Below are 72,089 nucleotides of genomic sequence, written 5' to 3' on the forward strand. Positions count from 1 at the left end.
ACTTTACACAAATTGGCTTGAATTATGTGATTCTTTCACACGTTTTTCCAACAGTTTTTTTCAGGGTTAATAATTTATTTCAGTGGGGTCGGCGTGTTTATGGAAATGAGCCCAACTGTGAAGTAGTACTGTTATAAAGAGCATGAGGCAATTTGTGCTCAACAGTCAGGTTTATTATTCTTTTCGTCTCTTCCATGCCTGTGTGGCAGGTGCTCCTCCAATATTGAATCATAGGACAATTTTGACAGGCATTCCTTTGGATTCCGGTATTGGCCGTCTGTAAAATCTTGAGAGTAGAACTCGGGAGTGAATGCGATGCGAGCCATCTAATCGCAGCCTGCAGCCTGTCGGATGAGCGCAGCCTACCAGACTGACAAGACGCAGTGCTCGCTGCTTCAGGTCAGCAAAGGTCAGTCAACAAACTCAATAACAGGCAACCAGGTTACTCTGGCTTACATGCAAATACCATGCTATGCCAAATTACCACGACCATTGTTGCTATCCCTGCTGCTGACAGCACAAGCCACATTAAACCACATTTTTCTGAGAATAGACAAACGAAAATGCAAATTAATGCTTGTTACAGTTCACTACTATTATGCAATTATAAGTAGTCGGTTCATTGAGATACGCAGGAAGTGGCCCCATTTCTCCAGTTGGTAAACCATTAAATCACTGAAGAAGAAGAGGGTGCAACAAGTGGATGGGAAACACACCAACAGCAATTACAGCTGTTGTTAATAATCAAAATGAACAAATGCAGTTTATATCAAGCTAATAATGACACTAATAACACACTTTTCGAAGCAATCCAAACAGCATTACAGAAATGTGCACCTAATAACACCATACATATACTGCAGGAATCACAAGGTTATTTTGCCATGTGAGGGTGGAGTGTTCGGGCTGAGACAAAAAAAGCGTTCTTTCGTCAAAACGAGAAACATAACAAGCTACTTTGAGAAGTTTCTATGAAGGTTTTTTTTTTCAGTAAAACTTTGTAAACTGATGTAACCTGCTGTGAGGGAAAGCAACTTACTGAGAATTTATTTCCGCAAGACATAGATTTCGATTTCAACCCACTGACAAATGTCTTCTTTGTTGAAACGATAACATAATTTCCTTTCAGATACTGAGTGGACAAACCACTTGTTGCATTCTAACCTCTGCCCGAGTTGGATTCACGGTTTCAGGCTCGAAAAACACGGCTGCTGCTCTGCAGGCATGGCAGGATTTAGCATTAATGATGGGTGTCAAATCTTACATTTTTGGAGCTAAATGTGAACATGTATATCTGAGGCTGTTCATATTTTTCTGTGCATACTTTAGGGTTAATACATTGTACTAATAATGTATTTTATTTCACACTGGATAAGTCAATGTCATCTTCCATCAATTAGCTAGATATCTATGAATTGGCTTTGGATCCTTTAAAAGGGAACGCTAATATTAAGATGGAATACCAGGGTATACAATATTAATACCAGCATTAAAAAACCCCATGCTATGTTAGCTGCACCCTGTGGGAAACGTGGATGGGCTCTGTGTCTCTATAACTGCAGTATTCATTAACTGCATTAGGACTGCACTACAGAGAGCAAAAGAGGATCAGGGATGGCGAAGAAGGGAGAGAGGAGGAGGAGGAGGAGGAAGAGGAGGAGAGAGAGGATGAATAAAACAGGATAGAGAGGAAGAGGTGTGGATTAGGTACGGGGGGAAACAGTGGGCAAGAAAGTGTGAAGGGCAACATCAGGCTGCTTCAGGTAAATGTGAATATTGATTTAATTAACGCTAAACCATGTTGACTCTCTCGCACGGACACACACATACACACTCTCTCCGTCCTCCCTCCGGTATACATTTTTCAGCACCGTCTTGTTTTGGGAAGGTGGTTACTTGGCTCAGAGGAGAATTTACAATGTATTCCCAAATCCATTTTCTCTTATCAATTATTCAGATGTGACCAAGACTCATTATGCATGGAAATGTTCTCAGCTCGCTGAAGCGAGCGGAAGCTGTGTTTCTGCATGTATGTGTATGTGCGTGTTTATATCGCTCCGTAGAGTTTAATACCGATGAACAAAGAACACGTGAGTGTTTGTGTATGTGTGTGTGTGTGTGTGTGAGTGTACGTCTGTGTTTGCATGCTGTGAAGATTGTTAATATTCACATGTACTCACTGAGAAACAGCTAGAGTTGTGTGTGTGTGTGTGTGTTTGTGTGTGTGTGTGTGTTGCATGTTACAATAAAGAGAAACATGCGCCATTCAGTGTTCTGGCATTTATTAAAAACTGTGGCAGGATAAATTATCTGCCATTTCAAAGGGATTACATTTTCCTTTGACTATTATTATACTGGCAATTAGATATATAAGCAGAACATCATACCGCTCTAAGACTAAAAGATGAAACACTACTTTTTTTGTGGCATTGATTTCTAAATCAGAGTGGCTGTTGGGTGAAAACATAAGCCGTGTCCCAAATCCATGAACTATATGCTGCAATTACGGAAAACTACTGCTGATGTCAAATTTGATAACGTAAATATTGTTCCGTGGAGCCATGCAGCAGTGTTCTGTTGTAATCAGTGTCTGTGTTTGACCAGAATACACATACATGCATTCCACGAGCACAGACATCGTGAGGTTTACTACGGTGAACTGCAGAGGGACGGATCTTTGTAGTCTCACACGTTTTATGACCGAAATCTACTCTATTTAAAGCTAGTATGCCGAGTGGCTTTACGTGTCCCCTCAGTACCACAAACACCTATTCTGACTATGTGTCCGTATTTCACATTGCAGAGCACATGTTGCTCTGCAATACACAACATACACTCAGCACAACGTTTTCACACTATGTGTAGAATTTGAGTTTCTGACTTTGAGGCCTCCCGGCGGTGGTGTCAAAAGGACACCGCGGCAGACGGTGTGTACTTTGCATATTTAATATTTAACTGTCCAATTCCATTCATGCACCAACAGGCACGTGCGGCTGGATCGGCTACGTAGACAAAGCACAGAGAAGTTCAGCTTACAACACACACAGAGGGAGGGTTAGTACAGTCTCTGCTCAGGCACACATTACTACACTATATCTTGTATCACATGGTAAACCATCCAACAGTTGTCGTTAAGATTCATCGTCTGGGGACCATGAATATCTGTACCAAATGTATTGCCTATCCATCCAATAGTTGTAGAGACATTTAACTAAAAAACAAAATGATTAGAAGGACAAGTCAGGAACATCAAAGTCAGTAGGGGGCGCTTTCCTTATTTATAGGTGTATTCACTTCCATATGCTGTAATATAGAAACACTTTGCTTTCCTTGGCAGATTGATTTCAGTCTGGGCTGAACACGTACACATTCTTCTGTGGCGAAAAACCAGCCGAGGTAGTTTTAATTTCAGACATTTCCTCAACCCTTGCAAGTGTTAATTTAAAATTGTAAGTTCAGGTGTGAAGAGCAAGAAAAGTGAAAATAGGGATGAAAATGCTCAAAGCCTAAAGTGAAGGATGTGCACACTTACTCAACCAAGGTCCTGTCCATTTGTATTATGGTATGCTGGCAATGAGAATCATTTAGTACTTGGCAGCAGGACTGATGGATTCTGTCATGGGTGTCTATCTGACATCCACTCAATCCATATTGGGATAGGCTCCTGGCTCCATGAATACTCCCAACATTATAAATAGGCCTGAATGTTAGTTTTTTTGTTTGTAGTTTCATATCTACTGTGAGTATAGTAGAGTCAATTGTTTCCTTGCAGAATGACAACGAGCCTGACACTCTAATAAAGATAGAACGGGTCACGCATACACACCACAGACAGGAACGGTTGCTGTGTGTGTGTGTGTGTTTCTGTATCCACGCTCCAATTAATTCTGCGATATTAATCAGGCAGCTGAACTCTGATTAGTATGGTTGTCATGGCAGCACTCCTGGGATCTGACAAGAGTTTCTGGGATGGATTGGCAGCCCGGCCCTCAGTCTGACTGAAAGTAATATCGATATCTTCTATGGTGTAGGTTTCAAAGCACATTTACTGCGTGGAGATATTAAAACTTTGATGAATACCCGGTGACTGTCCATTTCTTAACCTAAGTCGTGTCAAACGTTCTGTTCTGTTCTTGTATTAGTGTAACGGAAGAAATAAAACACTTTCTCTCTATCTGAGTAATTGTGCACAACATACGTATTCACGTTTGTCTCATTTATGTGCACACATGTACACTGCTGGATCTTTCAAGTACAAAACATGTGCATCCTGCGCACAGGATGGCTAATGATCAGGTGAGTAGATCTTCATCAAGCTGAACATCTCCTCTCTGCTGTAGAGGCCACGTGGGAAAGTTGCACCGTCAGCGGCATCACAGTTCGCCATCGTCACTACTGTCCTTTTTCTCTGCCCCAGATATTAAAGGCAAAGTTCCAAGTTTGATTGCAAATATGCACCGAGTAAGCTCCTGGATCGCTATAGGTACTGGAAGTGAATGAGATTGGATGAATCCTGTTCTCTCAAGTTGTTGAATTACAGTATGTTGCTCACCCTCCTTGGGAAAGTAGTTTCTAGATCATGGGGGAAAAAAATGGTTTCTTCTTAAATCGCATCAAGAAGAAACAGAGGGGATACGGGACCAGCTCTTTACCCTCTCACGGATATTTGAGGTGTCATAGAATGTATTAGTTGGCTGAAAAGAGACTTCTGACAGTGCTCCCTGAGGTGTTCTGTGAGCAATGGTGTGAGACCATTGAGTATTAATGCAAGCCATTAATTCACTGTTCATTTGGTGTGAGACCTATAAGCTGGCATTCTCCCCATTAGGTCTAACAAGTCCAAGGTGGGCCATGCATTACGACGAGGGTGTAACCTTGCTGCCTTCCTCCTTTTTGTCATTTTCAAGGATAGGAGACGAAGGTGCAGGTACACTCGTATGACATCAAGATGGCATCTCTGCTATTTGCGGATGATGATTGTTTGGCTTTAACATGTGGTTCGCAAAGTGCACAGGAACAGTCTGCAGTTGGGATGCAGGGAATCACAAGCATTATGTGTGAGCTCAGAGTTGTCTTCTGGAAAACGGTGGATTGCTCAACACAGATGAGGGGGAACAGCTTCCACATATGAAGGAGTTCAGATATACCTTATTTCTTATTTAAGTCACTGTAAAATATTGTGAGATTGATAACAAATCCGAGGCATCAGGTGCAAGATGTGTAGTTCTTTTCTTAAACGCAAGTAATAGACCTTTCGTAATATCCAAAAGAACATACTGCAGATACAGTCGGACATGAGGGCTCTGCCCAGGACGGCTGGTCGCCATCTATGTGATAGAATAAGAGGCTTCGTGACTGGGGAGGAACGAGGTGACGTCATCCTTTTTAAGTGACAGAAGCCACGTGATGTGGTTCAGGGATCTAGTAAGACCAGGTTGCCGCTAGACTTTGCTGTTATCAGACAGCAATCAAATTATCCGGCGCAATCTCCGTCAGAAAATTGACTTGTTCCACCACCTACACGAGAAGTCTGCCCTAGAAAATATCAAGCATGTCCGATAACAATCAGGATGTCCGAGACAAGGTCAGGAGCACATGACGCCAATTAAACAGAGACCTTCACACAGCAGGATTTTGATAAGACTCCACGGTGACAATGCAAGTGTTGCCGATCCTGAAAATAACCTTTTGTCTCGGTTATTTCGCCTAAGGTCCCCCACACTTTTGTAAGTGCTTTGGGAACTTCTATCTGAAAGATTCTGGTGCAGAAATGGAGGAAATGCTACATTTTTGATGAGGCGGTAGCCAGTGTGGAGTAAACATGATCTCCAGCTTCAAGTCACTTTTACTTTTTTAATATCCAACCAAGACTACAATCTTTCCCTTAACCTAGCACTTTGGGAGCCTAAACATAACCATTAAAACATTGCTATAATACAGTGTTTATAAAACTGGGGGGCGGGTTTCCCTGGGGAGGCATAGAGTCACTAGAGGGGGGTTTGCATGACCAGGGGGTAGAATGTTGAGTGGACCGAATGTTGCATGATCTTGCTAACGTTCATCTTGTGTGTATTTCAATGACATTTCTTCTTGCTGGGGTGGGGGAGGCATGAATTGTTTTTGGCTTCCGAAGGGGGGGGAACGAGAAAAAAAGTTTGAAAAGAATCACAGCCAGAGGTTATTTTGCATTATTTTTCCACATTATGTTGATTAAAAAAATTGTGGTTCAGGCGGCATTACATTTTTTTAAAAAACAAATGCAAATGATTAGTATATAAACATAATTATAAAGAGACAGGAATACAATTATATTTTCTCAAACCTCTATTGGTATCCAGCAGTATTTCGGCCTCCATACCATTGCAATGGTTGCAAATTGAATTAGATGTGTGAATTCCATATCATCTAACATTGACTCCTAAACCCCCCTCCCCCCCTTTCCCTTGCCCCGGAGTTCCCCTTTTTCGGAAATGTAGCAAACATGCCGTTGGATGCCCCTGTGGTAGATATAAGACCTGATGACGTGACCTGTATGGTGACCCAATCTGCAAAGAAATGTGTTTCGGTGCCCTGTATGGTGTCCTAAATTGTGATGAAGTGCACACTTAGATGCCCTTCCAATGGGGAAATTGTGATAAAGAGCCCTCCCAGGGGCCCTATAGTGGAGAAACAGCATGCAGTACCAGTATAGGCTGCATCGTTTTGCCTACATGCTATACGTGCTCTTCTGCATGCGGGTGCCCCATGGCACGCCCCTGCCCCTCAGACAGCCTGAGTCCGCCACTGACTTAGTGTATTGCTACATTTCGACAGCCTCTAAACTGAGCTGTGTGTCGTCACACCTGATGAAGCTGGTCAAGCCAATCTGCAACTCTTTGATTAGTTGATTAGTGTGGTTCAGGATGAATCAATGTCATCGCGGGGAGTCTGCTCGCACTGCAGACGTGCCATCAGTAGAATAAGATATTTACACATGCAGAGGCAAGAACTCTCTGTAGCGTACTCTTGGTACTTCTGAAGTGTCCCAGAGCTGGTTAATTGAACAGAGTGAGGGTGAATATTTTAGTATTGCTTAAACATCAGTCATGTGTTGTTTTGTTTTAACCACATATTTAAGCAGACTTCGCCATTTTGACTTCCCTTTCAGCTATTGACATGTTTATCGCTTTTGATTTGTGAAATATCCCCACACAGATGGGACTACTACCTTTGTAGTAATAATTCGTGGGGAACAGAAATAAGTTTTTTTCTCTGTGTGTGTATCCTGGCTGAGGAAAAAGTATTGCTAAAAATTGGATAGGTAAAAAGCCCAAAGCAGATTCAAAATCTTTGTGTTACACTCCTTGCAGAGGAAGTAAGAACTGTCACCAAACACATCAAATTCATTCAAATCCGGTTCCATTTCTGGACATTTTGATGCTCTTCTAGGCCACAAACTGTGAGCCATCACTTTCCCAGTGCGTTGTGCTGCAGCATTCACATCACGTATACCATCCGTGGGACTGAATTTGTAGTTCAGATGCATTCATGCATTTGAGCTCATTTAAAACTCTTTGAGACAACATTGGTGAAGTTTGGTTCAGCTTGCAGCTTCTTCAAATATACGTTCCTTTTTTCTCACAAACAGTAAATCTGCATAATGCGTTATGTCCCTTCAGTCAGAAGAGGTGCTGTGCCCCAGAGAAGAGGAGACTCAGAGAGAGTCACATGAACTGCATCTCAACAAGGAAACATATCTACCAGCTTGGAATGAAAACAGCATCTCTCTCTCTCTCTCTCTCTCTCTCTCTCTCTCTCTCTCTGCCTCCCTGTCTGGCAAAGTAAGCTAAAAATACATCCTTAAACTTATTTATTAATATATATAAGCATATTAATAATATATTGTATATAAATTAGATAGGAGGCATGAGTCAATCTGGGCTGGAGGATTTCTTTTTATGAAGTCAAGGAAGCTGGTGTTGTTCCTGCTGTTGTTTCTTTTTGTGATCAAATTTGTATTGATTTTCAAGATATGGCTTTCTTAATAATGTTAATTATACGGCGACATCCATAGTTACTTTGGTAACAACAGCAAATACTCCTTTACCAGCTAATTGGCAGGAATACAAGGAAGAGTGACTGTGTATATGGGTTATAACCAAACAAACTTATATTATCAGTATAACTTTGATATGGTGTAAACAGACTGAATGAAAATAGTGATGTTGTTACCAGTGAGAAGAAGAAAGGAGCTTGATTACATGCTGCATCATTTTTCCATTTACCATGAATATTATCAAAAATGGGGTTTAAGTGTACATGAAAGTGTTCATTATGCATTGAAACATTTCGTTTCATTTCCATGACATTGTCGGGTGAATTCAGGCATCAATTGATGATTTAGCTCTTTCAAGTATTTTGATGGGCTGCTGCACCATCATGATCCATTAGTCACAATATTTTTTTCAATATGACTTCCGAACTATTCAAGCAAAGAGGCACACTCATTAAAACACAAAACCACCATCCAGATGAATCACTCATGGTGAAACAACAACATGAACACCAGTGGTGCTAATCAGAGAATACAATTGATTGTTGCCTTTTCCATTCAGCCAGAAAATCTGTACTGTTCATTAACCTCAATTATGACTGTTGAATGATCGTAAAGCCTGTCAGTCTGATACACAACTAAAGGCCGGTCCACACTGGGGACGAAAACTGAAAGAAAATATGGAATGTTCCTCGACGTTTCACACCAAGGTGTACACGGATATTCGCGTTCTGTTCATTCCAGCGAAAAATTTGAGTTTGGTCACACAATCACTCACCATCACAAGCAAGTCAAACTGATACACTTTTCCAGATGTCTGTTTCTTGTCTTTGGAATTGTTATTACATCAAACAGGACACTAAACGCTGTGAGACCAAATGGATCAATATCCATATAACTGTGTGACGGTATGAACACAACGATGACATTGATCGCGTAATCAAAAGTAATTATTTTATCGGTTTGCTTGTTTTTATCGACATCCGAAATTTGCAGAGATTGAAACAGCGGCCTGTTTATTCTATCAGGGAACAATACCCCGACGTGCTTTCAGTTTAAAGTCTGTGGTTTACAACCCATGTGATCCAGTTCAACATCCAGGCTGGTGGAAGAGAAAAGTTGTTGCCCCTACTGTAGCTTCTACAGTGGTAACCCGCTGCCATCTCTCCAGTTAGATCCCTCGGACTTAAACCGAGCCATTTTTTGTCTCTGATCCACTTCCATCACACATTCTGTCCAAAGAATTCTGTCATTTGCAGTCCAACATTCTCCAAGATCTTCATGTCTGCCATGTTGAGTCTCTAAGCTGTGAGTTACCAGTGTTTGTAGCCAGACCTAATTGGTTGGAAGTGTGATGAAAACAGATAATAGCTGGAAAAGTTTATTCCCAATGAGCCATCAGCTGAGTGATGTTCCAGCAGGGCACACATGAAAGGGTTGTGGGTTGCAGTTCACAAACAGCAACAAGTGACATTTTAAACATTGGAGGAAATTGAACGCTCTGAAAATTACAATTTGCTTATAGTTTTGTTTTATTAACTCTAATTTAAGATGCGGCATTTTGCAATAGACAAGGTTGTGCAGCGTTACTGTCAGGAGATGAAGAAAATACGTATAGTCAGACATATGAAACAAAGACGGATTGAGGTTGAAGTGTTTAGCTTCTGTATCAATCTCTGCTTCCTTTTTCAGACTTAAAAAATGCTTTGTTAGATATTATCTGAGATACAAAGATGATTTTGGAGTCACTTACCACACCATAGGTGACCGCTGGGCCAAAATATCAGTTTAGTACAACAGTCATATTCAAAGTCATGGTGAACAGAAAATAAAAAACACAAATAGATTACCAATAAGTCAGCTCTTTAAGCAGTGCATGAGCAGTACGTTTGGTATTAAAATGAACTTGAATGAATCCTTTCTCTCCCTCTCCCTTGTCAGCATGACAAACATGATGCCACCTTATTTTCTACTTGTCAATAAAAAATATTTACCAGTCAACTCCACAACACGTAAGTTTGCTTTAAACCTTTTTGATTTCAAACTGTCTGACAATTAATTTATTGACAACATTGACAAAATAAAAACCCATCCACATCACGTCATCGTGACGAGTCTGGCAAATTAAAAAAAACAGCCTGCTGGTTACTGGTGGTTATAGTGCATGTGGGCTGAGATGTGACAAGTGTCGTGCAGCAAATTGTCCATTTCCCGCACACGCACACACACACTCAAACAAAGCTATGCACAAATGCGTGCACGCACCAGTACACGCACAGAGTAAATGTTCATCCTCATCCTTACTCGCCCACACAAGCAGCTTATTTATCACGCTTGCATATACACACACAGACACCACACCACAGCTCTATAACTAAATGTCTGCCCACTCCCTCTCACACATGCATACACACACAAACACGCATCATGCCACTAGTCCGACACTCAAGATACTCCACTCAATATACTGTGCGTCTCTAGTTAATTTGTCTCGCTGAGATCACACCCACGCACCATCTCAACCCTCAAAGAAACCTTCCGTTAGCTACTGTAGATGTCATGAGTGGACTGTTTACCCACAAAGACCACACACACACACACACACACACACACACACGTGTTTCCTTCACACAACATATATACCTCCACCGATGATCCTCTGACCCATATTCCCATCCCTACCACCTCTCTCTATGTGTCACCAGTGGATTCTATCTCCCTTACTTTAAGTCAAACAGCTCAAGCTTTTGGCTGATAGGCCAATTAAGCAGTGTTAAGTCGCAGATTGTCGACCCACCCCCTGTTGGATTAGTGGGCCTGTCAATCGCCTTTGGCACTAATCCAGATGAAAGTCACATATGACCGAGAGAGACAGAGACAGAGGTCATTGTAGTTCGTTGGCAAAGCGTATGTCTCACCCTTAGCTTCTATTATCTCCCTCTCAATCTCACCTTTTTCAGTTTTTTTTGGAGCCTTTCCTGAGTACCTCTGTGGTTGTGGCTCTCCAAGATATTCTGATGTCTATTTTTCTTATTCCCCTGGAGTACATCGTCTGAGGAGTTTTGTTTGTTTCCATTAGTTTCAAGTGGATATTAAAGCAGCATTCATCAATTATTGGCTGCTAAGAGGCAGATACAAATCAAAACAGGCTGACAGACAGAAGGCTTTGACTTATTATCACATTAAAAGCTTGCTATGGCTAGTCTGCTAGCAAAAGATTGTCTACTTACACATCCAGCAGACACTCAACATTATCATTTCACAGGAGTTGTGTCTCTGGCAACCTGATAAGAGTGTGACGCACTCTTTTGACTAGTTTCATCATTACCACCTCCTGAGAAAAATATATTGGTCTATCACTGCTAAATGCTGCACTATATTCACCAGCCACTCCATAATTTGTCCTGCGATCAGGGTCTAGGCATGTAGTGCACAGTGTAATTATCATACATTTTCTGCCGGATCAAGCTGCAGGTTGATGAGAGTACTAAGACACGTTGAGGCAAATGTGGAGAGTTGATGCAATAAGATAGAAGAGGCTAAAAAGCTCAGGGAAGCTGCAGAATCGACCAAAGATTCTTCGTAGGTTCATCATCGGAGTGATGGAGAATGTACCATCTTTGGTATGCAGTTTTATGGAACAGACTGGTCTCATTCAGAATTCGTAACAATACCTCCGAAAAAATTATGCGCCGTAATTCGTAGCTATTCGTCAAATTTTTTTACGAAGTGTTATCCACGTAATCATGAACGAGGACGTATGAAGAACGCTAAATCACACTCCGGGCTGGGGGGAGGGGAAGTGGATGGGTCGTTGTTCATTTACCTAAACCTAACCAAGTAGTGTTGCTACCTAATCCTAACTGAGTTTCCTGTGAAGACATACGATTCCGAACTATACGAACTAGCGGAAATCGAAAACGCACAACAAATGAGGAGTAATTATTTTGTAGTATATCATACGAACCATTGCATGAAGATATGGTGAACTAAATTACCCTCATGGTGACGTACATTATTTTAGAGCAGTCATAATGGACAGATTTTTTACAGTATGTGTTCATTGTCCAAGAGTGTGATCCAGTCATCAGGTCCGTTTTTCAATAATTCTTAAATGGACATGCCTGAAGTCCGGGATATTACTTTTTAACATTGAAGAACCTTGTGCAAATTCTTCTTTTTGCATACATATCACCTTTGCCAATCAATATTTCTTAAGACACATACAATAAAGGGAAAATCATTTATTCTAACATGGTGTTGTTCAGCTATCATCGATAAATAGATGTGTGTTGCAATGTTTACCTTTGTAGATCAATACACCTTTGATTGAAATCAATCAGAGAATGATGGAAGGACTGGCATTTCTCATCATCTTATCTCATATACTGTTTAGTGTTTGATTTGCCTCTACAATTTTCTCCTCTCTTCTTTTACCAGCCACCTTTAAATAATCCAAAGACCTATTAATATCACAAGGTTGAATGAAAATGCCAGGGCTAATGCAGAGGTGCACCAGCAGCTTTAGATGGGGAGTCCACTTCAGCGCTTATGCAGTCTCAGGGGAGGGAAAGATGGAAGAGAGAGAGGGAGACAAACTCAATTTACACCTGGTATTAAGATGTGATCTGCCCGTGGATATGCAGTGTGGATAATGAGCAATCCAATCAAACCGTTGCAATTACACCTCACTTGAATATGCATTGCTGTCTGCACTGTGGCTACACCTAATGTTTCTCAGACAAAGTAAGATTGATACATTAACAGCTTCATTTTTTTTATTTCACTAATATAATAATTAAATGTTTATATTATATTTTTCCTCTACATTATTGGCCTCTGGCAAATACAGCATGACGAAGGTATTTAGTGTTAAGTCTTATGTTTAACCAAATATAAGTATAAGCTTATGAGGGACACATTTTGGTTACATTTAATACAGTACAATTAAGATTAGCAACTACAACTGTTGAGGTGTTCTTAGTTAGACTTAGTGGTCTTAGTTAAAGCTGAATGAATCAATGTTTGGCCACTTGGGGGCAGTGCAACATGTCGCCAAAAAGCTGCTTATTTATACTTCCAACAGACATAAAGGAATTCATTTGGGGTCAAGTGTCAGACCACTCCAACACTCACTCTTCTTTTAGCTCTGTTTTGGCCTCTACTGTACCAAATAAGAGAAATATCAAAACAGTCCTCCTCGGGAAAATGATAGCATCAGTAACTTCAGCAAATGGCCAAATGCAACCGATGTTCATGTTCGAGTCACAAAGATCTGAAGCAGACAAGGTAGTCAGGTGATGTTAGTATAGAGAGACAAAGACTGGGCAAGCTAGGCTAACTAGCGTCCTCCTGCTTGCTAGAGATTGGTGATAATGATACACAACTCAAACACTACGTAGATGAACGTTGGGGAAAGTTTGATGTATTGGTGCGTTGTGCACGCAACCATCAACTGCTACCTCGTTTCTCGTTGCACTACTTTCTGCATGCTGGCCGATGCAAAATAGTTGTATGTCAATGTAAATTGGCCCAGATCGCATCGCAGACCATGCTCTGTATGTTTACAGCTCACATTAACATGCACTGTTTCCTTACCCAAAAAAGGAGACATGGATCAGATTTACACATTAAGTGTAAAAACGGTCAGGGAGTGAGATGTGGCCCAGAATGAGCTCCACTGAATTTGAATGTCACCTTTCCTCAGTGATTTTATTATTACATTTTACTTCTCTACCAAACTGCCCCCCATACCGTTAAAAACCCTTTCGGGGATCCTAGCAGATTGGGCTGGATCAGCATATTGCCCAACTGATGGAGGACCTTGTCAGTCTTGGTCAATGGACTGGAATACTGGAACTGTCTTTGCTCTTCACTTGTCCTCTCTTAGCTAACCGTGTCCTGTTATCACTCTTTTCCTTTTTAACATCGAACAGATCCAGAGCTTGGTAATTCAAGAACATTGCATTCACAGAAAACTGCATGTTACTTGATTCATTTGTTCTTTTTTCTTCCCTCCTCTCCTTCCTGGAACATAATGGACCTTGGTTACAAATACTGGGAGTAAATTCACCTCTCAGGTCTTTTGTCCCCTCTTCTCTTCTGTTTTCATGCAATGCTTAAGTGTGTTACTTTCTCCTCTTTTCTGCACATCGCTTTTCACATCTCACACAATGAGCTGAACTGGAACTTTAATTTGTTCCATTCTTTCTACTCAAGCTGCATCTTTCTCTTTGTGGTTGCCATGTGGCTTTTCTATTTTCTATTTTGATTTACTTCTGAACACAATAAATGATGTTGATGTTAAAGCTACCACAATTAACTTTCATTTGTTGGTGAGTTTGGCGGTCCCTGTGGACAAACATAGTAGTGTTTTTGAGCACCAGAGTCCCTACAGCAGGGTCTGACAGTCTGCCTAGCTCAGTCCTGGTTCTGGTTCTCCCATGCCCTCCTTCCCTCCAGCCAGCGGGCCTATCATTATGGCCTGGGTCTGCAGGTAGCATGGTGTCGGTGTTAGCTCCCACAGGGGACTGGTGGAGCAGTGAGGCGAAGCTCTGCTCCTGACCAGAATTCGGAATCCGACCCGGTGGTACCGATGACAAGCATTAAGAATAACTACATAGAAATAGGCAATCTTCTCGCTGATGGTCTCATTTACTTATATAGGTCATATAGAGGCATCAGTGGTGTCAGTATTCCTCACAGTCACTTCAAGAAGAGGAATATAACGCATACATGAATATATGAATATGTTGTATCTTCTCCCTAACTGGCTGCATTAGGTGCCACAACCTGTAATTTCAGCTGCAACTGCTTTAAAAATGTGACTAAATGAATCTAAGGGTATTACATGTACCTTGGGGGCACGATAGAGTAATGTAAAGGACACAGATTACTAATTTGACGAAACCTGTCAGTTAATTTGCAGGTCGAATCATTGATTTTCGAGCACTAATTGCTGCTAACCAATTCAAATAGTTCTTACCTGTGAGGAAACAGTGTAATTAGAAATGAACAACTATCTGAATATGCAGTAAAGAAATAAAGATAGATTGGTCAAAAATCAGTAATAATTGAGATGGTTTGAAGAGGTTTTTCACCTCATTCTAAAATGATGAGAATTGATTTAATTATTTATATCTTTAATATGTAAATGGCAGGCTAAAACATTGACATATGCCATTTGGCTTAATCATATTTTTCCCGATATATATAGAAGCCTTATGATGATTCATCAAGTTTTCAAAGGCAGTTTAAGGTTTCAGTGTTGTGCATTGAGTGAGTAAGCGCAAAGCAGACACCGGAATTCTGAATAACATAATCAGAGTACAAGTGCCTTCAAAAGCAAATGCATTTAAAGTGAATGCACTACCAGGACAGTAGCACAGACACTGGTTCATGCAGTCCAAAGCCTGTCGTATACTGTGTGGCGTGTTTTACTGCGGCACGGCCAAGAGTCACTTATCAAACCGTCCTTCGGTCTGCTGAGGGAAAACATTTGAGGTTCGGGCCGTTGCATCCCGTACCTCAAAGGACCAGATGACAGGATGATGAAGGGTTTCTTCCATGTGTATGTTTGGCCTACATCAGTCCAGTTCACAGGAGAATTTGTCGTTACAAAGTCCTGAAGCGAGAGTGAAAAATGAGAAGAATCCAGTGCTACAGCACCAGCATCATGCTTTTATTTTTGGGATTACTCCTCATAATACCAGATTACAAAATATAGATATTCAAATGAAACCAAACTGAGCTGATCAACCAGTGAGACACTTCAGATCAAAGACTGAAGCAAAAGCAACTTCTACTTCTAATATTACCCAACACTAAAGAGGTATCTCTTTGCTTTTTTGGGGGGCAACAGTATTACATGAATTGAATGGAGTTGGTCTTCTACAAATTATTTCCTCACCTGTCTGACCTGAAACTCTTCAGCTGCTGGAGATACAGATTAGTATCTAAAACCTGAACAAATGAGCAGATCAAAAAACGTGAAACAGTGGGGATTCCACCTTGAGACAGCAATGGTTGGTTGCAGAAGAAGAGCAGGATAAAGAAGGAAGAAGTTAGACAGTAAATCAGCACTGCGCTAACCCCATTCCTCAGTACCCTAAGGACAGTGATGCAATACTCATAAAACACCAAGGCAGGAAGCAACAGAGAGGTAGTGGAGAGAGAACAAAACAATTAAACAAATATAGCAGCACGCTAATGACTTGATGGAAATGCTGCGAGATCAATCGATAGACAAATGCCACACAGATAAACAACACCAGATGAGTTTGTAGGAGGAAAAACATTTAGGAAATGGAGGAAGAGTGCCGAAGGATAACGAGGAGCGAAATGAATGCTGATGCATGGCCAGATAGAGGAGGATGGCTGTCAACTTCATAGGATTTTGTGTTTTGAGGAAACGAGAAAGCGAGGTAGCGTTTAAAGGAGTGGAGTGTTTCTAAATGAACACAAGTCTCTGACAGTGCTGTGTAGCTTCTTTCATTTCTGGAACAGGGTTCTGGTACATCAAACCTTTTTTTCTACCTCTGGTCATAGGTAGTCAAATGGCAATATTTGGTGTTCATGAAAAAATAATACAGTCAGAACAGAAAACAGCACTAACTACAGCCTCAAAACTAGTGAGTCTATTTCCGTCTGTGAGAACCTATATGCGCACTAGCTTACTTTAGCGTGTGAGCATGCTCACATCGAACTTAATTCCAATAAGACAGAACACAAATTACAACTGAGGCTAGAGAGAGTGTCATTAGTTTTAGCAAGTGTTTGGTCACAAATCAAAGCATTTGACGGATTAACATTTTTAAATGATGGTGCAAGATGAAAAGCTCAGTGTTCACCAAAATAATTCATCCTGAGGGAGTCATGAATGTTTTGTTAAATTCTATAATTATCCATCCAATAGAGGCTGGTGGCATCCATCCCAAGGCTGTCTGAATAAATAAAACGTGTGCATCCATCACCTTAATGTTGAGATATTTCACCGGATAAGTAAAAACTTTCATCTGCTGGTGGCGCTAGATGAAAAGTCAGATGATTGAACATAGTTATTAATATTCATCCATCCAGGCTCAATGAATACATTTAACCGTTAGATATTTCACTAAAATCCAAAAATATCAACCTCATGGTGACCCTCTGGTCTTAGAGATGAGTCGAGACACAGGGAGAGAAAACATTAGCAATGGAAGAGAGCGACCGCTTTAAAAATTCAGAAGTTGAAACCATCGGTGGATATGTGGGGCGACTGTGGCTCTTAACCCCAAATTGCTCCCGTAGGCGGTGCCTGGGGTGTATGAATGGGTATGAATAATTTGTTAGAGTGCTGATGGACAGATGGCACCTTGCAATGGCAGCTCCTGCCATCAGTGTATGAATGGGTGTGAATGTATTAATGACATGTAGTGTCGGAAGACCAGAAAAGCGCAATGCAAGTCCATTTACTATTTACCTTTACTGCTGTGTATCGATATTCATAAATGTTAAATGAGCAGAGGAAGGCCAGACAAGAAACACCACTTACATTAGAGAAAGCAACGATTTGTTGAATCTCTCTAAAAAGACCCCTACATGTAAAGAAAAATATGGTTTTCTCTGCTCAGATATGAGATATGCTTCATTAGAAAAGTATAAAAACAACAACAAAAAATAATGACACTGAGTAGAATGGAAGGGGAGGAGAAAAAAGCAATGAATGAGGAAATGGTGTTCAATAAGAAGATAAAAGAAAAGAGGAGGCAGTAAAACCAGGTGCCAATCTACTCGAGCTTTCTTCAATGAAAAAACAGCACTGCTGTCACCGTCATCATCAAGAACAACATATTTACCCAGCACAATCTAATTGCTATGTTTTCGAGTCCCGCTGATAGTACGTTTCGTAAAGCTGGTGTTTCAGGCTTCCACTCTAGATTTCAGCTGCAAACAACACCGTGCATAATAGTGCTTAGCACACAAAAGCACTCACTGACACGCAGACAAAATATGACATGCAGCGAGAAAGAGAGAGCTGTCAACTCCCTGCAGGTTCGGTGTCGATAGCCATAAGGGCAGAGGGAGACACGACAATGACTAAAATAGGACCAACTGCGAGCGACAGAGTGAAAGATTCATACGGAGAGAAGAAACTTTGTAAAAATTGTAATTTCTGCTGCCATCATTATCAAAGCTGAAGAGAGTTAGTCTGGCAGACAGACAAACAAGGAAGTCCTGCTATTGTAAATCAAGGACAGTCTGTGGTTTAAGAAATTTGAAAGAACTTTAGAATAAGAGTCTCAGGTCGATAATCAAAAAGCAGCAGGCGGGATGGTATTCAACTCTGAAGATGATTTGGGTCAAACAGCGAAACGCTTGGTCTGGAAAGCTATGCCCGATGTCTTTTTTTGCACAGGTGTGTGTGTGGCCATAACCTTTTTTTTTTTCTCAGTACAGCATAATTTACCTCATCTGTGCAATAGGATGAAATGTTAAAAAATGTCCCCTCGCGGGAATAATAAAGTAACTATCTATCTATCTTAATGGGAGTTATAGAACATTCATATTCTTGCTTTTAAAGGAATGGTGATAGTTTGGAAAATACATAACTTTACTTTTTTGCTAAGAGTTGATGAGACAATTGCTTTGAACCTAATGTCTGTGTGCTTACTATGAAGATAGAGTCAGGACGTGGTTAGCTCAGCTAAGGGGGTAACCGCTAACCTCGCTCTATTCAAATTTCGAAATTATGCTAACATAGTGTTTCTCCTAAGTCAAAAATGTTCTCACTATTTCTAGGCTACCAGTGGCCAATAATATAATTTTCTGTGTATGGATTAAACTAGGTACAACAGCTTTAGAGGTGATGGTCGACATATTCGTGAACTCTGGGGAGAGCTGTTTGCCCCCTGACTTTGTGCTAAGCTAAGCTTACAGCTTCCTGGCTCTAGGTCCATTATTGGCGCACACTGTTTGATATGTATCTTCTCACTTAACCCTCAAGAAAGCAAATGAGAGTATTTACTATGACGATATATAGGCATCCTGGCTCCTTCTAAGCATTGGTTGTGCATGTTCTCAGATATCTGTCTGCAAGATGGACCAAAGGTTTGAGAAGAAAGAGGCCTAGAATATGGTAGAGACATGTCACGACCAATATGCAGGGACTACTGAATTGTCACTAGCAATAATTTTGCTCAACACATTTGAAATATTAGCACTGATACTTATTAATGCCACTTTGTCTCCCTGTCCCCCTTGCTCATAGAATCCCTGAGAGTTTTGCAATGTGTTTGACTGTCTCCCTTTACTCCAAGATGCTTCCGATTGAAAAGCTGTACAGCTTCAGAGACAGACAAAGAAAACTTTGAAGAGGTATCATACAACCTGCAGAGGAGATAGTCTGAAAAATCAGCAGATGGTGTGAAGGGGACGAGGATGAGAAGAGGTGAAGAGGAAGGAGAGAAGGAAATAGAGGAGGCTGTTGGCCATCAGAAGTAGGAAAAATAGATCAATCTCGAGTCAAAGGTGCTCAACAAGACTTGAGAATGTTGAGTGTCCAACACTGCACATCACCCAACAGCGACACAGAAACACACGCGCACACACTCACACTTCATCTCGGAAGCTGATTTGTCGTCGCTGCCTCTCCAGGGTCACTGCTCGCGTTTGATTGGCTGCCACGCCGCAATTTAGAGGAAGTGGTGTGTTGCTATGCCGACGCCAGTCAAGGCCAGAGACAGAGAGGAGGAATAAGAGTGATGTGTGACGAATGTTGATTCGTTCAGCGTAGCATTTGGGCCAGTCGCTGCCGTCTGACGAAGTTGAAGGGCGATGAATTACTAACGACTGTATTAAGTCAAATCCTCAGGTGGCGCTAATGCACCTGCATGCAGCATCAGTCTGAGGAGACATGTCTTTATGAAGGGTGCCTAATGCATCAGATTTGAGTTCACAACTACACGGCATGATAATGATGATACTTTGAAAGCTTGACCATCTGAAAAAAGAGGGTAGCTCCCTCACTGCGCTTTTCTTCTCTGTCACTTGGCAAACTGGTTAGCTCAGTTACTAATGAGGCAAGAAAGTTCAGCTTCTTCAAAGTATGTATTTGACAGAGGAGGAAAGAATTTTGCTGTCGGACACTACCGCAAATTTGTGTGTCAAAGTTCACCAAAGTCGAACATGGTGCTAAAACCTTCAATTCGTTTCATCTATTTTGGCAAATCCACACTCCAGTGATTCTGGTGAAATGACTTGATTTGGCCGTATCATTTACTTTAAATGGTGATTTGATTGGGCCTCGACACTCATCAGGTGACAGTGTGTATTCACATCAGTGATCTGCCGGTCCAGGTGCACCCTTCTTTTCCTCCCTGATAGCTTCCTAAAGAGAAAAAAAAGAAAAGAAAAGAAAAGTAAAGTCAGGTGAGGTTTCCGGCATTTGCCGCTGTTGGATCTGACCACATTTGATAAAGGGAATCACTGAGAGTGCTGCTGTTTAAAGTCCTCACATCAAGCACTGCCAGCTTCACCGGGCATTTAAGTGGATGTGTGTGATGCGAGTTAATAGATACAAGACTGCCAGTGACTTCCTGAAACACTCTGTGTTGATGAAAGCTTGTGACTTTGGCTGATCTGACTGCAACGGCGAAATCTATTTTCCTCTATTTTCTGACCTCATTTGTCTCTATTTATTACCACATTCTAGAGGTATATCATTTGTTCTCCGGGTATCCACGGATTTACGTATCCACAGACTTTGGAAAAACACCTAAAATATTTTTTTGGGTTTATTATGTTTTGCTTAAACTGCCTCTTGACTTCCCTCTACATGCAATGAGTTTTTTTGTTCTAGTTATAAGTAGCTCATTCATTTCCTATCAACTACACAGACACACACACAGACACAAAAATACTGAATACACACTACATAAAAAATAAGTGACATGATAAATAACTCAACATAGTTGCTGATTATTTCTTTCGTTGATTAAATAATCCTTTATTTGATTTATCATAAAATGTCAAATGAACCTCACATATTCCATGTAACCCTTTAAAAAAAATACTCCTCCAACCTATTCACTCTTTTATTTCTATTTTCATCATTTCATATTGAATACAGGTGCTTTATTTTCATAAACCACATAATAATCAGCATTACCGTAATCCCTCATTTTTAATCCTCTAATCCTTAACGCTGCTCTCTCTGTCACATTTACGATGCCGCCTGAAAAGCATGAGCGTAGGACTGAGGACTGACTGCAGGAACAAATATGCAGGACAAACATTTTATTTACACCTCTCTAAACAAATAAGAGGCAAATGCCAAGGCAATAAGAAGATGTCACACACACTTACATGTGCTGGCAGGCATGCACACGCTGTGATTCAGACAGGAAGGAGGTTGTGCGGGTGGATAGACACACAGAGAAATCAAAGATCCAGAGCATGGATACACACACGTCACTCATAGTCCTTGCTTTTGAATCGAATAATTGGAGAAAACAAATGTAATATGGGTGTCTTCTTGTCTCTTCAGCCAGTAAACTGGGTTAATGAACCTAAAATGTTCCTAAAATGATAATTCTCTCTGTTGAATATTGTGGCATCCAATGCTGCTTCTTCATACACTCGCAGCAGCTCAGTAGAGCTCGTTCTGAGCCCGGAATAAAGAGCACCGAGCGGCCAACAGCTAGGGGGTTTTCATTGTAGTGTGTTGTGAGTGTGACGTGGAGCCAAGAGAGTGCAAAGCACAACATATCTGGTTTCCCCCCTGTTTTTTCCACACAGTTCTTTCACATTCACGCAGCATTTTATTTTTACAGCCCTAATGTTCCTCCAGGCTCCAGTAGTATTTTGTGAATGATGCTGCCACTGTACCCATCTGTGCATCGAGGCCACTGGCAAATATCTCCACATTTGGGACCAATTGGCACAACTAAGCCTCAGAATTAAAACATTTTAAAAGGGCCGCCGAGCGGGGCCATGAGCAGCCTTGACCGTCTAGACATACTGGTACGAATACAACAAATGTCCCCTGCACATTGTGCGGATTGTTGCTGTGCGGACCAATCTTTATCGGGAAATAAGTTGATTATGTTTCACAATAAAAGCCTACGCAAGGGCAGCAGGACAGTTTGTATCAGCAATACACTAAAGCAGTTTAAACACAGCTCACAGACGGCTGTAAAGCGATCAGTAAACAGTGTAATGAGGCTGATATCCTTAAGTACAGGCAGGCTCTAAGAAGATAAACTAAACTCTGAACCACAAAGATTCAGCTGGAAGCAACAAAAGTAGAGAGCACTAAACAAGAAGGTGCTTTCTTTTCGGTTCGGCCCCTCCTATACGGAGCATGACCGCAACAGTCCTGCTCGGCGCACTAATCCCCTGTTTTTTAGGATGTAGGAAACGTGTTCATGGCTCGTGCGGCTAGGCCGTTCTAGGATAGCGGAAGTGTAGAGGGAGGGAAGAAGACGAGAGATGAAGGGTGGTATTTGCCACTTTGCAGCCGTTTGTGAAACAAGTGCTCTTTTAATGTTTTAGAAATAAGTGATTCTGCTTTTTTTTGTGATATATATAACAAAATCAAGTACTGGCTAGGAGACTGGCATGTATATATATATTCTAAATGTTTCATTTACGAGGGTACAGTGTGCATGTTTTTAAAACAGCAATTTCAGACAGGCAGGGAGACAGAGATGGAACGAGATATATCAATAGCTATTGTACAAAAAAAAATTGTGCAAATAATAGGAAAAAATGTATAGAAAAAAACAAGGTCACATTAGACTAAAGGCGTTTCAGTTGTCTTTGTGGACAAATTCAATTAATTGAAGTAATGTTTTTTTTAAATTCCAAACTGAAGTAGTAGGTGACCATACACATGTACCCATTTAGACACATATAACCATTTAAACACAAATAGTGGGTTCAGCGGTGGGTCCGTGGGTGCTGGACAGTGTTTTAGCTCAGTATTAGTGATGCTTCCTCTGCCAAGGTTTAGCTTCCTTCTCTTCTGTGTGTGTGTGTGTGTGTGTGTGTGTGTGTGTGTGTGCTTGCATCTATCTGGCCTCTGTTTTCTTTCTCTCTGTTCACTTGCCAATAGCAGTAATTACATCACCGTCACCACACTCATGCGCACACAATCACCCAAATGAGCGCACACAACTATTAAACAGATGACCTGGTTATACATATTTTTCATGCAGCTAATAAAGCCTATAAAGAGTCTAAAGCCCACCGCTGTATTTCCCACAGAGCTCCTACTGTCTGCCGCTGTGAGATTAACCTACCTCACAGGCGTCAGAGGCTCCCATTATTTTCCAAAATCCCTAAAACAGCTCATCCACACGGCTGCTCTGTCCTGACATAACAAATCACGCCGTGCAGCATGAGTATAGCAGCTTACCTGACTTGGCCTTGCTCACAGTTTTTGCTGCAAGTTTCAGTTTTGTATCATTAGGGTCTACTGTCACATATACCTGGTGACAGTAGACAGTGTTTAGAAGGCTTGGAAATAACATTTAGCTGGAGACACAAAGTCATTGTTTACATACATAATACAGCATATATGCCATGGTGTCAAACTCAATCTCAGAGAGGGACAAAACAAAAATGTGGAACTACGTTGAGGGCCAAATAGAGTCACCATTTAATAAACAGGATAGAAGGGATATTGGACAAAGTGCAAAAAGAATACATGTTTAGGTAGCTACATTATGTTATGCATACGTACCAGAGCCAGATGTTTGGCATCTTCTCTTGGCTGCCAGTTCATTAATATCTGGGGTTAGGTTCTGTGGAAAGCCTCAATGTGGAGTGAAGGTGTGCGTCAGCGAGACGACTCCTGTGTGTGTTTTTGTACATCTTCATCACAGAGAAAAGCTGCTCACACAGGTATGTGCTTCCAAACGTGCAGAGCGTTTGAGCAGCAGGTACAGTAGGCATCGTTTCGGGGATGAAGCTTGGAAACTGTGCAGCACCCACAGAGTCATACTTTGCCTTAAGTGTCATTACACTGGAGGTCTATCAGCTCCATGTGGATGTGCACAGGTGCTCTTTCCACTTCAACTGCAAACGGATTGCTGAGCAGTTCAAATTTTAATTTCTGAGCTGCAAAGTCGGCAACTCGCCGAGTGAACTCTGTGCCAAGTGCGCCCAGTTTATCAGCAACATGCGCAGTCGGGAACACAGCGGTGGAGACTTTTACTGCATCACACACGTCTGTGATCACACGTCCCTGAAGCTGGAGGTTTAGCGCAGTGAGATGGTTCGTTATGTTGCACATAAAGCCAGCCCACATCGCCACTTTTCGTCCCGGAGCTCTGTGGTGTGGCGGGCCAGTTATGATAAACAATGATATGTTCTGGCGGGCCGTTGTACCGAGGGCCGGATATATGCTGACAATTTAATGACGAGTCTCTCAATGTGTTGATCCTTAATAGGCTTTTCATCTGGGTTATTTTGTCCAGGGCCCAGTTCAGAGTCTGTATTCTTCCTTTTCAAATATTTCTCCATCGCTGTTCGTCTTGTCGCCACAACCTCTCCCGCGCGTCATTTAATTCTACTGTTTTAAATTAACTGTCATTATTACATTACTGCCACCCACTGGCATGGAAGAGTGTTATTACTTAGCCAGACACTATATTGCAGCTCAGACGCTCAACAATAGCAAAGTATTTGCAACAAATATTTTTTTGGACTCATTAAGTGAAATTGGCCATTTTCCCACGGCACACCTGGCGATCTCTCACGGCACACCGGTGTGCCGCGGCACAGCGGTTGAAAATCACTGATCTAGACATTGCTTGTCGAATGGAACATTTTCACAAAAAACATTACTAAAATGGGTAATTTCTTCTTTTCTTTTACATTTACAAGCAATTCACTTGGGCTCCGTAGTTTAAAATCACAGTGGAGCTTAATAACCTCCCAGCGTCTCTGAATGTAACCAGTAGTCACCAAAGAACACTTGTGTCTCTTTCTTTTCATTTAACTCCCCTCCTCCCCCTCTCTCCATCTCTCTTGCTGAGTGTTCACCAAGGAAAAAAGCGACACGCCTCCCTCTACTTAAAAAAACATGTATTCATGCATCTTCTTTCACCCCTCTCTCCTTCTCCCTGTCAATCTATCAGCATAACCACCCACCCCTCCTCGGGCCCTCTCTCTATTTAAACATCTCTCCACTTACCATTCACTCTTCCATCCATCCGCAGAGAGGGATTCAAGTGCATGGTCACACTGCAGAGTGGGCTAAATTGGCAAACACTGCCTGCACTACTGGGATGTAGGGAATGGGTGAGGAGAGGGACTGGGAGAGGAGGAGAGGAAATTACAGTAGAGTGGAGAGCTTTTGAAATGGAAAGAGAGAGACAGCCTCTGTTGACCTCCACTCTTTCACTTTTTTTTTTTTCTTCTTCGCTGCCCTTCATCGATTCCTCTTCCTCTTCACCCCACAATCTAATCATTTTGCCCGCGTTTCCTCCCTCCACCTCTTTCACGCCCTCATTCTTCATCCATCTAACTCTCTCTTCTGGTGATTCCCTGTGAGGATCTTTATGTAAATGTTGGAAAAACCTGCCGATCTCCCAGTGTTCCGGGATATAGCTTTGAGGCACTGAAGCTTGATTCTAATGTTGATGTCCACACATGCAACATGGGGAACTATTTGACCCCAATGGTAGTTTGCTTGGCATTAAGACGTAAACAAGCAGGTGACCAAGACTGAGGGTGTTGTCACCAACACCAAATAATCGACCAGAATCAGAGTCAGAATCTCGGCTCGGCGCCCCTTTTATAGGAATTTGACTCCAAAAGGACAACAAAACAACAAAAAAAGGAGAACAGATGTAAGTATAAACATTTACCAACTATGTACAATATAAATATATATCCAAAAGTATTGTTTAAAAGTATGATTAATTGTTCATCAGAGTGACGGCCAGCGGAAAGAAGCTGTTCCTAGCTTGTGTCCAGGGTATGAAGGGTCTGCAGTGATCTTTCCAGCCCGTTTCCTGACTCTTGAGGTGTACAAGTCCAGGATGGAGGGCAGGCTGGAACCAATGATTCTCTCTGCAGACCCGACAGTCCATTGTAGACAGCAGCTCAGCAGCTCCTGAGGCAGGTTGAAGTTCCTGAGCTGGTGCAGGAAGTACAACCTCTGCTGGGCCTCTTTTCTGATGGTGTTGATGTTGGAGGCCCACTTCAAGTCCTGGGAGATTGTGGATCCCAGAAACCTGAAGGTCTCCGCAGCAGACACAGTGCTGTTGAGTATGGTGAGGGCTCCAGGTTGTTCTGACCACCAGAGGACCAACCTCCCGTCTGTACGTAGACTCAACGCCGTCCCTGATGAGGCCGATGACCGTTTAACAGTTGGGTCGTCTGAGGTGTAGTCGTTGGTGTAGAGGGAGAAGAGCAGTGGGGAGAGCACACATCCCTGAGGGGCGCCAGTGCTGATTGTCTGGGTGCTGGATGTGATCTTTCCCAGCCTCACCTGCTGCGTCCTGTCTGTCAGGAACTTTGTGATCCACTGACAGGTGGAGGCTGGCACAGTGAGCTGGGAGAGTTTGGGTTCAAGTATCTCTGGAAGGATGGTGTTTGAACCATCCTTCCTGAAATACAGCTTCACAGACGTCCAACATCCAAATCCGAGTAATATAAAGGTTTGCCACACTCTAGATACCACTAGAAAAAAAACGAGAGCTGTAGCTAATTCTAAGCAACAATGAATGGTGATTTTACACACTCAAACATTAATAAATACTCATTCAATATGAGGCATACAATTAGTGACTTGTGAATAGTCAATTAACAGTGCAATTACAGCAGAAACAAATGTAGTATGTAGCTTGTCGACTAGTATTAGGACTCATGCATCCGATATAGGATACTCGAGAAGCTTCATAAAAGGACCACTGAGAGGTTTGTTTTGCAGAATGGCAGTTTTTTAAGCCAGGCTAATGGATGGCCCACCACCTTTGTTCTAATGTCGGAATCTAAAGAACCTTTGGGTTGCCATGACATTTGGAATTGACATTCGTGTCCACCAGAATCATCAGAATCATCCCTTTAGCACCTCTAGTTTCCACTTGACCAAATACACCAAGAGCCAGTTGAATGGTTCGTGGCGTGATGTACGCATAGTGGGATTTCAACGGTGCTCATTGTTCAGAGCATGGACAGCGCTAGCTTGCTGTTCTGTGCCCGAGTTAGCATCCACAGCCCACCATAATTGCCTTCACTGATGCATATATTTATATCTGATATAATATATATTTATATAGCCAGGCTAGCTATTTTCTCCTGATTCATATTTTGCTTTTAGATGTGAAAGAGACTTACCAAACTCCCAAAATGTCGAAATGCAAATGTATTTTTTACCACTCAGATTTCCAAAACGAAGAAAACAATAATCTTGTCAGATGTGGGTTCTCACCATGGTGATCACCTTCGATTGAAGTCTTTGTAGTTTCTTCAGGGGTTGGAAAATGTTGTTATCTAGCCAATCTTATAGAGGTAATAACACCGGTATTCACCAGCTTTTCAACTCTGCATGTAGCAGCAACAAGGCACTTTGACATCGGCCTGTGTTAACACTACTTACCCAAGCTGTGTTGGAAATTATACCTTTTCAGCAGCGCAGTTCTTCCACTCAACTTTTCATTCACCCGGTCGATGAATATGAATTCAGGCCTCCTTACTTCTCTCATTCACCCCACTTCCCCGTTTGCCCTGTTACCATCCCTCCTTTTCCCTGCCTCCCTCCTTTTCTTTTTTTTCATCCCTTACTCACCTTCTTAAAAAGCAAAAAAATGGTGCGGTAGTGTATGAAAAATCAGACCGCATGTAATATTCAGCTCGGTCTGGTCCTCGGGGGAGTGCTGCAGGAGAGTGTTTCACTTAAGGTGCTTTGGTAAAGAGGGGTGGGGAAATGGATGAAAGAGTGGCACAGGGGTTGTACGAATACTCGTCCTTTCATTCCCTTTTTTTTCGAGTCCTTCACCCACCAAGGCCTCTCAGGTGAGCTCGGTCTCCGACTTTGCTTGATGCATGAGCAAGCCAAACATCCCCGGCACTGCAGGGTGCTGCAAGAGTGCTCGTTCTCTCATTATGACCCCATTCATACTCTGTTTAAGGCTGTGTGACTAATTGGTTGGCAAGTTAAATTCAAGGTATAAGGACAACACAGAGCGAACAGTGTGTATTTTGTTTTCAGGGGCACAACTGGAGAACATGATACTGGCAGTGAAATAAATGAAATCTAAAAAACACATAGAGATTGTGAACTGTTTTTAACTTCTGGGACCGAGAGTAATTGAAAGAGCGCCAGTCGCACATTAAACACGTGACGGAAATATGGCATTTCTGCTTGTTTTAATGTATTTATTCGAGGATTGTTACTGTCAGCATCAACCTTTACACTTCATCACACCAAGTGTAGAACTTTTTGTTGCAATAATTCAACTTTGTTTTGAAGATCTAGCACTTCCACACAAGTTTTTTTCAACGTGCAAGATGAAAATGTGCATTACAATCGGGGTTGGAAACACACTTAGTAATCATAAACCTAATGGAGTCACACTAGAACAGTCTCATTCATATTGCCTCCTCTCTGAAATATTGCAGTATGTGTACGGGGCTCGATGTAAATGTTGCTGGTTTCCCTTGTTCCTACAGTGATCTTAAAATGTATTTTAACACGTGGAGCAGCGTAGTAAACTTCCAGTCGGTAAGCCATTTCAATCGTTGCCTTGAGGTTTCTCAAGTTATGAAAATATAACCATCCCTGAAAGCAGAGGATTGTCAGATTCTGACTGGTTTGAATACTCAAGGCCAGGCGATCCTGCCTATCAAATATGATTCTGCCTTATATAGCCACCTTTACAACCTCTTTCCTGGAAATTTCCTCCCATTCCATTTAATTCATTTTCACACTTTCCATATAATGCATTAATATTTCTCTCACCGGGGAAAGCAGAGAGGCTAACATAGATAAAATGCCTGGAGGTTTTCTTTGTATTAAGTCCTTGATCATAAATGATGCTGGATCCACTTGTATGTAAGACGCTTCATCTCAAGGACCTCGTTTTTTAGTCTGATGATTATTTAGCTGTTGTTTCTTCTCTCCGTCATAGAATGCATTTCAAAATGCATGTAAATGAAAAAAGAAAGTAAAAGACACCTCAAGGTGTCTGAAGATGTCTGATGTAATGTTTTACAGAATGCATGACTAGCTGACTATCCTTCCCAAATTAGTCAATGTTCCTGCAGAGCCTGAACCGCATGCCCTCAGCTGGTAACTTGCGAATGCCTGCTGGAGGAAAGCAAGATGTAGAGCCTCATTTGTTCCCCGCACGGTCCATTTGCTTCAGACAAAATGATGTTGCTAACTTGACACTTTGCACTTATTTAATAGGATGCTGTTGAAAAACGAATCTCATTATTTTCCTATGAGGTGATGTCGAGGTGATGTTCGCATCACTCATTACACATTGACATGCGGCCGTTCAAACCAAGTCACACACACACACACACACGTCCTGCGTTGCGTCCATGCTGACGCTCTCTTTCTCTCCTGCACAAACGCATCATCACAGTCGGCTGGCACATGCTGACACACTCAGAAAAGCATTCCTTCTGGCTTCATGAGCAATGGAAGAGAGGCAGAATAGTTCTGCTTCTACACAAACAAACACATACATGTTTGTGTTGTTTTACCCTCCAGAACAATGCATTGATCTACATTACGCCTGTGAGTCTAACCTCTCTTTTAATCCTTCAGTTTGACATTTAACGCCATAGAAATGAAGCACAGCCAGTTAGATGGACAAAGACATTCACATAGGCACACACACACACACACACAAGAATAATTAGTGTTCGGCTCATTATACAAGACCACAGTCCCTGAAGGCACAGATAATTCAGAATGGGAAATCTCCTGAAAAGCCAAAGGAAAGTGTGTGTATGTGTGTGTTTGTGTGTGTGTGTGTGTGCAATTCAGGATGCTGCGTATTGAGTTCGTCCGCCACAGTATCAAATAGTCTTCTCACTTTCAGCCCCCCCCCCCCAGACACACACACACACACACACACACACACACACACACTTTCTTATGCCGCATCTGAGCAGGTGTATTGTGTTTTGTTGGCACACTCACACACCACACACGTACACACACACTCTTGTCTTAATTGATTTCAATTAATTGTAAGCATTGAAAATAATTCCTTAAGAGGGAGAAATTATTATTGACTCAATGGGTTAAAAGTGAGCAATTATTTAAAGGAAATTCTTTTGGAAGTCAACAGCTGTTTAGAAACTTAACTTTATCCTCAAATAAAATAAGCTTGCTCTTTATTATCACTGTAATTGGTTTAAATTACACATATCATTTCTAGAAAATGATAAGCAAAAACAGACCCATAGCATTAACCGGGCTTTCAAATTTGTTAGAAAATCCCCTTTGAAAGGATGGTCAGGAGGGTTAGAATGACTTCCATACACCTTGATTACTCTCCTGTTAATGTGCATATATCTCTGCCTTGTGATCTTACAGAAAACAGTTCCGCAGGTTTCCGGGCCTGTTCTTGTTTCACAAGTTATGTTTGTACATGTTGGCAGAGAAAACTACATTGGAAAAGTGTACTTTTTCCAATTCCAGAAAATGACATTATGTGGGCATCGTTACATCAGCTAAGCTCCCTGGAGCCTCAGGAAAACCCCAGTTCTCTTGGAGGAATCAAGTCCTTTTCAGCCCTGTACAGCTGTTAGCTTAAACCTGGAGGTTGAAAATGAGGGATGCTGATCACAGTCAGTCACTCCTGCCTTCGTTGCTCGCTCTACTTATGTATTCAGTGTCATCCATGCAGGAGGAGAGCATTAGACACATTCTTAAAATGCAAAATTACAGTGACAGAGACTGTGACATGAAGAAATTCAGTAACCATGGTAAATAGAGGATATAAACAATAGAAATAGAATGTATGGAAATGTAATCTATCAATCAAACAATCAATCAATCAATCAATCCACCCATGGTATATAATGAATAGGTATAGTATGTTGAAAATTCAAATACAAAGTCATAATATAGTATGCCAAAAAAGGTCAAAGAGTAGTATGTTTAAAAAAGTAATACAAATGTCAGAAAGCATCATGAAAAAAGTCTTAGTATAGTGTATCGAATTAAGTATTAAAAACATTATAGTATAGTATCCCGAAAAGTAATAAAAAGTCGTATAGTATGTCGAAAAAAGAAATGATAAAGTCAAGGTGTAGTATTTCTAAAATATTCATAATATAATGTGTCCTTGTAAGTAATTAAAAAGTCATAGTATAGTATTTTGAAAAAGTCATGGTGTTATATAAAAAATTCATAGATTTAAAAAATGTCATAAAAGTCTAAATATACTGTCTTAATAAGTTTTAAATAGTCAAATTATATCATGTTAAAAAAGTCATAGTAAAGTTTTTCATAAAATGTTTTTTCTTATATCATAAAAAGTGATGTTATAGTGTGTCATAGAAGTCATAGTATTGTGTTAAAATAAATCATACAGCATGTCATAAAGAATGATTTGGAAAAACTCACTTTGATCAGCAACAGACTATTCTGCATCACGTAGCAAAGTCTTTAATCAGCAACGTGAAAATATCATGGACTTCTGTAATAAGGCTTATTCTCTGCTGTCCATCCTCCTCTCTTGCTTCCCATCGCATTTGTTTAATCATTCCTTCCAACTGTTTCTAACATTTTCACAATTTATCCTCAGTTTCAGTTTCTTTTCTCTCAGGCACCTCTGCCACCCACCACCTGCTTCCACAATATGACTCAAACCTCCGCTGGGTCTTGATCGGGTTGCCCCTATCAGAGCTGTCTTCCAGGTTCTGCACCCAAGTCACGGATCATGTGACTCTGGAGTCCTCAACAAAACCATGTGTTTAGTTTAAATGCAGGCTGAATGTCACAGAGTATTGCTTTAATCTTCTCCTACACAAACGATCACTTACTGCAAAAAGCTCCTGCTGAATCCCCCAAAATACATAAATTATAAATGAGAGAAACTGAGAGATGAAGGGAGCAAGAGGGGGTGAGGGGAGGGACAATGTGGAAGAAGGATATAGAGAGGGATTGTCTCCTCCAAAGCCTATTACCATTAAGCATTTACAGCTTAAGAAACTCATGGCATGAACCAGGACATTACTGACACAATTGTAAGGACAGTATGATTGCGGATGTGTGAGCTCCCTTACCTGGCTGTGTAGGACAGCTCTACAGCTGAGGCAAAGTGCTTTGAACACAAATTAAACAAGGACAATTGTTTCCCCCCTCAGCCGATCATATGACACTTCAGCAACTCGGGTTCCTGTTTAAATATTCACCTTTTGTCTGTTGGCGTCATCAGCCATTGTAATTCAAAACCAGGGAGAGAACCTGAATGCAATCTTGGTGCAGCAGTGGGAGGTGATTTGGGTTTGAGTCCCACAGGAGTTCAGGTTTATCTCACTCGCTTTAATTAAATAACTTTGTCCGGATAAGACACTTCAGTTTCATTGACTTCATTATTAATAATTGAACCTAAAGGTCTAACGGTGAGGTCCTGCCACTGTAGAAAAACACAGGAATAAAAGACAAAAATATGCTCGCAAAGTTCAGTCATGATCCGTTCAGTCAATTCAATTGACTTCATTAAAACATCAATGTCTCATAATTGAAGGGAGAACATCCATTTGCAATTGCCTGTCAGAACTGTTTCATGTCAAACACATTTCAGTCATTTAATTCCAAAGTGAATCAATTCCCCGCGTTGATGTTAACTGATAGTGACTTCACCCACACTGGCTGTGGCCCCGAGGTCGCCTCGTATCTGTAGGTGCTGGTCTACGGTAGCGTGCTCTGTGGTGTTTATGACATGCAGTTATATAACCCACATCCTTATTGCTGTGATCAATATTTAGAGGAGATGTTAAAGGTGAAGTTTGTGTCTTGAGAGAAATGCCGACTCGTTTATTTACCATGACTTGATATGGTAATATCACACCCGAACCTGTTTTGACGTTATTCCGTTTAACTTGGGGCCAGTGCGAAAACTGTCAATCAAACTGGGATGCGGAGCAGATTGGTCCTGGAATGCTGGCACGGTTTGTTTGTGGTGTGAAAGTAGGAAAGACCGACCCCAGGATGTTGTGATGGTAGAATTGTTAAGATCAATTCAAAAGGTGAATTATTATTAAATCCAGCCGTCATTCATGGGAACTGTCGCGGACGAGATCGATAGAGTTGTGCCAGATCATTTGGTTACCATGGTAATGCATATGTCAACAAGAAAAAAGAGGTTCAAACAGTAGTGTTTCGCTTTTGTCCCTCACCTCAACAGAACAAAGTGATTACAGTATTGCCCCCTAATATCATGAGTACGAGCCACCTCTGTTTCCACACGGCCATCATTATTTACGACGTAGGAATCAAATACCAAATGTATAATGTACATTTGAAATAGTTTGGACCTCAAAAAGAAGAATTAACAAAGATCAGACAATGGTTATTTTTGCGCGCACTCAGCGACAACACATCCCATGAGACTTCATCCGTGGCGTATATTGTCGAGGCCTCGTGGGAATTGTCACGCTCTCCAGAAAAGTGTTTGCAGCCACGGAAAAAGTGGGAGGTTTGGAAAATAGATTCTCTCCCCTAAATGAACAGCCAGACACAGTGTGCATGCACACTGATGTATCAAATCATAAAAAAGATGAATAAAAAAGTGAAACTACCATCTGTCTGTCTGGATTTCCTTCTCTTTTTTTTCCAAAGAAATGATGCAGCAGCCTGAATAACAATGGAAGTCACAAACATTGATGCCAGTTGGAAAAGTTATTACCGTTCCTCGTCGTAAGAATCAATCTCAGCAGTGACTGATGCTGGAGACTTTACTGCTACAGTTAGAACCTCACCCCGTGCTCAATATGCAAATATCAAGTAAACAACATTTCCTCGCAAGTATATTGTGACCATAAAACACACGTTTCACATTTCCAGTTTTCATTTTTATCCCTTTTTATTTTACACAACATAACAACACAGTACATGTTGTCTTTTTCTGTACAGTAGCTTTTCCAGGAGCTGGTGACCAACACAGGCTGTAGTCTACCAATGTCAGTGAAAAGCTCACAGGGTTTTTATGTGGTTTTATTTTTATTTTTTTATTCTTCCGTTTAAAAAATATCAATTTCATAAGAGGTCCGTTAAAAGTCTTCATCGGTTTGTTACTTTCTGTCTCCGTTTGTGTCGGTCTATATGTCGAGCGGCGTCTGTGCTCCTCAGCAGGTAAGAAAGGCTATGTGTGAACTCTCTTCCTCCGTCCTAGTCCCTCGGTCAAGGGAGCGTGGTGGAGTCCTACAACCGGGTATATCTGTCATCGGTCTGTTAGTGCAAAAGAAGGCACCGACTGCTATTCTCTTGCTGCGGTATGGACACACACTTCCTGTGGGCGCGTGAGCGTGAGAATGGTGTGCTTTGCAGTTCTTGTATTGTTTTTTTTAATTCCTCTTTTTTTTTTCCTGTAATATTTCCCTTGTCGTGGTATTTTTCAGATAAGGTGAGTGTGAATCGGGAAATGACGTGGCGAGCCCATTGTCTTTGTTTTGTGCTATAAAGTGGAACCAACGAGACAACTCGACGCTACGAGACAAGGCGGATTATCCACTCGCTGAATGACCGACTGAAAACCAGATAGGGAACTGTTTAGGGGAGAAAAACAACAACTGTAAACTGAATACAAAGAATTGCATGAAAATAATACAAAAAAACAGGCTGGAAAAGAAAAAAAAAAGATGTTCACGCTTTCACCCAGAAACACACAATCACCCTTTCAAGCATCTATAAACACAGGTTCCGACATGAACACACACACACACACAAACTGTACACACCAAAAAACCCACATCCAAAATGTCAACAACACACACAAACACACATTAGCCTTCACTCATACACCTCCAGAGAAGTTCAAAGTGACACACAAAACCTCACGCATACACTCATACAAAAGATAAACAAATATGAATGACTCAAAGTGTTTTTTTATGGGTTGCAGTCTCATTCCAGTTCAAACTGTGCTTTCTAAGATCCAGTCCGAATCGCACCGCCCTTTTTCCGAGTCTCCATCCCCGTCTTTCGGGAGTAGAATACCGCTCATTGATTGGCTCCTTTTGTTCCGCATTATGCGCCCTACTTTAGGCGCTCCTCCTGCTCCCTGATGGGACGAGTGAGTCTTTGAGCCGCCTTCACTGAGCGAGTATCTCCTCCTCGCCCTGCTCCTCCCAGCCTCCTCCACAGGGACAGTCCGGTACTTGGCGGAGGCAGAGGCGCGGGGAGCCCGGCGCAGGATTGGCGTCTCTCTAAATCGGGTGGAGGGCACGGGGCTCAGGGTGGCGAGAGGGGTGGAGAAAGGGGAAGGGCAGAAGGAGGATGGGGGTTGGTTGAGGGAGGTGGAGTTGTTGCGGTTGGTGTTGAGGTTCTCCAGCGGGGTGGAGGGGAGGAGAGCAGAGGAGGCCGTGGAGAAGGAGGAGGAAGGAGGGCGAGGGGAGGAGGAGGGGAGGTTTTCAGCAGTGGGCGAGAGGTTGGAGGAAGCCGAGCCGGGCTTACTCGGAGCGGGCTTCCGCTTTGGCTTGGCCAGTGAACCGGCGTTGCCGGTGGGCGACGCGATGCCGGCTTGAGCCCTCTCCTCATCGGCTCCAGCTGTTGGACTTCTGGCTCCCCAAGGCTGGCTGAGAACTGACGTAGTCGTGGAGCAGTCAGGCAGGGATGAGTCGGACGATTGAGTTATCGTATCCTTACACACTTCTCCTCCTCCTGCTGCTCCGCTCCTTTTCTTTGAGCCTCCAGAGAGGTCGTCTAATCCGATTGAGCCGTGTTTAGAGGAGCTGGGAGTCACGGTGCATCCCTGTGATTGCTGCCCGTTGGTCTGTGAGTGAACGTTGGTCATCGACAGTGAAACGCCTTTACCACCCTCACCGGGGTTACACACCTGAGGAAAGAGACGGACGGAAACTTTGAGTTGTTATCTTTTTTAAATGTGTGCATATGAACTCTTATGGCTGTGATATACTGTATCTTAAATGGTCAAACATGTCTTGTGAGGGCTTGTCTTCCTCTTATTCTCTCTCCTTCTGGTCAGAATGCATTAAGCAAGACAGAGAGAGAGAGAGAGAGAGAGAGAGAGAGAGAGAGAGAGAGAGAGAGAGAGAGAGAGACCCACCTTGTACCGTATCATCAGAATGATGATGAAAACGAGCACCGAAGCCACTATTATCCCTCCGATGATGATGATCATGGTCCCGCCGAGGAACTGAGACTGCATAAAATGACACTTCATGTACTCCGACTCGGTGGTGAACTGCACACAGCCGACGACGCGTGTCGCTGTCAGAGAGGTGATGACATCGTCGTAGATGGCCAGAACGCACAGGTCGTACTGGGTCCCTGCTGCCAGGTTGTTGACCAGAAAGTTCTTGCTCGACGGCGGGATCATTCTGTGGCAAAGGAGAGAGTCAGAGGAGGGAGGGAGGGACAGGAAATACAGTTTAATATTTGACAGCATCAACAGAGTAGATGCCCTCTGAGGAACAACAACGTACAAACACATGTGCTTTTTGTACATTTACAGTCTGCTTTGTTATTAAATGAATAAAGCACCTTCCGCCATAGGAAAAAAGACTCAAGCATATTGTTGAAGGAAAAAGAATGAATATAAATAAAATACTCAACAGAGAAGAACAATGAATGCACGCAACTCCACTGTGTATAGCTGGGTGCTGAATCTTCAACAAACCAACAGTCATCAGCAGAACAGCAGACCAATTAGATGATTTATTATTGCACGGATCGGAAGCGATGCCCTTCCTTTCCAAAATCTTTCATCTCCAGGTTTCGCAAAACAACACATACAAGGGCATTCGTTTTCAGTGAATTTAAGGTGAATAAATCTGGATATTGTTCTCCACAAATACGAAGGTGCTTTGCCACTTTGAAGGAAGCTGGTTATTCTTCACCGGACACTTGACACATCTACGAGACCATTTGCACATTTGCACTTCAGTTTCCCTAAAAAGAGCTTGTCAGCTTTCCTGGGTCCATTAGCATTCTTTAAAATGCTAATGAAATTCATCATTAAAACCAAAGAGGGTGGCTAGCTCCCAGCTCACGGCCTTGTGTGCACTGAGAGGAGCAAAGGTCTGTTTCGGCCAGGTTAAGCATCTGGTTTAGAGCTTGAGTTAAGTGAAGGTGAGGAGACATGGTGCGGTTTAATGGTTAGTATTAAGAGCTAGGGAATGAATGTGGCGGTAGGCCATTAGTGTGTCCTCAGTGGAATATCAGCACAAGGCTGTAAGAGTGTGTGTGTGTGTGTGTGTGTCGGAGCATCTTAACGCTGGGTGACCATGAGTGTTCTCCTCTTTGCTTCTCGTAATGTTTTCATCACAAGGGTGGTGAACCTTGGTCCCACACACACACACTCGCGACACCATTATTTCTGTGTGAGGACACAAGAAGTGACATTGAAGTGTGCAGGTTAATGATAGGAGGGAATGTCGCCGCCGCCAACAAGCTCAGATACAAGCAGCTACATTTGTATACATATACATACACGGACAGAGATTAATTTCCCTATTACTGCCGTGGCCTTGGGCTTCCTTTGTGTCTATGGATGTGTGTGCACGTGTAGTTGTGTGTAACATTAGCCAGCAAAGCATCAATATTTGAGTTAATTAATAAGTAATGTGGTTGTTTTATAACTCTGGGTTCAACTTTTTTTTCTTTTCTCGCATGCTTGGAACATTTCTTGACCGTGAATGCCTGCACCTCTGGGTTCTTCATGGATTTGAACAGTATAGGAAAGAGGCCTAAACCAAACTACTCTTGTCTTTACAGCATTTGCCATATAACAGCAAAATCCCGGGTTCCCAAAAGTCCCCAATTCTGGACGTAGCGCAGTCCATGGGCACTTGACGTGGGAACCAGACGGTTGCCAGTTGAAGTATGCTTATCGACTGGTGGGAGAGGTGCCAGTTCGCCTCCTCGGCTCTGCCCCAACTACACAGGGTTCCTGTCCGTGGGCAGTTCCCTCACTCTGACATCTCCCCCTGAATGCATGTGTATAGGTACTGTGTGTATTTGTGTGTGTGTGTGTGTGTGTAATGTGTTTCCCTCGGACATCAATAAAGTATGTGTTTTTCTTCTTCTTCATCTCAGAAAGCTGTTCGTATGGAAGACAAGGTGCATTCTCTCTGCAGCAACAAGTTGATTTCAGCATACAAAGGTAGATAGGGCAGTGAGCTGGCGGCCGACGGGTACCACGGTGGAATACGTTCTGTGGTTTGTGTCTAAAGAGTCTGTTATGAATTTCCCGCCCACTCGCTCAATCTTGGAGTGCAGCACTCGCACAAACAACTACCAGGCAATTCTCTCCCCCATCACCTGGAGGGCCTCTGTGGTTTGCACAGCCGGCCCTCCCTATAATATTATACTGATATCACATGTTCAAAATGACATTAAATCCCTGTTGAGTAGCCACAACAGAACGTATTACGTTACTGCTATTAAAAACAGAGAAGCATCATAACGTCACTGTCCTGAGACCACCTCAGATGTTATATTGAGGTCAATATTATGAATAAAAATAACACCGCTGTTTAATCACCATAGGCATGTTATAGGAAATGTACATATCTCTTTATCTAATGGCATGTATAGGCTTGTGTGTTTTATGCCTAGAGAATAAAAAGTGGTTAAAAAAAGCCTCCTAATGAGATATTTCTTTAGTTGATGGTTTAAAGGAGGAGACTGCTGTCTAACGTGTCAGTCTTTAATCTCCAAAACGTGTTGTCAATTTCTCTCTTCTCCACTGTTTCTCCACGAGATGGAAAGAAACGTAAACGTCCTCGTATATCTTATCGTGGGTCATCCGGGTATCTATTAGTATGCTTTGTTTACAGGGAAGACAGAGAGACAATTGTGATTTAAAACAGTAACGAGGCCAATTAAAAAGAAAATGTTGCAGCTTGTGTTAAATTTCCGAAAACACTGAATGTGCTTTGGTTAAAAATCCATGAAAGTGGCAGCAATTATATACCTCGCTCGAGGGTTTGTTTGCTGCTTTGCCACGTATCCACACAATTACGTTCTCTCTTCTCGCCACCTCAGGAACATTCGCTTCCAAGAAACCATTAGCCATGACTCCTCCTGACCTGGACGCAGCCCAAATGAGCTTCTGAGCAAAATCCATTCAACCGGACGCTGCGGCCGATAACACTCACATTGCATAGCTAGGTATTCATTGTCAACGTGTAAGCCAAGCTGTCATCATTTATAATTCATATAGATACAATGCAACATCGAGATATCGATAATGTGCTGCTCCGCTGCATGCAGAGTTCACAAAATATATTTGCATGCAAATCAGTGGATTTTCGTTTTTGCCTTGCATATGATTATTCCCTGACTGTGTGAGCCGTTAGGATTGTGAAATCATCCAAACTGACTCATTCATTGTGGTTAATTTCTTTGTGTCTGAGCGGGATCTTGCTGCCAGTATTTGAAGCCCTACAGTGGGCAGATGATTGCCTTGGCCGAGACTATTACACTAATCTATCTACTCTGCTCTGCCAAGCCCTCAGCCCAGAGCTCATGTGTGTGTGTGTGTGTGTTTCTGGGTTTCATTATGCTTTCATTACACAAGAGAAAGTGTCTGTGTGCACGCTCCTCTATAAGTATGCATTTGTGTACTTATGTCTATATGTGTCTGCAGTATATTATGTGTGTGTGTGTGTGTGTGTATGTGTTTGTGTGTACATGCGTGCGTGTGTGTTCCATTACAGTAATCTTCTCCTCCCATGACAGCCTCTTCTTCCCAGCGGCTGTCACCGTGTCCTGCTCTCTGCCAACATTCGTCACCGATACGGCACTGCATGCTGGTATACCTTACCGTGCCCGCACGCTCACGGATGTGAGCGTCTGTGTGCGTGTAAATCGACTTTAGCTTTCCTCACTCCAAAGCCAGGAGGACAACGCGCTCTCTCCATTAGTCGCTCTCTCTACTTTCTGACTATAGACAAATGATCGCCTCCATGCACAGAACAGTGAACTATGATACCAGATTGTTCAACTTTCAGGCCATTTCACTTGATTAAGCATTGGACAAAGCCTGCAGGTCACAAACGCGCATTATTCCGGGAGGGGGGGGGCATTCAAGATAATGATTCAACGCACAAGGGCGAGGGCTTCCAGGTTGAGCTGGAGTCGCGCGATAAAGGGGGCAAGGGCTTCTAACAACTCAGCTGCAGTCAGTGGCTCCCCCAGCAGCAGAGCCCAGCCAAGCCATGTGTGACAGCAACTTCCAGTGTTTTTAAATGACATCCACTGCTCTGGGCTAGCTTATTAGTGGTTTTCATATATCTGCAGGGGGATATTGGTTTTGCATTTCATAAGGGGAGTGAAAGCTGTCCAGTTTGACCTGAATATCATTTTCGTGTATTTTGTTGCGTTTCTGTGTTTTCTCAGAGACCAATGTGACACTTGGTTTCACTTGTGAACTTGTTACCGTCATCATGTCACATCCGAGATTTAGATTCACAGGTTTACTGTTTGTTTTTGACTGACTTAAAGGAGTAGTTGGACATTTCGGGAAACACGCTGTATTTGCTTTCTTGCAGAGACTTCAGTGGGAAGATCCATACCTCTCAGGTCAACAGTAAATGTGAATAAAAAGCCAGCAGTCGGTTAGCTTAGCTTAGCATAAAGAATGGAAACAAGGGGAAACAACTAGTCTGGCTCAGATGACAGGTAACAAAATCCACCAAGCACACCTAAAGCTGGATAATTGACTCGTTATATCTCATATTTGCAAAAAAAAAAAACATACAGAAAAACAACACGTTTAATTGAGTTTCATAAACTTAGCTCAGGAACAGGGCCACGCCCAGAACACAGCTTATTTCCCCTCACAGAGTATTTAAGCACAATGAACCCGTTCACTTATTCTTCGACTCTTGTCTTCACATCCCTCCCCCCAACCCCGTTTTTGTCCTCTTATTTCGCTCTCTCTCTCTCTCCCTTTCTCTCTCTCTCTTTCTCCTGCAGGATTACAGGAACAACAGGGGACTCTGCACCGCCAGAGCTTCCGAAGAGACGGCCCCCACCCTACAGTCTCCATTCCCCCCGTTCTTGCCAGCTGCTGGACACCAACGGTCTCCCATCGCTGGCCTAACCTCCTTTCTACAACCCTCCTCGTTTCTTATTCCTTACATCCCTCCATTCTCCATCCCTACCCTACATCCCTCTACCTCGACCCTACCCTACATCCCCTCATCTCTTCACCCCTACCCTACATCCCTTCATCCCTCTACCTCTCTACCCTTACCCTACATCCCTTCATCCCTCTACCCTTACCCTACATCCCTTCATCCATCTACCCTTACCCTACAACCCTTCATCCCTCTACCCTTACCCTACACCCCTTCATCCCTCTACCCTTACCCTACATCCCTTCATCTCTCTACCCTTACCCTACAACCCTTCATCCCTCTACCCTTACCCTACACCCCTTCATCCCTCTACCCTTACCCTACAACCCTTCATCCCTCTACCCCTCGACCCCTACCCATACCCTACAACCCTTCATCCCTCTACCCTTACCCCACACCCCTTCATCCCTCTACCCTTACCCTACAACCCTTCATCCCTCTACCCCTCATCCCTCTACCCCTACTGCAATAAACCTCTCGAAACTCATACTGTTATTGGTGTGGTCCTTGTTAGTGAATTGTCAACTGCCGTTCCGAAGATAAAGCATGAACTTTGACGATATTAACATGCTCAGAATAAAGAATAATTTGAATGCTACATTTCCACGAGAACATCACTCGATATGTCTGAAAGCAACAGAACTGAAACAACACAGACATTGTGGTAGGATTGTTCTCCCCAAATATCTTGAAAAATGTATTTGTAAAAAAACTCAAAGCAACATTTCCATGATATTCTAACATCTGCTTCTTTTATGAAATAACATCCCACACCAAGCCTCTGTTAATTAGGCTGCTTAAACTGAAAAAAAACTATTAACACTACCCACTTTCAATAGTGTGTTTGAACAGAAGAGAAAATAAATAAAACATTTTAAAATTGCACAGTGTTGCCCAAACAAGGATGGGACCAACATGTGGGTCACAGATATCTAAAAGTAGATTGTCCAATTATTTCAGAAAATGGTATTCAGTGCTTCTGGCTAAAGCCTCCCATGCTACCGCAGTGCAAGCTAGTCTAAATTAAATAGCCTGGAACATGAAAAACTTCAGAAAAGCCAAGAAAATTGCTTGCAGAAGCAGTTATAGGTTTTGAAAAACTTTTCTTTACACAGCACTTTTTAAACATGTGTTATCCTCATACTCTCACCTTCTTCTTTTTGCAATTATATAATGCATACACTAAATTATGGAAGAAGATTAGGGCCAAAAGTGAAAAAGAGTTCTGAGATTTGTATTTGATTGTATTTGGGATTCTTTATTATTCTTCATTTTGATCAAAACTGAGAAATGACTGAGAATTATGGTTTGTTTTTGTATATTTGCTTCCGATTTATAATTTAGTGGTTCTATTATATTTTTTGTTTGTTTTGTTCCACTGCTGTTTTGAGTACAGGGTAATGCGTTGTTAAGTATTAAGGGTACAATTAGCTCAGGCTAAAGCTTGCACCTTTTTTCTTTTGGTCAGGGAATGTAATGTTTGATTTAGTTCTATTTTTGACATTATGATTTAGTATTATTCACTTTCATAAATGAATGTGTTGTATTAGGATTCAATGTGCCAAAACATAAACTTAACTAAACTGAACTAATCCAGAATTCTGACCATTAAAGTCAAAATTGTAAATGAAAACTCGGGAACTCAAATACGTGTTGCCCTAATCACACGTACTAAATGGTATTTTCATTTTATCATGTCTTTCCTATTCAACATAATTGTCTAATTATGTTAATTACCTCAAGAAGTAAGCAAACACCTGCACACCACACTCGAAGGTGTGCCACAAGTACAATCAAACCAGTTAAGAAGAACTGGTTTTTAAGCACAAAGAGAAGAGGATTAATGGTAGCTCAACTCCTGCCCCATTACTGTTGACCTCGAAGCTAATGTGGCTTACACAGCAGATGGCACTCTGCCATGCTAATAGGTCTGAGTCTCTAAGGCAGACAGAAACATTCCAGGAGCTAGCTTCTTATACCGTGCATAATGCCCCTGATTCCTGTGCTAGTGGTTAACAAGCACCCACACAGCTGGTAGTCAGAGGTGGAACAGGGATTCTGAGCCCCGGCCAGGTGGGCTTTGCTAACACCTTCAGAGTCGCTCTCAGACAACAGTAGCTGAAAAAGTAAATAGTAGCCACAGAGCTAGTGGCCAAGCAATGCTTCCACAGTTAATGCAGCGATGGAGTGTTCACACTGGAGGCTAACGTCTTACTCAGAAGATACAGTAAGGATAATATTTTCCCAACTCTGAACAGTTTAAGAAATTAATATTTTAGTTGCAGTCACAACATCACAGTTTCCAATAAAACACCCTTATTTAAAAAAAATGCCAGAGTGGATGATCATTATCTAAAAACTGTAATTAGTGCCATCCTTTGATTTGTTTTTCTCAGGATCATCCTCACACACTAAAAAAAACTGAGAAGAAAAATAGCTTAGTTATGAATATTATTAACCAGCTAAGTTTAGCTTCATGTGCAAATATTGTGCTAATCTCTTACCAATGAACACAAAATGTTTCCCCTTATCAGTTAACGTTAGAATATTTAATAATATATGTGTATTTACTGACACGTGTGGCAGAGCATGTAATAATAAATAATCAGCTTTTCTATTTTGCCAATTCATAAATTCAACACTAATGAAAGAAAGAAGGCTCCACCAAGGATCTCAGGACTGCTGAGCTCAGTCCGAATAAGTGCAGCAGAGTCCACGTCAAGGTGCCGTGCAACTGAAGCTGTCCCAGATGTGGGCGCGAGCTTTCAGCACCATCTGTATAGACCTCATTCTGCATAGCTCAGCTCCATTCCTCCACTTCAGCTGACTCATCTACATTTCTCTTTAATGCTGCGTTTGGCTGCTTACACACTTTCTCCCTCCATGCGGTCGTTTCTTCCCTTACTCGTACTTGTTTCTACTCAACTAGTCTGATGTTTTTAATCTCCCATAAATTATTTTTCTCCCTGTTCCCACTTTTTTCCATCTTCCTCATGGAATTACTTTTCTTTCATTTTTTTCTGACTTTCTTCCTCTTCCTTCCTTCAGATTATCCTCTTTCCATGCCTTTCTCTTAGTCCTTCAAAATGTAATGTTTTCATTACCTCTTACTCTCTTCTTCTTCTTTCCTCCAATCTCTTCTTTTTAATCTTTTTTTATCCTTAATATTCCTTTGATGCTGGCAATCTGTTTCTGCTGTTAGTTCTTCCCTTCTTCCCTCCCTGTTTTTCTTCGTTTGCTCTTTCCCTCCCTTAAACTTTCCACACATTTTAGTTCCCCTCATCTGATCGAACAGTCATATAAATCTTCTTTATGTCCCGTTTGTATCTCTCTTCCTCCTTACTTCCTCATTTCCTTTTCTGCCTTTTACCACTCCACCTACCCTTTAGAGTCATCCTCACTGCTGTGTTAGTCCCCCCCCCCTCCCACACACACACACACACACAAACACACACCATCACACACACACACACAGTTTAAAACCTCTCAGTCTGCTTACAACAATAACACTGTTACGTTAGGCCCACAATATGTTTATGGTGCTATAAAATCAGAATTGGAACATTACGGCGGGATAAAGGCGGATGTTTTTTCATGCCTTAAGCACAGCTGAGCAAGGTGTTATACCTGGGCTGCAGGGACCAAAGGCAAGGATAAACTGCTTCCTGCTAGTGTGAGAGAGACAGGGGGAGAGAGTGCCTTCTTAAAAGCCTGGATTCATCCCCCCATCCCCTGTTGTGTAGCCTCATGAAGAAGCTTGCCACACAATTTGCTTGATGTGTATTTCGTCTGGAAAATGGCAACCAGCCCCTTTAGCTCGATGGATCTGCTGGAGCAGAAAACAACCGCTGAATGAACATAGAGGAAAAACAACCGGCAGAGCAGATGAGGACTAGGATGGAGGCAGATTGGGTGTTGTGTGTGTGTGTGTGTGTGTGTGTGTGTGTGTGTTCGGAAGTAACTTAGTGGATGTGAAGTGGAGTTTGTGTCCCATGAAGACAATACAGCTTCAGTTTTGGCATTCATTTTAAAGCCTTTATGTCTGCAGGCTTGGAGTGGATGAACTATGTTTTACCTCAGCCTTTAATCAACCATTTGTCCAGGGCTTGTGTTTATGCATGGAAAACAGAATTGAAGTATTTTATTGAATCAATTCTAAAGCATCTTAGCATCTATGTATTATGTTATCTTATCTTGAGGGCGTGCGCACAGTTTCAATTGTTCTTATACAGATATCGTAAAGGCCATTAGACACAGGTCAATATAATGCACACTCCAGTATTCAATACCTATGTATTCAACATACTTTCTCTTATTTATTTTTTTTCTTAATTGTCTTTCTCTAATTATTATTGTTGATCTCAGTGTAACTACCATCATTGCACACCTCCTGGGTTGAAATACCATTCAGACCAGTGGTTCCCATTGAAAGAGTAAGAAATAATATAAATATTATATAATTCTTTCAGACAAAAACCTGTGATGAGAAATGACCGGAGTACTGCTTTGTATGAAGGGGATACAAGAACGAAGCTTTTAAAGTCAAAAGGTCCAAACAAAGGCATAATCCAACCCAAATACTGGTACCTTGATTATGGCTTATTATTGATACCAAATGGATTTTACATACATATTTCAGTTATTATTTGAAATACCTTATTGTTTTCTATCTTTATTTTCTGTTCAAGGCACACGTATATTTTCACTTTTACCATCATCATTGTTTAATGTATTCATTGACGAGACAATACATCTATTCGTCCTATGATTTGGGGCGATCCTTGGCTGGGACGTGTCCTGTGTGGAAGTGTCCCTGAAGCAAGACACTGAACCCCTAACGGCTCCCCGGGCGCCTGTCATGGGCAGCCCACTGCTCCCTATATACAGGGATGGGTCAAATGCAGAGACAGATTTCCCCCTTACCGGGACAAATACAGTATAATAAAATCATTTGCATTCATCCAAACATTTAATTAAGCACAACGATTGCCTCTACATAAGAGCGCATTCTACTTTGTGGTCGTTTTATTGGGCTTCGTTTTTGAAGCTGGCTGTTTGTTTTATTATCATCATCGCCGTGGATTGTTCAGTAAAACCAGCGAGGTGTAAAGGTCAAAAATGTAGTTCCTTACAGTTTGCATTCAAGAAGGAAAAGAAAAGAGAAAAGGTCAGAAAGGTGCGATGGATGATGGATGATTAGTGAGAAACATGTTTCTTTTGGTAGCCATACAGGCTTTTGACATGTATATACATGTAGGTCCCTACAGTTTAAGAACAGTTCATTTAAATTGTTGTGCTCTGTTTCTGTGCCTTGAAGACAGAACAGGAAATCAAGCTAATGGAACTCAATTATAGGTTCACAGATGGTCCCTCGTTAAAATATTAGCAACGTGAAGCAGAAATAACTAAATCTCTAACTTCGTTTTAAGGACTAGGGCTGAATGATTTGAGTAATGTATCTCATTGCGATTTTAATTAAGACCATTTTCTATAAATTAAACTATAGACCAAAGTTTTAAACAAGATGTCTCAAGCTATCCATCATGATTCTACATGAATAGAACAGGCGGAGGAGAAGAGAATACGCTTGATTGTTGAGGTCCTCCGAGGCTTCAAGTCAGTGAGTCCGATAAAAGTCAACTTCTAAAGTTTTCAGTCGAAAATGTAAAAGGTGGAGTCAGTGTTTCTGGAGTTCAACATGTTATGATGTGCCAGATCTACCAACCCTCTGCTTCCAATGCCTTTCTCTTCAAACATCAATGGTCTTCCCCCCCATCCTGTTGGTGCGTATAGTGCACTTTGTTTGTTTCCCATTGACAGAGCCGGGGCGGAGTATGAACACCATAGCGCACACACAGAATGGACAGCAAGCAGACCGTGAGGAGATATTAACACAATGGTTCATGGTTAACGTCACTGACTGAATCTTTAATTAAATATCTTTTACCAAAGTGGCAAACTTTACTTCAATCCATTATCAAAGTGTAACCACTTAAAGGTGGCGCTGTGTTTATATACGACAGCTTGTTGGCTTGGTATGGAATGACAAACTGCTAGTAATCATTAACACTACAGTTTGTTTGCACTGAAACTGCTTAAGCTAACATTAGCTTCACAGACTCACACATACTGGAAAGAAGCTAAACTGGGATACTCAGCAGCTGTCTGCCATACGCTCGACAACTACTGAGCTGATGTAATCACCTCGATTGTTTATGTGGAAACAGACTTGACGCTTTTATTTTGTACGATACAACTCAATTTGTGATCTGAAATTGGCACTTTTTATTAATATTGCTATTTGGATGTATAAATTATTTTATTGTTGAGCCATTATTCACTCTTAACAATAATCACTAGTGAAACATGCATTATTATATTAAAACCAGAATGGCTGTGAGTTTGCTGCTGTGGGGGGTTTGATGTGCGACCAGGCTGGGCAGTCAGCCTGCCTCCAGATTAGAAATGCAATACTTAAGCAGGATTACTGGCGTTAAAACACCAGTGCTGTATCAGTAAACATCTGCCTGTGTCGAGTTTCCTTGAGCAAGACACCGAATCCCCGTCATCTCCAGAAGTGCTGTTCTGCAGCTGACCTACCGGTGGAAGGGTGGGGCCGCCCTGCAGGGATCAATACCGAGTCGAGTGTTGCAACTATACCATTTCATATGGGCAGCGTATCGCATGCTCAGGAGGTTAACATCACCGGGAGGATGTGCCTGTAAAAGCTTTAAACTATCGCTCACTTATCCATCTGTTTATGCAGTGAGCTGAACTCAAAGTATGAAGGAAACATACAGCTAAGCCCCAGAGCATTATGTGGAGCAGGTGGGGAGTTAAGCGCACAAACGTCAATGTGCGGCAACTCAATAAGCTCTCATTGAACCTGAAAAGAAAGTTCCCCGTCTGTGACAATAGGACCCATCTTCCTGTGCCTGTCTTTAGCTTTCCCTCTTACTCTCGCCATCTCTCCCCCATATCGTTCCTCCTATGTTTTCCACTTCTTTTTTCCCCATCCTCCCTCTTTTATATTCTCTTTATCCCTCTCCGACCCTCTTCTCTTTCTTCTCAGTGTTTTGGGTAATGAAACCCCCCCCAAAAAAAAACAGAATCAATGGGTTGCTGCTTTGTGCCAGCAGAGGTGTTGAACGGAAATCAATCTGCTATCTAAAGACAAGAGAGCACCAAAATAACATGGAGAAACACAAATGACTTCAGTGCTTAATATCGGGTGAAAAAAAAAAGAGAGAAGAAGGGAGAGCCGGCGGAAGGCGAGAGGATGAAAAGACGGGAAGAAAGACAGACTTTGAGTGACGTCACAGAGCGCAGAAGGACCGGTGTGGGTGTTTGTAAGGCTGTCTAATCGCCCCTCCTCCGTGTCCCCACAGGAAGCCGTTTGTTTTTGTGGCCTTCACGCTCTCCAGCGTAATCATTTCCACCAAGTATACCAAAGTCTGAGAGTACAGACGCGGCCTTTTTTTTGTCGGATGACAATCTCACAAATGCACAAAGGCTTCGGTGTGCGTTTGAGCATAAAAGAGAGAGAGGAAGAGATGGAACAGCGTCTATCTTGATGTGAAAAGTGATGACGCTGTGTCTTTGTGAGACAGACAGCTATAAATCCCATCGGCGCCAACCCCTTGATGATGGATTCTCTGAATCGGGTTAAGTGCTGATGAATTATGTACAGGGATTAGGAATAATATGCAGGACAGATAATACCAGCAGGCTCTTCTATGAATTATCTGTGTATGTTAATCATATATTGGTGCAGTCACAGAGAGATACAGACTGTAAGAGATCAAGGATCACAAATCCATAGCTCGTGGGAAAACATGACAACCTAGAGTATTGTCATTATCACGACCCAGACGGTCAATCTCAATGCTCCCCCGGCTCTTCACGGGGTTGCGTACTGATGAAGTATGTATAGGGATTAGCAGCGATCTGAAAGGCAGATAATTCTGGCAGATTTCCCAATGAAAGCTCTGTGTGTTTGTTAATTCCCTCTCCCCCATTTCACCGGAGTAAATATTTAGCTCAAACAACAATCATTCCCCGCGAGATCGATGTATTCTGTGTAATCCTGAGCAAACGGCAAAAGTCAGGAAGGACTAGCACGGCTCTCCCTGTCAAGGCCGTCCTGGATCGTGAACTTTTTTTCACGTGGCTGTTCGTCTGCCGTCTTTTCCGTCCATCTCTGTGTTGGTCTAATGTGCCCTAATATCTGTCTGTGCTGTAATGCAATAAGCCGTGACAGATCGTCTGCACATGTGCTCTGATGATGCTCCTCTTCAACATCAGCACGATTTCCGTTTTTGACAGGGCAAACATTTACTATGTTTATGAAGTTATGCAAATGTCACTCTAACTGAGGCATTCAAACATTTGATTATTTACTAGCCTCGGACACATTTTTATTTGTCATTCCATTTGTGTGTGTGTGTCACATGCTGGACTAAGTTGAATCTTTCATTTACAGAATCAAAGCGTTGAAGTGCCATTGTAGCACCCTGGTCGCATACTCGTCGGGCGTCCTAGCGACAGGATCCAAACAAGATAATTAAAATTGCATCAAATCAACTGTAATCTAATCCATACAGATCAGTCTTGGGTAATTCTCTACCTCCACGTTGGCCATATCATGGTTCAGTTTCCATTGCGCAAACTGTCTGACTCTGCTGTGATGAACGCCAGGGTGATGCAGCGATTCTGTCAGTCTTACCTGTAGACCAGAGAGTCATCTTGGCTCCCATTGTACTGGATCTGGAACATCCTAATGCCTGGAATAGTCCTCTGGAAGTTGAACTTTATCAGTGCCGTTGAGGACGTAGCCTCGGCCGTCACGACCCTCTTTTCCACTCCGCCTTTCACGTCGCCGGTCACGTTGCTCCCGTTGGCTCCGCCTCGGGTCGACGTGGAAATGTCTGACGATCCCGGGTCGGGCTCCTGGATGTTGTTGGTGTTGTTGGAGATGTGTGGGAGTTTTATAATGACCAGGTCTATTGTTTGGTGGGCTTCGCCGGCAGGGTTGGAGGAGATGCAAGTGAAGGAGCCTGTGTCCTTCACCGTACTGATGAGGATGTCCAGAGTACCGTTGGTGTAGACCAACGTTCTGGAGGAGTTAGATACCAGTTTGCCCTCAGGAGAGATCCAGTGGATGGCCGGCTCTGGGTCACCTCTTGCCTTACACCTGTAAGGAGAGAAAACCAGCATTAGTTGAACATATTAGAAACAAGACAGAATGGGGTCAACTGCACAGTGGAAGCAGAGCATTGCCTCAGGGAAGCTTCTGGATTCCCCCCCACCTTCATGGCTGAGACTCAAGCGGGAAGGGGAAGAGGCTGAACATCATCTGCTGTGTCGGCAGAGCACATTCATTTAAGTTAGAATAGGCTTTACGTTACAGTCTTTGAATTACTGTGTTGTATGTACTTGGGTACCAAATCAATTCTTGCCAGTACCTACAGGGACAAATAAGAAGGTACAAGGAAATAAGGCAGGAGGTTAGCTAATAAAGGGAGAGCAGTTTTGCACTGAATAAATTACACTTTATTTTAAATCAAGAGGTTTATCTGTTTAATGATTACAGAGTACAGTTCTTTGTAGTTTTGGACTGTGAATCTTTAGGTGTACAATTATTTTGAGGCTGCAACTTACTTTTACTCTCATCCTCGTTGAATAAACTGGTCTGTAGGATGTCAGAAACTTGTCAAAAATGTCCATCACAACTTCTAAGGGCCCTTTGTAACATTTGAAAATGCCTTGTTTCACCTCTCCAAAAGTCACAAAACACAATGATTTTCTGTTTACTGTCATAAAAGACAAAGAAAACCAGCACACAATAACATTTGAGAAGCCTGCACCACAGTGTGACACACAATTAAATAGTTAATTATCTTTCCATTGACTGATCCATTACTCAACTGATACTCACAGCTCTGAATTAGTTATCATGCACGCACAATAAACCAAAGCACTACATGAGTGTGAACTACTAGCTCCTTCGTAAATGTTTATGTGGTTCAGTCATGAAGCAGAGATGCAATAAAAGCACAGAAAACGGTTTCATGACGTTGGCTTCTAGGCCGTATGACAAATATGACATGGATTGTGCCAAAGCGAACATTAATCGGGTGAGTTAAATATTGGGGAACTAAAGAAAGAATTGCCTTCTTTTCATACTGGCAGATTGTTTTAGCTATATGTGCATCTCAGTTATTTTAAGTTGTCAGAATTATAAGCAATCAAAAGTAAAGAGTATCGTGGTCATTGTGACATTTATCAAGTGCTGTAATTACAGTGAAGTGCTATGATGAAATGAATAAATAAGAGCTAAGGGTCATTTTCCAGGGGACTTTGCTGCAGGCTCACACTGTACACATTCCTCAAACGTGAGCGACGTTGGCTGTTGAACGCATTACCGTGGACGCTGCACGAGATGAAAAATGTTTGGTGTGTTGACCTTCTGATAATCTCGATTTATACCTTATATACGGAGCTGAAGACGAGATACAATAAAGGAAAGAGAATAATGGCATCACATTAATTTCCATTGCCCCTGTTTTTTTTGCCCATAATTCCATATTTGAAAACATAACATCTATCATGATTGGAAGCGTGTGACCAATATATATGCAAATGAAGTAATCATCATCTCTCAGACCTGTTCTTGATTTAGTTTCAACCTCCTTAAAAGTTGAGCGTGATGTTCCTGTCTTGTGCTTCATTGGGCACTTTTTGTATTCCCGTGCAGCTTGGAAACATAATGCACACAACTAGGAATCAAAACAGAGTGTGTGTGTGTGTGTGTGTGTGTGTGTATGTGTGTGTGTGTTACTCAATTGGGCAGATTGGGAGGGAACTGATAGGGTTACCTGAGTGTAACTCTCTGCCCTTCAAGCACTCTCATCTCATGGGAGTATCTGGTGATGAGCGGTGGTTCGCAGAGAAACTCCTCCTCGGGGACGGACCAGAAGTATCGTCCGGAGAGCTGTTGGGGTGAGGCGCAAGTCTCCAGGTCGTCCTCCCTGTTCAGCCTCCGCAGCCACAGTAACTCACAGTTACAGTGGAGAGGGTTCCCGCCGAATGACAACGCGAAAGAAGAGGAGGTCATGGACGTGGCCAGGACCTGGTAGTGTGAAACAATGATTGCATTTTCTTGAAACAGCTTTATTAGTCAGGCAAAATGTTATTTTCCAAGTAAAACCTCGCTGTACACTCAAATCCACATATTCAAAAGGTAGCTGTCTAGTTCAGCCAGTTTCCACCCGTTGAGTGTGTGGCAGCGTTGCCCTTTCCCATTAACGGATAGAGGAAGGAAAGTGATAGAATACATATTTCCCCTTCTCGAACATGTGGCCAGCTGCTTCCCAGAATAGGATGAGGGGTTGTATAAATCACCAGGGTCAGACAATAAGAGGTATAGATTCAAAATCTAGTTGCATGCTTTTGAAGAAAAAGGTTCAAATTCGCTCTAAACAGTTTTACAGTGATTTAATAGGCCCTTTGCACAGCAGCCATTTTGACACGTCATTGCTGGGTAAACACATTAATAACATTCATTATGGCCCCGTTCCATTTAGCAGGGCTGGGGCCCTGCTATTGTAGCAAGCTGGCTCACTGCAATGACTGTGACACCCTAAAGAGAAAAGGAATATAATTAAATTGATTACACAATTACACCCGTGTTATGCTGCTATGACATGTAAAAATGGCTGCTGTTAAAAGGGACTATTGTCACTAGTATGGAAGCTGTTCCATTGACTCCTCTTCAATTAGTGGCCCAGCTGCATTTCATGTTATTCTTAAGAGCAAAACACCACACAATTTAATTTATCTCGTCTGTAAGCAGAGCACAGAATTACTCTATTTTCACCAGTAAAATCTTTAGATCAGTGCAGTTTAAATAATTTAAATATATATATATATGTATGTATATTATAGAACATTTAAAAGAACTGTTAATTTAAACCTAAACAGCTAAAGGTTTCCTGAGTTATGAAGAGACATAAACAGGCATGAAAAAGTAATGTATCAACAGTGGTCAGTTACATACAAAGGACAACTAATGTAAAAGTTTTGACTCTTATATTTAGTTTGAATTCAGTTTGTCTCCAATCAATGTTAAAATGAGGGGCCTGATTATGTTTAAGAGTTTCAGGCCTTTGTGTAAGATTGGATAGTGATGTGGTGGGGGATAAAACCCCTCTGAGAATACCTGTGCTCGTTGAAAAAGAGGGTCCGGTGGCAGCTTTTGGAGTTTATTAGAGGTGACATCCAGCCGGTTGAGTTTCTGCAGCAGGGAAAATGTTCCCTCCGGAATGTAGTCCAACATGTTGTGGTCTAAACTCAGCGTATGGAGGCTAATCATTCTCTGCAGGAATAACAGAGAGAAACACAGGATTTCATTATTGCTGTGAAAGGGAAGAAGTACGTTAAGAATGCAGGGACACAAATAACTGTTTTAATACTTCCTTCCTTACTTATTTAAGCTGCCTAGGCTGCAATATCCTGGTTATTGCCACTGTTCCTTGTAATAGTGCAGCGGTGATGATAATGCTGCAGTTGACTAATGGTGTTTACATGTCTATTTTGAAAATGTAAAGTTAAACTGAAAACAACAAAGCCATCATATGGTTAATCATTATCGAAACACAACTATCTAAAGCAGCATCTATTTATTAAACTTGAGTAGAACTACTTTACTTCAGTAAACTGATTGCACTGACATTTGTATTACATCAAAATTGCTTGTTGGGTGCAAAGAGCATCGATGAAAATGAAACTGTTATCCCTGAAAATGCTTTGAAATTAAGTGTCAGTGAGGCTTAATAAATACTACACATAATGGCCTCTGTTCAATCCAAAAGCCTTTAAGATCTCTTCATTTCAATTTCAAACAAATGTCCAAAAGAGGTTTTATGGCCATTTTATTATGCTTGGGATTGGATTTTTTGAAGGGCCTCCAGCCAGACTGGTTGGAAAGGCTGCAGCAGTTTAAAGAGATCCTGACCTGGATGGTCTCCCAGGGAATGGTGTCCAGGTTATTGTAACTGAGGTCCAGCTCTTCCAGCGCCAGCAGGTCGTTGAACGCTCCCTGGTGGATCAGCACCAGCTGGTTGTTGTTCAGAATCAGGTGGTGTAGCTTCGTCATCCCACTGAATGTATCATTGCCTATCCTCGTCAGCCGGTTACTGGGGGGGGGGGGGGGGGGGAGAGAGAGAGAGAGAGAGGGAGAGAGAGAGAGAGAGAGAGAGAGAGAGAGAGAGAGAGAGAGAGAGAGAGAGAGAGAGAGAGAGAGAGAGAGAGAGAGAGAGAGAGATTGATAAAATGAAAATAAAAACGAACCCAGCAGCTTGTAGCTTTTGGGAATAAAGTACAACTTCTCACATTGATCAAAGGGAATTTCATGCAATACTCATATCACGAACACAGCTGTATGCGACCGTACCTGTTGAGGTGTAGAGCTCTGAGGTTTTCCAAATCGGTAAAGGCATTAGGTGTGATGTAGGAGATGGTGTTTCTGGATAACGTTAGGTCTACCAGCCGTGTCATGTTTGAGAAATCTTTCCTCTTCACACTGTGGACACAGATAAGCAACATTCAGACAAGACAAGGGACATACTGCATACCATGAGACTTCCTCTGGTAGTGGTTCTGCTATTGGTGCTAGCTAAAGTTTTGAGTAACACCAACACGTGAAGCCGTTGAGCGTTGAGTCAATTTACAGATTAAAAGCGATGTTGAATAGCATTTCAAAAATGAAAAGAGATCTTGTAAAGAAAAGCTGTTTACAAGCAAAATAATAGAAAACAGAATGTACACATGGTGTGACTTTTTACCTGTGCAGCTCATTTAATGTTTGTGAATGTTAAAACTCTCTCAAATGTCTACAAACTAGAGAACAGAAGCTGCAATGCAATCAGGAGGCAGCCTTAAGCTGCTCCACTGACTATGAACCGACTACGACTTAAGTCTGCGGCCTCAAATAATGCGTTTCTTCTTCACACCTAATGAGTTTTATTTCATTCTCGTGCCGGCGGATAATGTGCTCGTATTTGTCATAAAAGGCACCCATAGGCGATGCTTTTCTGTCCAAAGATTCAGCGACTTATTCATCTTCGCCGGAGAGGCTCCGGGCTTTCTCGCTTCATGACATCATAGATCAGTGTCTCCAGCTTTGAAGAAGAAATGTTTCATTGTCTCACATAAAGGCTGAACTTTCCAAGTACTATTGTACTTAGTTCTTCAAGTATTATACATTGGTTGTTAATAATTAAATGCTAGTGAAGTAGTAATATCATAAGAAACATTGTATGCCATGTTTCACTTTTTAATCTTCCAGTTGAGGAGTTTACTTTGGAAATCTACAACTAATATAATTTAGGGGTGGGGGGGGGGGGGGGGCATTGTTAGCGATGCGACTGTTACCTTGTGACAAAGTTGTCAGCCAGCCGTAGCTCCACCGTATGCCTATCGATGTTCGGCGGTACAAACAGTAGGCCTTTCTTGGCGCAGAGGGTTGCCAGGTTGGGTGACAGGATCTGACATACGCAGCGCTTCGGGCAGACCTGTGCCCGCACTGCCATGGCAACTGCCAGCATCAGGCACAGCAACAGCCTCTCCATGGTTACCACCCCACCTGGACACAACACCTGAGACAGACGGAGACAAAAAGCGAGAAAGGAAATGGAGACGTTAATGTGATTGGACTTGTTTTTTTCTTTCAGTGGGAACTTAGCATATATTGTATCAGCCATAATGCAAACAGATGGCATTTCTTCACCGTGGGAAATTATAGGGAATTATGGCCAAATTAATGACATGTTTTTTTTATATATTCCCAGTGTTTCTTCAAAGTCTTCAGTATGCAGTGCAAGGAAATCATGTGCGCACAGTGCGCACTGTATTCTCTCTATTGGCTATAACTTCCTCATGCCACGTTGGACTAATAGACTACTCATCACCCACTGCGCTTCCTTCTATATCAACTAAAGCGAATGTCGCTCTGAATACAGAGGGCTGTCTTGGTTGAGTGCATGCATTGAAGGTAGGATGATCTGTGCAGTATGGACAAGGCCGACTTGCACATCAGTGACTAACTGCTGAACGTGCATCACACTTGGCAACTGGAGTGAGTCAGATCCTGAATGAAGTTAAGAATCCTTATGATCAGACATGACGAGATGAAGCCAAAGGCCCCACAGAGTTGATTCACCACCAACTTTTAGCCATCGCTAATCGAACCAGAGGAGATGTTTATTAGAGTCATTTATTGCTCATCCGTTTTGCTATGCACGCACACACACACACACACACACACACACACACACACACACACACACACACACACACACACACACACACACACACACAGTCAACATTAGTAAGCAGCAGTGCTTGTAGTTAATTATGAACGGTTTAGAGAGAGAGGCAGGGAGAGAAAATGCTCATTAATGACAACCTTGATTGGGGTTTGAAGGACACGGGCGAGTCAGGATTAAAGGGATCACGTACACACACACACACAGAAACACACACACACACACACACACCTACACACACACATACACTCGCACAGACGTATGCACATTAATACATGAACAGGCTGGGTGAGGGTGAAAGCAGTTCAGGGTTCGCCTCAGTAAACCCTTCTCACACAAAAAAAGGTGATTTTGAAGATTTTGTGTGAAAACTTATTTTGTCAGTAAAGAGTGGTGTATTGCCCTATTTTTGTGGGCAAGTCAATTTTCTTAATATGTATAAAAACATAGAGCATGACCATCCTTATCTTTTAATACTGGCCCTGCACAACTGCAACATGGGACACTACAATGACTGAGTTTCAGAGAAGTGTTTGGAGATCAGTTCACTCTCCGTTCCAGTAATTGACACCTCTCTTGTTGCTGAATGGAGTCAGTGAGATGACACTGTGCTGCAGGTTGCTATTACTGCTGCGTATTCATATCGCATCAAATCACTACCCAGGTCTGACTAAGAAGCCATTCACCTTTCTCTAGTCTAGTTGTGCGGTCCACTCACTATAAATCTCTCTTTCATTTCTCAGCGTAATTACTGAACAGAAATATGCGGCGACATCGGAGGTCATACAATCCCTGTTTTCCCTTTCTCTTTCTATTTGAGGGCAGAGAAGGAAGAGCAGAAAGACGGAGCGGCAGCTGAATAGAGCGCCCGATGACTCATATGCTACACAGAGAGAGAGAGGTGAGAGAGAGAGAGAGAGACAGAGAGAGAGAGAGAGAGAGAGAATGAAAGCTCACGACCCTTGTGACACGAAAGCAGATATCAGCTCATTAATTACCCCGAGAAATGACTGTACAGTAATGAGAGCGAATGACTGAGAGGGACAGAGAAGTGCAAAGGAAACGAGGGGAGAATTATCAGAGAGGGAGAGGAAAAAAGAGATCAGACAGCGAGCTAATTAAAATAAGGGCTAAGCTGTGAAAGGGAAGGGGGGGGGAGACGTAATTTCATTTAGCGAGAGGAGAGGAGGCGAGCTAGGATAGATGATCGCGGCGCCGCACTGTCACGCTTCTATGTGACAAGCAAACCATACATACAGAATGGGAAAAGGACACATAGGCTGAATATCAGTTGTCATATTATGTAAAAAAGAGGTTACCCTTGAATTGAGCTCAATTTCACACAAACTCCTCTCCCTAAACGCACACATAAGCTGCAGACCCGGTGTAGCTTGAGGTGACATGTCGGACCACTGGGATCAAATTAAATGGTGAATTAACCAACGGGATTATGGGCAAGGAGCACAAACGATGCTCTGTTTGGAGTGGTGTGTTAAATAGGATTCCGTCTCACACATGTGTGCAGCCCGCTTTATCCACTTCTTTGAAAGCCTTCCACGCGGACATCCTGGTTCCCTAAAGGGTTTTCCATAAAGCCAGTTTCACCCATGGTTTGCTCACTGATGAACAACTGGCTTCCCGGACAGCTCAAACGGATTCTCCACACGTTCCATATACTGAAGCTGATCTCCGGTTGCATTCCAATCTCACGGGGATAAACAGTGGGACGATTTGGCAGTTAAAAGCGGCGACTTGCAAGTATTCACACATTCAAACTCTTTTGAAGCTGCCAAGCTGCTGTGATTGAAGATTCTGCAGTTTCTCCTGATCAGCTTTTTATTACTTTATATATCCAATTAGCCAGTGCTACATCTGTGGCCGTATGCCTTATATTGCAGGGTGAAGAACAAATAAGCAATCCTGTAAAATGATTTTCTTTCCAATGAATTATTTACATCTGTGAGCTAAGCAGCGACGTAGAATCCATAAGTGTGTTTCTGCTTAGCTGCGTTTTAAGGTTTAAACCCGTCTTAAACTTGCGATGTCTTGAACAAAAATCATGTCATCTCTTTAACCCAGTGGCTGAGTCCAGTAGCACCATGATGCCATTAGAGGTCATTGTATCTGAGGTCATAAGGGACACATTTCTGCTGCTGAGACAATTTCATGAATTTCCAAAAAGGCATCGGCCTACTGGTACTTCCTGATAATATTCACAACTAAGAGCTGAACAGCACATCAGACTTACCTGTAGGCAAAACTGTGTACCACGTAAAGAGCTCGTCACCACCATCTTTAACACGTGACGTGCGGCTTTAGAAGTAGGAAACTACTCTGTCATCCTAAAGTGTCATCCAGTGGTTTTCAGGGCTCTGTGTTGAGGAGCGTCTATGGTGCTTGCGTTGTTAAAATAGATTAGTCATGTCAGAGTTAGAAAAACACTTCATGTGTTGAAGGGTTCTCCAACAGTCTCAGAGCGCTGGGGCCTTGTTGAGAAGAGCAATGTTGTTTACTGCACCATCCTATTCAAACTGCTCCGCAATCCACACAGACCCAAAGAGATTGAAGTGACAGAACATTGCATCATTACGGACTAGATTTTATAATAAGCATTTTCAGATTGCTGTCTAAGATGGGGGGGTGCAAATAAAGAAAGCGCTCTTTAGATTTTCCTTTTATTTTTCAGATTCCTACAGGCTGCGGCAGATTATAGTAATAGGATATCAATCTAACATTATAAGGGGGCATGTCTGTGTCATTTCATTTGACATAGTGCATTTGCTCTGTCGTATTGCAATCACCTGTTCTGGAATATAGCATGTAAAGATTTATATACTATATAGACTATATAAGTATAGTATATGGGATTGTTGATTGTATATTTATTATGGCAGATGTGTCTCTCACTTTAATCAAGCAACACATCTACACATTCGATTCGACGATTCGATCTTAGGCGCATGATCCGACTGCCAATCTCACAGTGGAATGGCCGTAATGGCAATGGTTATAAATCAACGGATCATTCCATTCTGGCTATACGGGGGGGTGCTGAATGTTTGATTGATTTCTCATGATGTAGACTTGAGCCTATTTCGTTTTTAAATATCAACCAATTAAACATAATGTTAATACAATTTGAAAATAGTACAAGTGAATAAATCACCATGAATGGCTGAATATCGCAGAGACATCTTGCTTTGATTTTGAAAGATCGTAGCACTACCAGAGTGCTAAATATATTTTGAATTGAAAGTCTCTCTCTCTCTCTCTCTCTCTCACAGAGCTGTCCATCACACTGGAACAACAGCTAAGAGAGAGAGTCACATGTGTCTCGGCCAATAGTGTTGTTGCTTTTACTGTTTTTCTATATAAAGCTAAAACAGAGGATGATCAATAAGCAAAAACAATATTAAAAACAGGATTCGATGATAGGCAAAACATGACCAATCACATTTGACAATGGATACTCTTTAATTCGGGACACCCTTATGACACTCATCAGTGTTTCCTCACAGGCATTAATTGTATCCACAAAGTAAGTCATCTATTAGGTCAAATGAAGTGAAAAGCATCGAGGAAACTAATAAGCATAAAACATACAGCACACATTGAGGGACTATATTCATTCCTCACGTTCTGTACACTGCCCACACAGATTCTATTCTAAGCATGTACATTGCTGTTGCTACTGGAAAACATTATGAGTCAATTCATAGTTTACATGGTCTTCTGTGCCTTCATGCATGTACCTTGGTTGTTTGTACCAGCATGTAAAGCATAACAAAAAAAAAGCACAAATGCCGAGGCCACTTAACTGACGCGCTGCCATCCTTTTCTCTCGCTTCCCACAAGTTGGCTTTGTTTTTTGTGTGTCCACTGGAGTAGACCTTATGCTTAAGCTAATGGCTTTACCCACTTGAACAACAGGGTTCAGCGACTGCTTAACTACATCACAATTACTCTTTATTCAATCAGTGCACTTTATGAAAGCTGGACTAAGCAAGGCCAAACACACACACACACACACACACACACACACACACACACACACACACACACACACACACAGGCAAGCTCTAGAAACTCTGAACATGCCTATAAGAGCAACCAACAAATGTAGATACACAAGCACATACATAGTTAAACAAGCGAACGTGATCCCAACCACACAAAGACTTTACTTTGATATGCATTCAAAACAGATGCCAAACACATTCTTTGTGTGCACAAAGAGAGTCCTACAGCCTCAATAACACAAACAAACAGAAGAAAATGCATTTATTAAATTCAAACTGATAACAGTTTCTAATGATTTGTTCAAGCAATGAGAACAGCAAGTTTGTCATTTCTAGCTGGCAAATGTTGCTTTAGCTAGCGAGCTAATTACAGTTTTTTTCAATTGCTAACAAGCAGTGTTCAATACTGAAACCACATGTTCAAAACTCTTCACACAGTCTGCATTACCAAGATTCATTTTGGCCAAACAGTTAATCTAACCTCCAAAACTCACTCAGACCAACAAAACACTTCACACACGTCTCAAAATAAGCTCGTTCCACCGATCACTGGCAACAAATTCTCATTCAGAAAACATGCACGTCACTCAGAACACACTGACCTAAAAAACACTAGCAACAGGGAGCATTACATAAATCATGAACTTGTATTTAGTTAGAAAGAATTTTCACATAAACAGTATTTCAATATAGAATCACAGATTTTTAATTTATTGAATGTACTAAAGCATACGTATGTAACAAGAATGAATCAGAAATATTTTTTCTTTTTTTAATATAGTACTTTACAGTTTTTTTCAATTGCTAACAAGCAGTGTTCAATACTGAAACCACATGTTCAAAACTCTTCACACGTTCAGCGACACACAAGTGTCTACGGACCAAACTGTGAATCATTTTTCATTGCTTTCAGACAAAATGCATTCAATCACCACATTTTTCAAAATTCACAAACACTTTTGTCATTCATACTCCACAAACTGCAAAAAACTATGTATTTGCAGGACATTTTTCATATGCTAACGCACTGCTTTCAAAACTGATAAAAGCACATTCAAATCAGAATGATGGCAAATTTCAAACATTTCTGCAGTAATTATTTTGAAATATAGAAAATGAATGAAAATGAAATAATAATCATTCCAAGCTAATTGCAATTTCAGCTCAAAGCTCAAAAAACTGTAAGCTAAAGGTAGCTTGAAAATGCAGACTTTTTTTAATGTCTCCAGCTTGTTTGTAAATGAGCATGTTGTAAGATAAGTGTTGTGTATATGTTTAATCACTACATACATGATATAATGCTAAAGCAAGGTATTTCATTCTAACACAATCCCGGAACTCATCAGCTATTGGTCTGACGATGATTCAGCCGCTGGGGGAAGCAGCAATATTTTGTGGGTTGTGGTGTAAACCAGCCGATATCCAGATTACTGATGACTGATCTCTGGGCCAAGACTTCCTCTTCTGTGAGCAGGTAATTGTTTACAGATCGACTGGTAACCTGAGACGTGAGAATCGGGTTGATTAACGGCGTCTAATCGTCGGCTACGTTCTATAAACAGATATTCACATGTGGATGCAGATCAATAAATATAAAAGCTAATAAGGAGCTAAATTGCCATCTGACAATAACTGTACCGAGATTGCATTTCGGTCAGTGTGTTTTGCCTCTCTTGCTCTCCACATGGACTGTTTACCTGTATGCAACCCAACAATTGGAAGGAAGGAGTGCTTTGGAGAGGAAGAGAGGGGGTGAGTGAAAGGATACATAATAAAGTGTCATGGCTGATGTCCGGATGCTCAGTATGCATTTATCCTTTTTCTTAATAAACTCAGTTAGGCAAACCGATGAAGAGCCACCTACATGATGTGGCATCACACGGGGCCAACTGTAAACACCTCCCTCAGTATCAATCTTACGACAGCTCCATCCACATTAGAGATTTTTCAATTGCTGTCTAGGGGAGGAGTTTGGTGTCAATTCCAATCCATCCACTTTGCTCATATTGACCTGCGAGTCATTTTTGCACACACATGTTTTTTTTTTTATTGCATCAAGGCTGAGAAATCCTTCCTTAACCTGCTTCGCGGCCTCCATCGCAATCTCCTCTTCATGACTGATTTGGACTTAATGGATCAAATCAAATCAATCAAAGGCAGAAACAGCCAGCTGGATGAGTACATGAGCTGCCAGAAATACGAGACGGTCACCGGCAAGGTCAGTCCGCAGAGAAATGAGAGAGCACACAGATGGACCCCCCCCCACACACACACACACACACACACACACACACTTAAAACCAAACACACAAATGCATGTTTAACGCACACACACAGAGGTATACACCGGACACACGCAGATACCACTTGTGTATTGATTTTAGATGCAGTTACAAACACACTATGCTTAATGAGTTTCACTGGGAAAGAAAGAGAAGCGGTGAAAGAAAAAAAGGAGAACGACTTGTAATAGGAGATCTTGGCAGTGAGAGCCTAACAGCAGTGCTTTAAGTGCCTGATCCATGGCTGTGCTGTGTAATATCTGGTCTACAATGCTATTTCCACACCATTTTCATCACCATACTGTTTTTTTAGACGCTTTCGGAGTGCATCCATCACTGGCTATCAGATGATATTGTGCCATTACCCCTCAATCCCTCAAAATGCATACAAGTGCACACATCTGTCATGTGCTAAAAAGCATCTGATGAAAAGCAACCAGTTCACACAAAAGTGAAGCCAATGCGGAAGTGCCATAAGCTTGCATTCTTTCCAATGGCAGGGTGACTCCTCTAGTTGAACGAATAAAGTCAGATTGTATAGAACTTGAGAGGTTTAACAACCGTATTCCACAATGGGTGATGTATAAATGAGTCTTATATAAAGTCTATGGCATGGCAGGTGTATTGGGAAGTGCAGTGTTGAGTGTGAAGGCCCATTCTGAACAGGTACGTTTCAAACGGGCACTGCACTAAGTCACACACTTGTACCGTGAATCACGACATAACCATCAGCATTTATTTCTCTCTTTTCTTTTTTTTAACTTTCTATTATTTTCCCTCTGGCAAGCTTAATGAAGCGTAATATCCACAGGCAGCTATTCAGATCACACATATATTTTGTGAATTATTGAGGATGTCTTTTAGACACTTCCAAGTCTTGCTATGAGCTTTCTGGTTCCACTATAAGCGTATTTCCACAGTTAATAATAATTTAATTTTCACCATGATTAGATAGCTGTACACAGCTGTATCATGTTTAATGCATAGCTGGCAAAGAATACGCATTATTCACAGCCATAAGTGCAGCTTTATAGGCCGCCCAGAGATCCTATGCAACACTCTCTCAAAGGTTACCAGGCTCTGTGTCTGCTAGGCATCTGTGTTTCAGGTGGTTGCATTTCAAGTAGCCTTCATCGGCAGGTTCAGCCTAAGGCTCAGTGTAACAAAAGCTAGCGAATCCCTTCTGAAATGTGGCTCTTTTTATAAAATAAAAAGCTGGTTATGGCATTTAGCATTTGCTTGAAAAACAGGAATACAAGCCTAACAGTGCTTTCAGATAGCATGCGAGGCCAAACATAGATGTGGTGTGAATGCATATAAGGTCATTAATCGACATTCTGGCAAAAAACAGGTCCAATCCAAGTTCATCCATTTATTTTTAATACCTGCTTTCCCAACCTTGAGCAAAACAATGTGAGGCCATCCTGCGTTGACTCGCGACAAAAAGAAGAGGAGAGAGAGTAGTTCCTGCTGCATTTTGAAATCAGTCTGTCTGAGCTGTAGCACACAAACACAGGCACACTTCACACACACACACACAGACTGTGTGACAGAGTGCTTTTTGTCAAAGCAATCATCTGTACTGTCAGAAACAGACAGCAAAAACACTTCAATGCACAAGTTTGTAAGAACAGAGAAAAAGGAGAATCAAGCGTCACAATCAAGTACAAATTGTGCACAACAGATTTTTTTTGTTGCTGCTGCTGTGGCTCACATTCTTAATAATAATATTAATAATAATAAAGAAGCTTTAAGGGTCATATGGAAATGTACTGACACACCAGCCTCTCAGCAAGCTGTGCCTGTGGTTACAGAGCTCCCAGAGACCCAAACCAACACCTCCAGGGTTAAAAGGAGTGCTGCAAACCAAATAGGTGTGAAAATGCCTGAAGAGGCGTCAGTTGCACAGTGCAACAACGTCTTCCATAACACCGCACTGAACAAGCCAAAACGTCCTTCTCCCCCCCCTCACATCTACCACAGGATGCAGCTTTTTGGAATGCGAGGGAGCCTTTATTACAGTCACAAGTGCTGATTGTCCTCGATGCAATGTGTCCATCCCCCTGAGAGGTATAGAAGTGTTTGATGTTAATGCAATGACACCATTTTTCTCACCCTGTCATCCAAACTGCCACAGCAGATGGATACACTCCCCTTCCAAAGGCATGAAGAAGAGTGTGAGAAACGTTCAGGACAAAAGAAATCCCATTAATCGATCCTGTCGGTGACAATACGCTTTGTTCACCTAGACGTTTACACGGGGGGGAAAACACAATGCAGATTGGTGCTTTCATATATAAATGTAAATATATAAATGCACGTATTATGATATAAACAATCAGGTCCGAGTCCCGACTGAGAACAAAGTCTGCCAGATGTACTCTGCTTCACAATGCTGTATCTTTCCTGCCTCATTAACACGTGCATTAGCAGACATCCGCATGTGCTCACACCCTCACAAAATCCCAAGGTATCGGATAGTATCGAGAGGAATTCTAAACAGACTATTTGGAGACGATAACCTACTTCTGTGCGCTTCCGTGTAACAATAACAACGGCAACGTCGTGCATGTCAGAGATCATAACCACGGATTCTGTATGCATTACTTTCTGGAGTCTTTTAGAGCAAAAACAACAACAATTCATTCGATTTAATTCAAACCTGGACGGCTATGATAGGCGTTCCATTCATTTCGATATGTCGTTACATTTAAGTTGCCAAGACTCAAAGGAATAATCTTGAAGACTTTCATTTAAATGAACGTCTGTTGAGCCACTTCCTCACCGTATGATGTAACACAACGGTGATCGAGCGGATATGGCCGACGGATGAAAGCCCTTTATTATTTATTGATTAGGAACAAGGTGTCTGTGGCGACACAGTTAGTGACGCATCACCCAGCAGTTGTTGTTCCGCCAAAAAGGGGAAGCAGAGCAAACGCAACAGACTCACTCTCCAACTCACTTGTGTGTGAAGCGGTGCACATGGTTAACTTGAGAAAATGGTACACTAAATTAATAATAATAATGGTCCTTAACGTTTTTAAACTTCTTTGGTCATCCCATATATTCTGCATTGGCTAAAAGCACTGTGTGTTCTGTTTGAAGTCCATGTGGGAACAAACTGAGACTACAATTATGAACAAACTAAGCAAAACCATCAGGGACGGCAGCCCAAATCAGTGTGAAGGAAAAGCTAATTCATGAAAATGTGACCGAATATAAGAAGCTGATGTCAAAGTAAGTTAGACAAACTGAGAAGACAAAAAAAACCATACTCGGATAAGAAGGATAAGACACTAGGATTTAGTTTTTATTTTGGGAATGGGCTCTCTAGGGTGAAGCTCATATTACTCATGAATTGGGAAGAGGCAATAAATATTTTATTCAAAGAGTCTAAATTGGGTCAGGCTGTTTTATATTAGAACATATGAGAGATAGAGAGTGACATTAATGGTCTAAAATGCAGTAGTATGCAAAGCAAGATAACACAAGACTGATGGAGACAGAAACAAGAGAAGACATCGCTTCCATTCAAGTGTCGAGAACATTTGAAGCAAACTTTTGAAAAGTCATCAAATACTGATACACTATAAGCTGCTAGTAACAAGTCCTGGCATTGAGTTACTTTTAAAGCATCTGCAATAACAATCAGTGTTTTAAGGAGTGCTTGATGAGTTAGCCACACATTTGTGAGTAGATTCATCAAACAGCATTGGCGAGCGAACAGCGCTTATACATGAGCGCTTTCCCTGCAGTCGGTTTCTACGAATAGTCATATATTGAAACGGTATCTTCTGATTTCATCTGTCACATGAACACATGATGAACACATCATTGATATCACCTTATGAAGTCGAAGCCGACTTGTCTACACAACTAGGAGAGACGAAACAATATTAGCATTCATAACATAACGGATTTCTTTTGTTTGTGGCAGCAGAAACAATTTGTGGACATGATATATCATCTTAGCTCAAATTGCAAACTTGTTACACATCCTGCAGTCTCGGAGCACATTGTTGTTCATTTGGATTCGTGTTTTTGGCCACTTGGCATCAATATCCTCTGTCTTTTAGCTCTGTTTTTGGTCTCTACCAGCTCCTGAGGGGAACACCTTGCCTTTAGCTGCTAAATGCTCCACTTTGTTCCCCAGCTAGGCACTAGCTGTCTGTCTGAGCTGAGAAGGTAATGTGCTGTTGCTGCTGTTGTTGTTTTTTGCTGATAATGAAAGCAGCGATATGAGAGCGGTGAGAGTGAATCAAAACGGTAACTTGTGGGCGGGACAACTCAACTCGCGAAGCTCTGTAAAGCCGAGTGGAGCTGCAGATTCAGCTGATAATTCTCTGTTAAGTCCATCACTACAAGTGATGCCTCTCACATTACTCATTGTCATATCATACAGTCTAAAGATTGATAATTGTATGGAGTTAAAACTAGAAACACCAACAATGTGCAACAATCTCAAAGAAAAGAAAAAGCCCGTGCCAGGTGTTAGTCAGTGAATCTATCCAGTTAACTTCCCAATAAAGCAGTGTCTAATCAGTGTTTTTTTCTGTATTATTCCTCCGTGTCAGCTGTTGTTAAAGGTACCATCGACCAGTCTAACTTGCAACTCCTCTTTTGTGATTGGTCAAAGTTAAGCTCAGTTGTCGCACCAAATACAACTCTGAAGAGGGGCACCTAATGGACACCCTTAGTTGAGAAAGGTTGACTCTCACTGAGTGGGACTACTTACTCTTCCATAACTAACAGCTGAACGCATCACCACATGGGACATCAATATATTTGTTTTGTGATTCATGCAAAAGTATTATCTGAAAATAGTGTAACAAACCGTTTATTTCAGGGAGAAATAAAGCTACACAGGACATAATAAAGGGTTTTTTTTGCAAATGTTTTCATACACAGTAGTTCCTCCTCCAGTGGTTGTTTGCAGGCATTGCAGCTAAGCGTCTGACACCACGTCACACTGTTTGAGTAACAAAACCTGCAGCCTATATCGTTGTTGATATGCGTTTGAAATTCTTAATTAATTAGCTAGTTGTGTGCATCGCAACAGTTACGTTAGCCTGGAAATGTCTCTATTGTGGTAAAAAAGCACATTTGATTTGAATGGATGAAGAAAGACAGTGGGAGAGAGAGATAAAGAGAGAGAGAGAGAGAGAGAGAGAGAGAGAGAAAGAGGTGGGAGGATGACAAACTGTTTCCATCATCATCCTCGAGGCAAGAGGCTGCATGCTTACATAAGAATACACAAAACACAGCGCACATATGCATCTCCACACACTCACTCACAAATACCCTGTTTTTGTTTGTTTATATGCAGATCAGTAAATGGTGTTGGCCTACGGAGCAAAGCATTGTGGGAGGGCATGGCAAACATATTATGGCATTAGCTCGTAATGAGCCATTGTTGATTTTACGTGTGTGAGAGAGAGCGAGAAAGAGAGAGAGAGAGAGAGAGAGAGAGAGAGAGAGAGAGAGAGAGGGGAACAGACAGACTACTGTTGAAATGACAAAGCTGTCATCTTTCATCTTCCAAACAATTAAGAATAAAGCAGCGTAAAAACCTCAGTGGGAAAAAAAGAGCACGGCACATCTCAAAGAGAGGATATTTGTTACAGGAGGAGCAGCTTCTTCTTCCCCTCACGTGTCAACTCTGGACTTTATTTCCTCGTGTTGGTGGAGAAGCAATCAAACAGCTGCAGTGTCTAACAAGCATACGAGACAATCCCCAACAGCCCCTTTAGTTCTCAATGTTACCTGGAATGCGGATCGCTCGATTGTTCTTTTTTCGTCTAACACGATTTCCACTTGAAAGCGGATCCAAACAGATTTGGAATTTGCACAGACGAGGGCAACAGCGTGGTTAATCAAGACTTTACCCATTCATTTTCCATTCTAAGTGGAAAGTCCTGATTCAGATAGAAACCAATTTAACTGTAATCATCCTCAGATAGATTCCAAAACGTATGATGAGTTAACTTGCCCCGTAGCAGTGCCGGTACATCTGTGAACACCTGTGTCGCTAATGTGGCACCAGAGTCAAACTACATTCTCTTCAAGATCACCATCCATGCCGTTCATTCACGTTCCCCATGTGTATGTTGCTGGAAGCCCTGTTATGTCCTCGCTAATGACACCTATTAGAGATCTCTGTTGGAGATTTTAGATGCAAAAAGCAGCGTTTAGCTAATCAGAATAAAGTTATATCTCATTTGCTTTTTCCAAATGGCCCCATTATTTTCTCCATACCGCACTCATTACATTTTACAGTTGACAGCCAACTAACAGCCAGCTTAGTAACATGGGGCTTTCCAGATTGTCAGATTGTGCTTTTATAGCTAAGGACTAATGGTAATATTTGCTAATTAGCTAATTAACAATTACTTTGCAATGACTTTGCAACAGCACTATGTACACAGACAGATGCAGCTCTGTTGTTAATGCTATGTTTGTTTTGTTCTTTTTTTTTTTGTAGTGCATTTTAGGGTTTCATTTTTACTAGGAACCACAAAATACCGTCTCTTAGTTTTCCAAATATGAATAATGCACGGGTACTGAGTTACATACTAGGCATTATCTAGACATCTGGTGCGGTATGGGCCAAACGTTTGGCAAGACACAAAATAAATATGAACTAGTACTATAACTAGCAAACCGTCGGTTTAGGCTCAACCAGAAGATTGTAAGATGTGTTTTGCCTGACCATGTTGGGAATCAAAAGTATTAATAGCTGTTCTGGATGCAGAGAATAAGGGGACAAAAGCAGTTCTTTAAACATTAAATAAAGAAAATGCACATCTCTTAAGATTAGAAATACCACAACCTTTCCATTAGCAGCCATTATAATCCAATCAGTGATGGTAACATTGTGTATATTTACATAATTCCTCGCTCTCCCAACCGTAACACGGTGCCTGGTGAGGGTGCCCTCTTCTCATTTGCACGACTCAATAATGACCATTATTATTTCCTAATTTACAGCCACTGCTTTGCAATTAACGGGCAGTAATTCACCTTAAATCCCCAGGGGGGGGGGGAGTCAGTCAGAACACATCGTCGGCAGCTCCATCAATAGTCGGTGCACGGCATTGACGGCCATGAAGGAGACAGTTGATTACAAATTAGGTTCCGGTTAAGAAGTATTTCACTTCACCCATAGAGGTGAAAACCTCCTCTACTCGTTCCACGCTAGTGGAGGAGTTTCTTGTGTTGACAGTGTTTGCATGAATTCCCCAACTCGTTTATTTAAAGCTACAAATTGTTCATTTTTTTTTCAAGATGCTACAGAGAATACAAATGACGTGTTTTAACATTGTGAATACACGTCACCATCAATGTCTTAACACACTTGTTGGCTCATGCACCCATGTTTTTCTACAGTGTGATTCTAAATCAACCGAGCACAAAGAGCACTGCTAGGCCCATCTCAGAGACCTTCTTAAGATTGGGAGACTCTCGAGCCTGCAAGAGGAACCACAAAGTACACTACATGTTGCATTTCTTTACTGTTTTTCTTCATTTGTAGGTCTATACTTGTCCTATTGTCTTTTTTTGTTATTGTGCATTGTTCGTATGCCATTTGGTTGAGGATTACACGCAGTGGAGGTATAATACAGAAATGATGATTGAATGATAACAGAATTGATGATGTCTGCCTGCATGGAGCAGCAGCTATATCAATCCGAGTTTACTTTCTGACACTTCCCTCCACTGGGTAACATGAATCAAACAGGGCAGAGAAACCTGACTGTTGGCCGCACACTGAGCTTGATGAGTTGGATTCATAGTTTGGCTTACAGTAATTGCGTCAAGTTACTTTAACGTGTGTTCAGTAGTCTCATCATCGCCACGAAAAGCCGATATCGCACTCACTCTCTAGTGCTGCTTTGTGTGTTGATATGAAATGCTGTTCAAAAACACTCTTACCTCTTCAGCAATTGTTACCTGGAAACAAGGCTAAGGTCTGTGGAAAAGATCTAAAAAAGAACTCAGCCAACTAAAAAACAATGCATTCTTAAAATACAAAGAACAGACCCAGACTCTGTGCTTGAATAAAGCGTGGGCGCCTCCATTTGAACTTGCTCTCAATGCATCATCCATCCCCTGAACAAAGTTACTAAATAAAGACTTTATGTCTTCCCCCCCCAAGTTGGAAACTGCTGGTCCCAAGCCAGCCCACTGAGATGCTTACTTCCTGAGAAAAGCTGTCTCGACCTTGTAATCTCCAACCGAGGAGCTCAATAAGAGATGCGACACAGAGAGCCAGGGAGGAGAGGTGGGGAGATGGACAGAAAGAGACAGGTAGCACTGTGGCGCGCTGGCAGTGTGTCGCACGGGTGTATTTGTGTGCGTGCAGGCTCGCTTAAATAATTTACACCGAGCCAAACATGAGCACGCTCTTTCATTATTTACAGGCGGCACATTTAATACACAACCACACACACACACACACACACACACAAATGCCACATTTAATGCATTCTGTTTTGAAAAAAAAAAGAATTACTATAAATTTTTAAGAAATCTCACTCCGCAACAGAGAGTGAAGGACAAGGAAGAAAGAAGTAAAGGTGAATCACAGCCAGACACATGCAGAGAAAAAGAGACCAGGTGCGTGGGGGGGGAATATAAATATTAAATAAACCTCTTTTCTCAATGTTTACCTTGCTACTAGGTGTCCCATCGTGTCATAGCAATAAAAATAGTACTTCAAAGTGAACAGAGTGGGGTTGTGGTCGGGTCAACTGCTTGTTTTCTGGTACTTTCTTCCCCCAGAAGCCCACCATACATGGGCAAGCACTTTTTCACTATAACACACTCCTTTTTTAGTCCCCAGCTAACAGCCAAGATGCCCTTGAGCAAAACTCTAGAGCGGTCCTGCCTGCTCCACTGAAGCTGCTCAGTGGCTAAAAAGTAACAGACAGAGGTTGTACCTTGTAATAGGCAGCCCCCCAAGTGTCAGTGTGTGCACAATTGCATTAATGTGAAGCAGGGATCTGCTGTAAAACAGCACGAATACATGGATTTCTAAAAGAAATCCCTTAATCTGGGACCTTGACAGTACAGGACACTACTACTAGTGCAGAAAAATAAATCAATTACAAAAGCAATAGAAGTAAGGCGAGACATAATA

The 72,089-nt window shown here is 41.9% G+C and overlaps 1 protein-coding gene across 1 annotated transcript; it reads right to left on the reverse strand.

The window, feature by feature from the left end:
• Window positions 1-35,094: 35,094 nt before the first annotated feature.
• On the reverse strand, window positions 35,095-55,971 carry LOC306707573 (leucine-rich repeat and fibronectin type-III domain-containing protein 5-like). Its single transcript, XM_079175085.1, has 8 exons — window positions 55,754-55,971; window positions 54,774-54,902; window positions 54,336-54,516; window positions 53,541-53,696; window positions 52,198-52,451; window positions 50,046-50,513; window positions 36,280-36,553; window positions 35,095-36,048 (listed from the first exon to the last, which is right to left on the reverse strand). Exons 1-8 carry the CDS (start codon window positions 55,948-55,950, stop codon window positions 35,128-35,130), a joined length of 2,580 nt encoding a protein of 859 aa, XP_079031211.1. The 5' UTR covers window positions 55,951-55,971; the 3' UTR covers window positions 35,095-35,127.
• Window positions 55,972-72,089: the final 16,118 nt, after the last annotated feature.

The sequence above is a fragment of the Pholis gunnellus genome (genome assembly GCF_910591455.1).
Source record: "Pholis gunnellus genome assembly, chromosome: 15".
NCBI classification, from domain to species: domain Eukaryota; kingdom Metazoa; phylum Chordata; class Actinopteri; order Perciformes; family Pholidae; genus Pholis; species Pholis gunnellus.

Excerpts from the sequence above, each read along its gene's own strand:
- LOC306707573 (XM_079175085.1), bottom strand. The coding sequence starts at position 55,950 with ATGGAGAGGCTGTTGCTGTGCCTGATGCTGGCAGTTGCCATGGCAGTG. Across the intron at positions 52,452-53,540 it reads CTCTTTTTCAACGAGCACAG|GTCCTGGCCACGTCCATGAC; the intron begins GTATTCTCAGAG and ends TCACACTACCAG. Across the intron at positions 36,049-36,279 it reads TTCTGATGATACGGTACAAG|GTGTGTAACCCCGGTGAGGG; the intron begins GTGGGTCTCTCT and ends CTCTTTCCTCAG.